The 52,908-nt window shown below is 34.7% G+C and overlaps 7 protein-coding genes across 8 annotated transcripts in view; 4 read left to right on the top strand and 3 right to left on the bottom strand.

The window, feature by feature from the left end:
* Positions 1–2,832: 2,832 nt before the first annotated feature.
* On the top strand, positions 2,833–19,224 carry LOC119633695 (schwannomin-interacting protein 1 homolog). Of its 2 annotated transcripts, XM_038027378.1 has the most exons (11): positions 2,833–2,996; positions 7,936–8,418; positions 8,486–8,825; positions 8,895–9,826; positions 9,891–10,521; positions 11,146–11,234; positions 18,059–18,182; positions 18,260–18,445; positions 18,530–18,657; positions 18,727–19,001; positions 19,065–19,224. In XM_038027378.1, exons 2-11 carry the CDS (start codon positions 7,948–7,950, stop codon positions 19,126–19,128), a joined length of 3,240 nt encoding a protein of 1,079 aa, XP_037883306.1. In that variant the 5' UTR covers positions 2,833–2,996; positions 7,936–7,947; the 3' UTR covers positions 19,129–19,224. The 2 variants fall into 2 exon arrangements, with proteins under 2 accessions (XP_037883306.1, XP_037883305.1); XM_038027377.1 differs by having other exon boundaries at positions 18,260–18,657.
* Positions 19,225–24,022: 4,798 nt separating this feature from the next.
* Positions 24,023–27,423, top strand: LOC119633828 (multifunctional protein ADE2). The gene is made up of 6 exons (XM_038027602.1): positions 24,023–24,158; positions 24,239–24,442; positions 24,523–24,667; positions 26,204–26,316; positions 26,392–26,517; positions 26,612–27,423. The coding sequence occupies exons 1-6, from the start codon at positions 24,149–24,151 to the stop codon at positions 27,286–27,288; spliced, it is 1,275 nt and encodes a 424-aa protein (XP_037883530.1). The 5' UTR covers positions 24,023–24,148; the 3' UTR covers positions 27,289–27,423.
* Positions 27,424–27,978: 555 nt separating this feature from the next.
* On the top strand, positions 27,979–29,677 carry LOC119633829 (adenosine kinase-like). Its single transcript, XM_038027603.1, has one exon. It carries the CDS (start codon positions 28,581–28,583, stop codon positions 29,613–29,615), a length of 1,035 nt encoding a protein of 344 aa, XP_037883531.1. The 5' UTR covers positions 27,979–28,580; the 3' UTR covers positions 29,616–29,677.
* A 1,744-nt stretch (positions 29,678–31,421) lies between these two features.
* LOC119632891 lies at positions 31,422–31,991 on the bottom strand. Its single transcript, XM_038026046.1, has 2 exons — positions 31,786–31,991; positions 31,422–31,701 (listed from the first exon to the last, which is right to left on the bottom strand). Exons 1-2 carry the CDS (start codon positions 31,989–31,991, stop codon positions 31,422–31,424), a joined length of 486 nt encoding a protein of 161 aa, XP_037881974.1.
* Positions 31,992–34,342: 2,351 nt separating this feature from the next.
* LOC119632892 lies at positions 34,343–34,853 on the bottom strand. The gene is made up of 2 exons (XM_038026047.1): positions 34,743–34,853; positions 34,343–34,678 (listed from the first exon to the last, which is right to left on the bottom strand). The coding sequence occupies exons 1-2, from the start codon at positions 34,851–34,853 to the stop codon at positions 34,343–34,345; spliced, it is 447 nt and encodes a 148-aa protein (XP_037881975.1).
* A 7,586-nt stretch (positions 34,854–42,439) lies between these two features.
* LOC119634042 overlaps positions 42,440–52,908 on the top strand; it is a 12,244-nt gene continuing 1,775 nt past the window's right edge. Inside the window, 5 exon segments of the mRNA XM_038027953.1 lie at positions 42,440–43,695; positions 45,588–45,826; positions 51,482–51,642; positions 52,447–52,674; positions 52,737–52,908. The exon segment at positions 52,737–52,908 is cut by the window's right edge and continues 9 nt beyond it. Of these exon segments, the coding sequence (XP_037883881.1) occupies positions 42,503–43,695; positions 45,588–45,826; positions 51,482–51,642; positions 52,447–52,674; positions 52,737–52,908 (1,993 nt within the window). The 5' untranslated portion in view covers positions 42,440–42,502.
* On the bottom strand, positions 46,010–49,763 carry LOC119634043 (glycoprotein endo-alpha-1,2-mannosidase-like protein). Its single transcript, XM_038027954.1, has 3 exons — positions 48,733–49,763; positions 48,438–48,666; positions 46,010–46,906 (listed from the first exon to the last, which is right to left on the bottom strand). Exons 1-3 carry the CDS (start codon positions 49,716–49,718, stop codon positions 46,625–46,627), a joined length of 1,497 nt encoding a protein of 498 aa, XP_037883882.1. The 5' UTR covers positions 49,719–49,763; the 3' UTR covers positions 46,010–46,624.

Raw genomic sequence — 52,908 nt, forward strand, 5'->3', positions numbered from 1 at the left:
TTAAAATTCATAAAAAAGAAAAATAAAAAAAGAAAACTTTCACATTTGTGGTCGCGATATATTATCGATCTGTTAAAATAATCTAACAAAACTGGCTATCGAGAATTTTCTTTCTTTATATGTCGAACTGGACATAGGAAATACCGTTATCAGTACATTTAAGCCACAAAACTTTTACTTCTCTTGTTGGAGTATTTTGTAGTGAATAAGTTATTGTCAAATTTTCCTCCTTTTTATACCTACCACTGTAAGCTGGGGTTCTACTGATTTTGTGTTTTTCAATAATGTATGTAACACTCAAAAGGAAGCTTCAGAGATCCTACGAAATATATATCAGTGTGATCAGCAATTTTGAATTGACTTAGCCACGTCTGTCCGCCTGTTTGTCTCTATGGTGTTGTTGGCACTCTTCTGGTCGCACAAATGAAGATATCGATTTCAAATTTGCAGGCAAGTTGTTATTGAAATTGGGCCAAATTGGTCACGGCAAAGGGCCGCAGTGAAGCACAAACTGAACGCAACTCCCCCTTTCTTAGTAAAAATATGTGAAAGCTAAATATCCACGTATATGGCCAAGGGTGTGAAGAGGTAAAGACTGAATCAATAATCAACAGTTAGAGGGCTGACATAAACGTGAACATTCTTCTTACTCGGGTATTTTGGGACAAATTCCTTACTAAATTCGCCTCTATATCTCTGTTCGATTATGAGAGAATTGTGAAGAGACAATCGTAAGTTTGTGGACTGATTTCATATTATTTCTCTTATGCCGAGCTTTTTTGAATAAGCTCCTTGCGAAGGAAGCCTGCAATGCTTTTCTTTATTTTAGGATTTAACAAGCTTTGCCGAAGAACCCCTAAAATGTTATGATAAGTGATCCAAAAGAATTCGAAGATGTGATGAATTAAGGAGAGAATACTAGAAAAATAAAAAAAAAAATGTGTTTATAAAAAAAAATTTGAAAATAATAAATCGCTTTTAAATGTAGATATAAGCCCAACACCACCCCATAAAGCTGAGTAAGAAGAATTTCCCCGGGTATATTAATGTAGAAAATTTCTTACGATTCTTTACTTATCACTTTTATCTCGTACACACAATGAAGTCTTAAAGGGGATGTTAAGGAACAGTTACATGTTGTGTATAACACGTTCTCTCTCTTATTGAGATAGAACAAGAATAAGTTTAAAGGGGAACGTCGTATAAGTAAAATATATAGAATATTATATATTATTTTCTACAACTAATGAGAACGCGTTTTTTGACGGAGTTATTTCAGCAACTTTATGATGTTGTCCTCAAAGGAGAGCGCAATTGCTTTTTGGGTGCACATTGCTCGTAACATCATTATCACAGGAGAATTGTGCCTTTTACGAAGAATGAAAAAAGAATGAATGGCAATTAAAACAAGTAGAAAAATTAAATTCGGTCGTGACCGATTCTTTTATACCCATCACCGTGATGCCAAGAAGGACTAAGAAAACAAATAAAAAATTAAATTTTCATGCTCTAAAATATAAATTTATATGATGTATGTGTGTGTTGTACTTTATGAGTAAAAAACAAAACAAATGAAAAGCAAAGGTGTTCACAGTTTTAGTTGCATAGGCGCGTGACCGTTGTCCTTTGGATAGTTTGGGTCATTTTTAAATTTTTTTGCAAATTTGTAGGTGACATCTTCATTTTAGCGAACAGAAGAATATTTACCAAAGACACTACCAAGTTTGGCAGACAGACATGCTTAGGTGCATTCCGAATATGAAACTGCCCCACACTTACATACTTTATGGGGTTTATGAAGCTTGCTTCTGCGTGTTTTAAAGGTATTTTAAAAAAGGATTAGTTATTAGGATATCAAAACTTTGGGAAAGTATGGTGAATTTTTCCCATTTTTGCACAAACACTACTCCATCGCTCAGAGAATACACGTTCACTTTTTTGTATCTTTATCTGCTGTATTTGGCGAGTTCTGCGTCGAATTTTTTCTTCATTTTGAAAAGCATTGGTGTGCTAGGTTTACGTTGTGTTGAGGGCATATCTTTCGACAGATTTGGTCCATTTTCAATACCAACCTGCGTGCAAGAACTTTCAATGTTTTTGTCCCAAATTTCATGTCGATAGTTTCACGTGAGAATATTTACCGTACACATTACACAGACGGACAGGCGATTACGCTTAAATTGATTTAACATTTCACGCTGATCACGAATGTATAGACTTTGCGGCATTGCTGAAGCTTCCTTCCGTTTGTTGCAAACATTTTGACAAAATGAATATGTCTCGTACTATTCGTTGAAAGAAACCTTACGAACACCGGTAAAATCAAATTTCGTATGCTTTAGCAGAAGCATGTTTGAAATAAATGAATGACATTAATTTACTAAAAGCTATGTTTTCTATTGATCCACCATCATAGTGGGCTCTGCATACGGAAGTGGAAATAGTAGTATAGCATATGACTGTAATATAATATACATACATGTTGCATATGGCAGCACTAATGATGCGGAAATATGCCGTCATATGTAACCCATTGAAATACATTTTCATTTTAAGCTTCAGAGGCGCTTATCACACAATCAAAACAGCTTCGATGTTTTCCTTTATGTGTTACTAGTGATAACTGACGTCAACACTATTGCATGATTAATAGTTCAGTTCGAATCGGAAACGACGAGTCGACGAAATAAAATGTTTCTATTACGATACGATACCCGGCTTCTCTCAGTTATTTAAATAATCATGTGATTGAAACAGTATATGAATTCTGCGCATAAACAAAGCTGACCGACCGAGTTGTTATAACACCACCCAAACTACAAAAGCAGTCGTTAAGTTGAACTCGGCCATTTAGTACATGCAGCTTAAGACTTTCATGGATATCGTTAAAGAATTTTGATAAAAAGTTTTTAATTGAAAACTTCAAAAATTTTTTTTTGTAAAGCAATTTGTGCGTGTGGGCGGCGACATTTTATGTTAAATCAACGGAAAATTAGGTGAAAATTTTATATGAAAACAAGTCTTACTTCATATAAATAAAGAACAATAAAGAATACTTGAAGGGAATTAAAGGAATTCTGTGGTGATTTTTTTTTTGAATTTTAGTAAAGTTAACCACACAACGAGTGATAATTATTGATTTTTTCATAAGATTTTCTTCCTTTTTTCTAAAAATTTGCTTTCAACGGAAAGTTGGGCAAGTAAATATGAAAAATATTTGAATAAATAAATAAATAAATAAATAATAAATAAGCGAATTAAAAAAAGTAATAGTAATAATATAAGAGATAAAAAAAATTCAAATCATTTCAACTAATATCGAAATAAACTAAAAATTTCGAAGAAAAAAAAATCCAATATTATTAAGTATTAAAAAAATATATATATATAAACAAACAATTAAATACGTAAACACAATGATAAAATTAGTTAATTAATAATTGTAATATTTTTGATTTATTTTTACTAGACTTTGACTAAAATGTGCGCATGTGCTAAAAATCGTTGTAGTTTCGCTTTCGTATAAAAAACATTTACAAAAAATTCATTTAAAAAATCAATGAACATATCTCTGTTGGATTTTCACTTGTTCAAGGATAAAAGTGCTATAAAATGTGGTTAAAGTAATAAAAATATTTGCATACATATGCATATACTTGAAACAGATAAAGCAAATAATGATATAGTGTTATGAAAGTATTCACCGACCAATGTATACTCTACACATTGTCGATATCTGCGGATATAAAAGAATAACAAGTAGCGATATAATAATTATAGATCACTAAAATGTAAACCATAAGAACAGATAACGGATAAACGAATAAAAATGGAGGATAATTAGCAGCAAGTAGTCCGCAACTAGGAAGTGGTAGCAAGCATTAAGCAATGGCGATTAGAAGCTAGTAACATCCAGCAAGTAACTTTTTTTTTTTTAATTTGGACTAATCGCTCATAGTATGTCCCCTGCTCGTATAATACAGCGTCGGTCGGCAAGATGTGCGAAAAGAGAAAGAGGCAGTGAAACGGCCGCAGCCTCGTGGGTGTGTGTGTAATTGTTAGCAGATATAAGATAGTAGTAGCTAAAGAATGGTAGTAACTAGCAGATGCTAGCAGCTGTCGAGTGGCAGCAGCTAACAAAGGGTAGCATCTAGCAAACCAAACGGTAGCAGCTGGCAATAGTTGGCAGCTAACAAATGGTAACAGTTATTAAGTCGCAGCAGTTTGCAAGCGGTAACGACCAGCGATAACAATTAAGTAAGCCATGGCAGGGTGGTAGCTAGCAAAAGCTGACACCTATCAAGTGATAACAGCCAGAAAGAGAGAGAACTAACCCGGCAGTAAGTGGTAGCAAGTAGAAGTTAGCAAATGGTAATAGTGCTAGATTGCGGGAATTGAAAATTAAGGAATATTACTTACCAGCGGCACTGTGACTTGACGCTGCTGTCAGGCGTGTTTAGGTATAGAAAATTTTTGAAGTTACGTGGTATCTATTGTCGCACGCAACCAAATTCGCAGAACGATCTACCCGGATTTTAATGAGTGCTACAAATTTTACTGAACGCATTCTGATATGACAAAGGTATCAAGTAAATGCCGACCTATACGCTTCGATTTGTCTATATCTCTTTGTTTCGTGATACTTCTTTCTGATGATCACCATGTTACACGTATAGGAGACATCCTCTGAGTGATTGATCATATTAAAAAAAAAAAGGAAAGTTTGGGGAAAGGCCTTCCAAGCGATTTCGTGGTGTCTATGGGGGGAGAAAAATGTTCAAGGACACAGTAATGTGGCTGAATGTAGAGCTGTTCCAGAGCAGCCGTGGACCTATAGATTACGAAAATCATCTTAATTAGTCCACGGTCGTAAAAAAAAAGAAATGTTTAATGTGTCGAGCGTGAATGTTTCCAAAAAGAATACAAATTCCTCACTAAAATAGTGGCTTTATTAGACTTAACCGACTCCTTGTGAGGCAAAGAAATAAGAAATTCTTTAAAGGATCAATCAGTATGAAATTCGATGTCTATCTAAATAAGTTCCTTCTTCTTTACGTTCGTCCGTCATGGACGCGACTTATCAGTCGCCAAAATTGAAATGAAAAATTGAGACTTGTATGTAGATTCCATAACAATGAGCGGAGATAAGGATTAGTAAATGTGTTTGCAAAAACTCAAAACCTACGATAGAAAACTTATGATAACCTAAAATTTTTTTGAAAATATTTATCGTATCGCTCCGCAAGTTCATATCTATAAGAGTGTTTAAGAACTTATTAGGTTTCATGTGTTCTTTGGAAGTTATACGACGTAATTAAATGTGCTGTAAGGCAAATACAATCTCTATAACTGTTATGTAAGATATTCCGCCAAGGTGTCGGGCATGTTAACGATTCTTCTTAAGATGAATACAAGGTTCACAGTTGTTTTCTTGGATTTATATCAATTTGTGAATATAAATGAGTCATTTCTGCGCATACATTCGTATGTACATTGTATAGTCCCGCATATATAAATCGGATATCAAAAGATAATATAAATGCAAGCAGTGTGCGCTTACCCTGGTATTTATTAGCTTTGAATAAAGACCTGAACATGCTTACATCCTTTGAATGACACTGACGTAATCAACGCACGTATAAAACAATTAAAATATAAAATTTTGTTTTTTTTTTTTTTTTTGTATTTCCTCTAAACATTTAGAGAAATAACATTTAAGTTTCACTACTTGTGTAATCGGTTACTCACACGACGGTCCTTTGAATTATGTCTGAGATGTTTTATATGCTACGACGTCATCATCCTTATGAAATACGACGTCGTATTCTTACCGCAAACGGTTATGGAGAGGGTGTGTATTATATACGTGCTTGCGTGCCCTAATATAAATAAATATAATTGTAATCGGCTGCGTGGCTAAGCGAACGTTCACTACTAACACAGACATATAATATGCATAACAACTATATAAATTAACATTTATATTGAATACATACAAGACGAACGTTTGCGTTGAGAAACATGAAAAAGTAAAGTAAAATATTGTAAACTTTTGTTAATTACAAAAGTGATATAGATATAGTTAATTAATTCATTTATCTAATTAATTAGTTAAAAATTCGTCTATAAAGAAGGTTTCATTGCGAACAAAAAACAAGTGAGAAAATTTCATTCGGTCGAGACCGAATCCTTCATACCCATCACCGTTAACCTGAAAAGACAAAAAAAAGAGGAAGAACTGAATTTTTATGCTCTATAACATGGAATGAACGATGTCGATTTTTCTTATTGTCAAAATAAAAGTTTTTGTCGCACAGAGGCGTGGGCATTATAGGCGTGTCCTTTAAAAAGTTTAGGTCACTTTCAAGTTCGTTTGCAAATTTGTAGGCGATATCTTAATTTTTGCGAACGCGAGACTGTTTACCGCAGATACTACACAGTTAAGCAGACAGATGGACAGACGAAAAGACATACATTCTTAGATGCATTCTAAATTTAAAATTGGCCAAGAGTTTATATGCTTTAAGGGGTTTTTGCAGCCTCTTTCTGCGAGTTATAATGTTGTTGAAAAAATAATTTAGTCTTGAAACACCATAATATTGGTTAGATGTGATCAACTTTTTTTCATTTTTGTACAGCATCGACCATAGAATATGCGTTCAAATTTTTGTACATTTATCTGCTATAGTTTCTGAGTAATGAACAAAAAATCTCAGTCTACGTGGTGCTGTGGGCGTTTCCTTCCACTGATTTGGCTCATTTTCAACCCCAACCTTGGTGCAGGAACTTTCAATATTTTTGGTAAATTTTAAATCGCTACTTTCACGTAAGAACGCCTACACATAGACGTTACAGAGACGAACAGGCGGACATGCTTGAATCAATTTAGAATTTAATGCTGACCAAGAATATATATACTTTGTGGCGTCTTCGAAGTTTCTTTCTCGACGTTACAAAAGATTTGACAAAATGAATATACGCTTCGCACAAAAAATCCAAAATATAAATTATTATTCCGGACAAAGGAAATTCTTTCCACTTTATATTACTAGCGGTTTATACGAATTAACAAAGCACCCAGAAGTTGGGGTAAGAATCGTCTTCCAAATCTATCTAAGCTTGTCCGTTCATCTGCCGTGTCTAACCAGCTACTGTTTGTCCATCTATATTTGTGTTGAACTTCCAAAGGTACAATTTTTGAGATATTTTGATGAACTTTCGTATGTTTCAGCCCAAGGACGAATGCTGTTGGAAATGTCTCCGATCGGACCATTCTTTCACGCAAAGACGCAACTGTACCAAATTTCATCGAAATATCTCAAAATTTGCGATCACTGGCTTGAACACAACTTTACATGGACAGACATGACAGGCTTAGTTCAATTCAGATTATGATTCCGAATCGATCGGTATAATAAAAGGTCGATCAATCTTAAGCCTTTCTGCGTGTTACATACGATCGCACTAACTTAATATATCCTGTGCCACAAGCTGTATAGGGTATTACAGAAGTTGTGGCGATCATTTTTTGTTATCCAGAAAATTTAAGCGGTATAGGAGTTCCCGATATTCATCAATATAACAACATTTTAAGCTCTGAAGATTCTATCTAAGCTTGTCTGCCCATTTGTTTGCATTCAACTTCCAGGTTGCAATTTTTGGGATATTTTGATGAACTTTGGCGCACAGACATGTTTTGACGCAAAGAAAGTTATTGAAAGTGGTTCGCATCGGACCATTTTTTTCCACAGCAAACCTTACTTTGAAAAGCAGTTATATGCACAACTTTATTAAGCAAAGTGGTGTAACGTCTGTAATGGTGGCCCGTGTTCCACCGTAGTGTTTTTACCTGTTTATCAAAAAACTCTTTAGTATCCGTTGAAAATGATTTCTAAAAGCAAGTCTTGACGATTATCTTTTGCTGTTTAATCGTAGAGTTTAAGCGTTATGCGAGTTCCCGATATTCCCGTAACAGCTGGATACGCTGCACAATCACACAATACAACAACATTTGGTACACATTATCAAGGCGACAACAAAACAGGCACAAATAAAAGCTTTTTATCGGTACTTGGCGGCGAACAAATCAAATACGAGAACCTACCGAAGGAAGGGAATCAATATCAAGATCGTCAAGCATTGGGGCGAAGGTACAGCTCTTCGGCAGATGAGTTTGTGCAAAAAGCTTTAAATTCTTCGCCCTCTGAATATACACCACATAGATTCAATTATAATCTAACAACGCCCCATTATTGCTGCGGAGCACTACCACCTGAAGCCGAGAAGGAGCAATTTGATGACTTCTCCAATAACGACGCTCAAAATAGTACAGGCAACACTTATAAGAGTTTTAAGGAAATTTTTTCTACGAATAAGACTTTCTTTGAAGATTGCGTAAGAGATTTTGAAAATATTAATGTAAGCTCTCTTGTTACTTGTTGCTATTGTCGAAAGTAGCGCTTTATTAATTATCGGAATTTTGTAGATTTTAAGACAACAATCTGCAGAGAATGTAAACGATACAGATTGGGATCCGATAGAGTTCATTAATTTACATGAAACGGACCCGAACGATCAGAAATGCGATCTATATGGCGATCAACAATCCTCAACTTTAAATATTCACCAGCAGTACGTTATGAATAGTGACCGAAACGAAACGGAACAGGTACAAAATTCATTTCACACAACTGAACGATCGGAAAAAACAATTTCAGGAAGCGCGAGAGTTTATGAACAAGACTTAGATGATAATGAATACGATGATCAATCTATGATTGATTTAGCCAGCGAAACCAAATCTTTCTACGATAGCGATGAAAGAGGTAAGTATGGATGTTTTAAACGCTACAAATGTCCATCGCAACAAATAGTTTTCTTTGTTGTCTTTAAAGATGATGACTTCTTAACGTCAGCATCATCTTCGAGCGGATCTTTGCAAACCCCCAAACGATCATATTTTCCCAGAGGCATAATAAATCCCAACTATCCAGGTTTTCAACACTTGGCCCATACGCTCTCCGAGCATTTTGTAAATAGTTCGCCTTCCGATTCCTACGACAGTGATATGTCCGAATATGAAATGGAATTAAGCGCCGACAGTTTTGATAGTCTTGTCGAGGAGAGGTCACAAAAACATTTGAACCTCTACAATAATAATACACCGCAATCGATCATGAGTCCCTTCAGCGAAGAGGATACACGATTAGAGTTTGTTCGTGGAAAAGAGCAAAACGAAGAGAAAACCGAAAATGAAAGTTATTATCAACTTTGTACTTCCGATGTGCGTCATCGAGGACTTTCTCTGGATGAAGCTAATAAAAATTCAAATCAAAATCTTAGGCGTGGAGTCGATGTTAAAGAATTGCAAGAAAATTTAGAAAATGCTTTAACTTTATTGGATTCATCAACTTATGGTCAAACCTCCAATAAAATACCCGATATATCTATTACACCGGATATCTTAATTAAGAATGCTCATCTCACTCATATCGAATTTGAATTGAAACAGGAAAATCGACCAGATTTACTACGAGGCGTTAGTCCGCAACCTCATCGTAAAGTTCTGACAGAAAACTCAAAGAAACCGGAAGAAACTAAAACGAATCCCGTAAAAACTGAAACATTTGCTTTTAATGGCGGTTATAATACACGAAATCAAGAGATCCGTGATGAGATTTCGTTGGGCTTAACGCCGGTAGACATTATTGGTGACTTTGGTCAGGAGGTCGAACGAGAATTCGGACTCTTAGTTAGTGGTTACAGGCGTCTAGTGGATGCAAAAATTTCTAACAAAACACCCACAATTATATGCGCGGAAGAAAAGGTATATTTTTGAATTTGTTTATGGTAAAAACATTTACTTTCATTTTCATTTGACTTTTCATTAGGTATCAGATGCTACTTTATCTGTTGCTAAAGATCAAATCGATTCAAGTAAATATTTAGAGGCCTTTAATAAGCGAAAAGAAGACCACAAATTTCATATCTCGAATGATCTACCTGACGATAACGCTGTAGATATGCCTGAACGTATATACTCTACCGAATCATTTCAAGAGCAAATAAAAGTCATGCAGACAAGCGCTGTGACCGAGAAACAAGAAAAACCTAGATACCAGAAGTCCTCCTACGATGAACGTCAATTGCCTCCTGTGGCCATTGAATATAAACGATGTCAGCAAAGCGTACGCTTTAGTAAGAAAGCACAAAGCAATGAGAAACCTGCAAAGTCTGGAACCATAAAAGCGACCCGAAATCATTACACAAAACCGAGTATCGCGAGTCGCTTGTTGCATCCAAAACGAGGCAATAAAAACGATAAGAACGATAATACCACCAATCGTAAACGAGAGGACACCGAATTTCATCAATATCAACAATTGATCAGCGATAAAGAGCAGATATTAAGCAATAGCAAATATGCAAAATTATCATCTTGGGCTCAGTACCTGAAGAATTCAGTTAAGGATCATAATTCTCGAGGCAATAGCGCAGATTTGTTATCTCCCAGTGCTTTGGGTAAGTTGTAAAGACGCTTTATTCTCGAATGCGAATGCACAGCATAAGGTAGGCAGGATATAGCGACGGCCTAGCAAAGACTGCAAGAAGTAGAACGATATTGCTAATCCGACAGTCGATTAAATTATATAAACATTTATAGGGGACCACGTAGAGTGAGATTTACGCTACAATCGCTAGCAATAGATCAAGTGCTATAAGTTTTACGTTAACATACCAGCACTTAGCCCACTAGACCATTTAGCAGCCTACATCTAAATTACCGTTCTTCATAAGCGACAGTATTAATAGGGTTCAGGTAGCGGGAAACATGTAAATTACAATCCTCCTTAAGTAAAAGTTAATAGTAAGTCAAGGGATATGTGCCGTGATTGCATTAATAGGAATCCGCATGGTAGAAAATATATAAATCCCTGATCTGCATAACTTGCAATCTCACTCGTCGATCTAGTGACAAATACCGCAATGACACAAATAATGATAACGTGGAAGGGGAGACATGTACATTATAGTTTTCCTTATCTAAACTGCTATCACGACAGTTGATCATGAGACATTTGCATCAAATTAAGTGCGAAAACATACAAATGGAGTAGTGTTTCTTCTTCTTGTTTGATTTTTTAGACCTGTTTGATGCTTATAAGATTGGTACAGAAATTGATACGGAAACTTTGCAGAAACATTTAAAAATGGCTAAGGAAATTGAAAAAAAGGTAAGCAAAAGATTTTGTAAAGAAAAATAAAATAAAATTATTGTTATCTTCAGGGATTAATAGCTCAGTTTATATTAAGAGCGTTTAAATAACAAAATCGAAAGCATTTCCAGATAATCGAACTTTCTTTTCCAATAGTGGGAAGTAGGGGGAATTTTTATAAAAGTTTGCGCGCAATGCGTAGAATTTCTACTTAGCGAGGAGTCATATATACGGCTTACATTTGCCGTAAGATAAATACCATTACAGTCGATAAAATAACAGTAGCCCAATAAAGTCTACATATAGTACGAAAATTTAAGGTTTCTCTTGTTAAAAATTGCATTTAAATTAAATTAAATAACAATTTAAGAATTTGATTGACTTACGATGAAATTATAAACAAAAAATTCACTTAAATACCAAAAAATTACCAAAAAAATCAAATCAAATCAAACGAATGAACATACGGTTTACTTTACAATTAGTTTAATACATTATTTGTGAATAAAATTGGAAAAGTAATATTTTGTTGGACCACGATTCAGTTTTGTTCCATTCCCCAAGTACAGCTTGCTTAAGGTCAAATTATTAACATTAAAATTTATATATCGCTTAGCACTTTAACAATGTTGACCTTTAAGTCAAACAGTTTAATTTCTTCTTTTTTTTTTCCTTAATATAATTCACTCAGGGGATGTGAGCTGTTCGCAGAGCAAAGATTTCAACATAAAATTTCCTGCAAATATTTAAATTGAACGCTTAAAAAGTTCCCTATGCAAAAGGTCCTTATCGCTGAAACATTTAGTATGAAGATAGAGCATAATTTTCTGACGCGTGGCTTTGCATAGAAAGCAACGGAAAGGACAGATAGAATTTTCCGAAATTTTTTAAAGAATATTTCGCGTTTATTATTCAATTCCCTTACGATTGACTATACGTACGTTATTTACATTGATGATTAATATTAAGGGATTTTACAAAAGGTTCAGAGTTCTAAATGAGAACAAACACTGATTTTATTTGATTAAGTTTGTTCGGAAGTACGGCTTCAGATAGATTCAACTTTGATTGAGGGAATGAATTTAAATAGATTTAAGATGCGCATACATTCGCCTCGGGAAGAATTCTATTCAAAATGATTTAGATTAAGGCTTTCTTACATAGGTTACATAAAAAGTGTAATTCGTTAAATAATATGAAAAGTTTGAAGGAGTTGAACTATTTTAAAGGAAGTCTTTCCATAACGACAAAGTCTAGTTTTTTAACATTTTCTTCTTCTATGAGTTAGCAAATCAAGAATGGATCGCTCGCTGGGTTGTGTAAAAAACTACACTTCACATTTCTGTCATTTCTGTCTTCAGTCTTCATTTAATGCCATGCAATATGTAGTATTTTACGGTAGAAATTACTGCAAGGATACTTGACATATAAAGCCTGGGCCATATTGATTGACATTTTGACCTTCCCCTCATACAAAGGCTCCAGCGAAGATTGAGTTTTTACTTTTTTATGACAAAACGAGTGATGTAAAGTTTGACAATTGACTTTGTTTCTAATAAGAAAAGTGGAGGAGAAGAGAAAATCTTAATTCTTTATCTGATTCTCCGATTTCTACTCTGCACTAGCGATAATAGTTCTTCTATAATATAAATAATTTTTAAAAGTGAATTAAAGGGATTTGATGATCAAATTAATTTATTCCTAAATATTAATGCGAAACGTATGTATTACGCTACTGCTATAAAAATTGTTTATATGTAGAGTCAGCTAACATGTACAGGTGGCAGATATTAATGTAGAGAGGCGTACTTTCATTAAAAGCTTGCTTTTATAGATTAGATGGAAATTTATTATTATTAACCATAATCATGACAAGCTTCGACTTCTGTTCCGTCCACTGAAGTAAGCCAAGCAAATCGGAGATCGCACAATTCATAACGACTGGTGCTCGTAAAGCTCTTTTCTTTTCAAGCCCATGATCTTCAGAGGTTTTCTACAGCAATATTTCCGTCAGTACTCATTTTAAGTTCGTACCAGAAACTTCAAATCAAACTCTATCGCTGTAGATCTGAATGTGTGTGTGTTTGTGTTTGTGTGTTTGTGTGTTTGTGTTTTTTTTCTCGCACAGCTTATGGATGGACATTTACTTTACGTTTTGGTTGACTCACTATTCGAGTCTCTTTACTACACCTGCAAAACAGTTATTGTTTATAAACACATGTTTATACGAAAGTTTATTATGATTCTAGAAAAATACTATTAAAAATTATATATATAAAATAAAGACGTTATTAACTGTAATCTTTTTTAAAGTAAAACGAGAGCAAAAGAACAAAAAGCGATTAATTAACGTTCCTAAGAAATCGAAACGTGTAAACGAAAACTGAGATTAAAGATTTTTGATTATGACGGAAAACGAATCTCTATTGAAACAATTATCAAAACGTCGTCACTATAAGAAAGATTCACGTTTTGTCTTCGATTTGTATACGTTGTGCTATGACGAGCATGAAAGTGTCGATACTGTTGAATTGTTTACTTCAATTGTGAGCGATGCGTCTGGTAATCGGGCAAAACAGGTACGCACGCGATTGTTTATATATGTACCTATCCGTATAGTATACAAATGCATAAAAACATATCTATCATATTTCTTTTGAGTTGGAAAAGCAAGAGCGAGAAGGTTTGTCTAAACGAACCGAAGCGCATAAAGCGTTTATATTTAGATGTTTACAAATGTTCACTAATGAATACAAAAGGAATTTACTTGTCATTGCATTACGCGAACACGGATAATGTAGCAGAAATATATTTTCTATAATCGCTAGTATTACGAAGCCAATATTGATGATCAAGTTTCAAACTTAAGAATTGGAAATCGATGTTTCAATCAATGAATTTTAAACCGATTCTTTCATCAATCGCCTGAATACCTTGCATTCTTTGTTGATAATCAAAAGCCAAACTTGATAATAGGTATGATCTGCCAGCAATGGGTAGGAAGCTACTACTTACAAGCCACGGTATATACTAACTTCAAACTCAATGCAAAGATTAGAAGATATTAGATTAGAAGATATTATACCGAAAGCTTTTATTTCATTAACACTTGTCAAATTTCTGCTAAACATTGATCTGATCAGCCTCCAAATATTACTTAAACAATGGAAAAATAATAACCTACAATCCATAAACCATTTCAATCCATAGATTAATTCAAAAATCATTATTATTATTATTAACATTTTTGAAGACCAAAAATCGAGATCGGCCGCAAAACCTTTCCTTAATAAGCCAAACGTAGTAATTTATACCTCATAGCAGATATCGAACTGAAAAGATCTCGCAGATCTCGCTATCTACACACAGAGTTATAGTTGTCCTCGAGCGCCCCCTTCCCTTATTTTCCCAATCCGAGCCATTTTCAATACCTCGAAACACGTAACGTTGTAACCAGACAGTACAATCGCAACCAATGACTAAGATATTCAGATCTGGTCAAAATTAATGTGTTCAAGGGACGGCTATAGTTCTTCTCAGTAAGAAGCATGTATTTCCTCTGTCTATCGGTAAACTATTTAAGTTCATAGCGTCACCATCTATATAATCATCTATTGTTTGCTACAATCAATTAAAGTCCATTTCGTTACCGATATGTTTGCCGTCCCTGTTTTGCATTACTTTAAGGGTAATACGTACCAATAAATGTAAAAAAATAACATCTGCTTAAAGTGCATTACAATACATAAGAAACAATATGTAGGTGTAAGCGGATGTCAGCATCAATGTGAGTTCAAGAGGGTTGGTTTTCATAGATTCTTTAACTGAAATGCACATACGACTGGTTTAATGTACATGAACGGGTAATAAAATAATTTTTCAGGAGGGGGAGAATATTCTTCTAATTAAAATTAACTATTTCGTTACATATAAACTTATATTGGAAGCGAAAGAACTCCTATTATTTAGAATTTAGATTTCAAGAAACCGGAACCACAAATACTTTTCCAAGGGGCAAATATTAACACGCGTTCGAAAGCAGGATTTTTTATCGTGCAAGGAGAGGAAAGTGAAGGAAGCTGATAAATGATTCTAATATCTCTTTGGTTTCAGTGCTGCAGAAGCATTATCACAAATCAATCGACCCAAGTTTCTCAAGACGCAAGTATCGGAAGAGAATTTCTTGAACACAACTCTTTTTTTGAAGACTTTTTCGCTCAATGCAGGGATAGTATGTCCGTAACCATATATATCTCAGAAGTGGGAGGGTGGAGGCCGTAGTAAACTAGCGATCTCAGTATCTTTTTTACGATCTTGCGCGAGAGATAGTGAAGTCTAGCTGGTCCGGCGAATGCAACAACAACTTGAAGCGCAGCAATATGCTGGAACCAAAAGCATAAGACAGGCGTCAAGACACCTGTACTCATTCTAAAACTTCAAAAGTAATGTAGCCTCTTAAAGGCTACAGATTCTCTCAATCGCTGGGTCAAGCATCGCAATTATTAGAATGGAATTAAGAATGCACATAGTAAAGAGTAGTTCACATAAAGTTCGTAAAGCCATTTATTTCTTTATTAGGGCGCTCGCGTATAGAAACCTCTAACCTCTAGATCGAGTAAAAATATATAGTTTTTTCTAGATTTGATGTGTTTTGAATATTAAACATTTTAAACCAAACATGACTAATTTAATATATTTATATTTTTAGGAAAACAATAGTAAATAAATAATTTTAACTGATAGTAATTACTGAACCCCGAGTGATTATATATAACTAACAATTGATGTATGTATAGGCTATTAGTGTTCAAATACCGGCGTTCGCTTTAATATTCAATATTACATTTTAAGTACAATCAGTGCGATTCTTTAAGATGTACTCTCCCACCCCTCTCCTCCCTGAAATCGAACAGGTACTTACGCTTATGTTAAATTTCAGTACATTACATTGTATGTAATATGTAAGACTATTAAGAATTTTGTAAATTATTGGGAGGATCTTTGTACACTTATACTTATACACATGTCCATAAGCAAATGTGTTTGCATCATGAAACACTATCTCGTGCATACGTATATTTTGTAACGACAATTATGAGTTTAATCAGTAGCACAGCGTTAATGGTCGTTAGAACGTGTCTTTATTGCATCAGTTAGTTTTCAATTCAGTTTTTAAACTCATTTAAGTGTTTTTGTTATTCGTTTCTTTTGTCCATCAAAATGTTGGAAAAACTATTCTTTAACATCAAAAGGAGATTGACCAGCGATATTAATAAGTATAAAAGTTGCGAACAAAATGATAATGATCTTATCGACGGAATGTTTCCGCGAGTATTACGTTGCCGGAGCAAATGTATTAACATTGAGTTGACTTTATTTGCGGACAATGCCACTTGCATTAATCCTGAACATCTATTAACTGTTGTAGATAGATTTATTCAAGCAACCAACCTCTATGTCGAAGGTTCCAAACTTGGCAATGTAAGATAACAACTATAATTAAAGCATGTAAGATTTCTAACATCACGAATGTTTGGCATTTTTATCGTGAGACGGAAGCTCGAGGACTTATTCAACGATCCAAGTTGAATTTTGAAAAAACTTTTGTTTTGATTTGCTAGTGAGAACACAATTTCATAACCCATTCGCGTGGTGAAGGGCGAAGACAAGAAATGGCCGAGATATTAGTGCGACTAATAGATATTACTTTCCGTTGTTACATGTTACTCCTATAAAAGAAATTATTCCGTTTATACATATTGCAGTGGAGTCTTTTGATATCTCTGTTGGTGTCCGTTCATATAATTGCATACTAAAATAGTCGAAATAGTCCAAGAATTTTAACATGCATAGATTCATTCACTTCAGTTTACTCTCATTGATCAATAAAATCCAAATTTTCAATTATTTTGGAAAATTTGGTACATATTGGCTAAAGACAAACCCTATAGAAAACAAATAAAAACCTTACACCACTACACCTCTCATACAACAGTTAACATAACCGCTCATAATCCTCTCATGTTACCATGTAAATGCTCACCTTTTAAAGAAGCACCCGTACTCGACATACCGCACAACGTGAACCGACTTGGCTGAAACTTGATAAAGCTAATGGGCTCATCAAGAAGAAGAAGGTTACCATAAAACGGCTTATTTCTATAAAAGACCTTATATCGAAAGTGGACCCAGAAATAGATCTACGTAGTCCAAACGCATCACAGCAAATTTATACGTGAAATCACTATTTTAAAGAGCCATTTCCATTACCTTAGGCTTAGTTTTCGTAGGGAAAGTTAGGTGCGGGAGCTTTCTAAAAATTGGCCCATCAGATCCATATATTTCATATTAATTTCCTGTCAACATACTACAATCCAGAAAATTGCAACTTGTATATATCACAAGTGGTGTAGGGTGAGTGTATTTTTTTGTAAGTTAACAACCACTGAGAGGATATCCGCTATTCGTGTAGCGCGATGATGGTGTACTGAACAGCTCCGTCTTTTTTAAAACTTTTTGTGAAATACTTTTGGGCTTAATTAATGGATTATGGTCCAAATACTAATAGCAGTCGTAGGGGCATTGAAAGCTCGGCCTTGCACGATCAATTTGTATCATTTAGTCTACGATTAACATATTTTTCGGAAAATTTCAATTTGAACTTCGAAGTATTCTAAGTTCATCTCTACATAAGTAATTAGTTCTTAAGCGTTTAGACTAATTATTAAATAACTGATTTTAAAATTTTTGCCTTCAATTTCAATTAAATCTGGAATTCCATTAACTTGTAACTAAGTCGGCAACTAATTTAATTTTAATAAACTCCCCTTCTCGATTTACAGAGACGCAATGATCGTGAGGAAATACGTCGACGCTTGGCTATGGGTACTGACGGCACATGCCAGGAATTACCGGCAATGAGATCAATAAGTTGGAGACCAAACTCGCAATCGCAATTACAAAATGGTAAGAACTAATTGCATAGAAGCCATTCATATATGAAGAATGAGGAAATTGCATAAAGAATGTTTTACTTTTTAAAGACTTTACACGTGTTACTGAAATTGCCTCCGATACGGAAACGAATAGTTCCGATTCGGAGACGTGCCCGAAACTTTCAAAGACAAAAGTTCCCAATAATAGTAGTGCGACTTTTAGTGCGGCAACTGTTGCTGATAAATCTTTGCATCCCTATCATGGCCGGCCGCTTACGGTCAGCTGTTCAAACAGTAATAACACAAATAATAATAATAATAATAATAATAATAACAACAACAACAACAACACTTTAAATAATCAAACGCAAAACACAGATATATCATTTGAACCGTATAGTAAGGAAGATATGGAATGTGATTTTTTTACCAAACAAGCGAAACTACAAATTGAGGCACGAATGGCTTTAGCTCAAGCAAAAGAAATGGCTCACATGCAAATGGAGGTAAATAAATGACATATAAAACGATTCAAAAATTGATCGATATATATATATTTGATTTAATTATTTTAGATTGATCGGCAAAATCAACGAGTATCACCTATAACCGAAATAGTACGTAACTCCCTGCAAAAGATAGGCATACGCATGAGTAATGATAAGCGACGTGTCTCGCGGCAAATGTTAACCGAATTAAATATTGCACAACTACAAATACTTGTTAACAATTTACATACACATATTGAGGAACTGAACGAAACTCTTGTCAACTACTTGATGGAACGTGACGATTTTCACGTCAACCAAGATTCTATGCTGGTTGATATTGAAGAATTGACGCGTTACATGTAAGTGAGATTTCAAACACGTTCTTATCAATGGCATCTTTCAATTTTAGTTTTTATTTTTAGCGGAGCAAAAGAACATATCGCCCAGCAAGAACGGATATCAATAACAAGCAAATGTTCAAAGTAGACAGTAAACAATACATACGCGTAATTTATTTATATTTTATACACATAACATATAATGTGGTCACACCTATTAACACATACATATATATATATATATATATATATATATATATACACATACGTGTATTATAACTGATAATAATATTAATATTAATAATAATAACAATAATAACAATAATAATAATTATAATAATAACACATATTAACGATACATATATTAAATAATTAAATTCAATTTCATTAGAGTGTGTTCTATGACAACAACAACAACAAATTAATATGATTAACGCATCTCTTTCTCTTTCACTCTTAAAATCAAATAAAATTTTGAATTATGTTAACGTTCAATGACATTTGCATTATTTCTACCATGGAACTTAACCTGCTCGAATTGGGGTCGAATTGAATGCCATCATCGGTGAAATTTTCTAAAATGTATAACAATTAAGGAGAAGGTTTTCGTATCGTAGCAGAATTGAAATACATATATGTTTGATTTTTTGACAAAAAAAAGGCAGATATAAGCATTAGTTATATAATCGTAATGGTCCATGCGATTTGGGACCATTTTCCTTGCTCATATTGGAATGTAGGTGCCATAGTAGAGCTATGCCGTGTACTTTGCGGAAAATGTAATAGACAAACTGACTTTCATCTGCATCTGTATCTAACACATTTACAGTTTTTTTTATTCATCCATGACTTTTTGTCCCTTTATTTATAATATTCTGATTTCATTCCTTTTCGCTTGTGCTTAAAAAGACGTGAGAAGATACTTTTATATCCACAACCGAAAGTTGAGGGAATATTCACTTTGTCAAAACAACTGTAATAGTCTTGAAAAGCGCTTGATACATCTCCTAAAGTATATATATATATATATTCTTGAGCAATATGAAATCGTGAATCCATTTTAAGCGTTTCCTACCCCCTTCCCTACAATGTCTATTGCCCGCAAAAATGAGGATATAAGCTTCAAATTTGGCAAAATATCGAAAGGTTAATGATTAAATTATGTCAGATCGGTCAAGGGATGAGCTTGCAGTACAATATAAACCAAAAACGGCAAACAAAGTGTGCGAAGTGAAAGGCGAAAAAGAGAACTTGATAAACATAAATGTTTAATTAACGGAGCAATTTTTAAAAAATATTACGCGCTTGCAAAAATTTTGATCACTTTTTCACTTGAAGAAGGTATTTATTGTGGAAAATTGCTACAATATATATTAACCAAAATGGCTTCCATCATTTTCTATAACATTTGGCAATACGTTTGGCAACATGGCGATATTCTGTCAAAAGAACTTATATTGATTTGGCACCGATCCACCCATCGACCCATTTTCGCACTTCTTCAACTTTAAGGGCCCACGTGCCAGCCAAGCCACGCTGCACAGATCTGAACATATGGTAATCAGTGGTAATCGGTCATATCTCCGCTGGAAGTGTCAGAGCTTTCTATTCGAGCTGCAACAGTGCATCTTGGGCAACTCTGCACCAAGTGGTCAAAAAATTGCATTTTCAGTCAATTCGGGACGCGACATTTAAATGAATCCAAAATCGATAATTGGGATATGATAGAGCAGCATCACCATAAGCCTCTGAACGTGTTTAATGGGCCTAGGAAGTAGATTTCTTCAAACAAACAACAAAACTAATGAATTTGAAACAAGAAGAATTTTGATCGCTCCATGAGTAGAATCGGTGTACGCTGAATAAATCAATTACATTAAATGGAAAATTGTTATCTTATGTCAAAAGTCAAAAAACTATCCAATTTATCCATTATGTACACCGATATATCCCATTTCTTTCTGATCATAATTTTTGCAAACACCATTTAAAGTTTTATTTAATAAAATTTACCTACATAGCGTATAGGATTTGATATCTATACAAATCCATCATTTTCTATACATTATTATAACACAGTTCATTTTAGGAATGCAACTTAAAAACAAAGAGAGATTCAATGAGATTTTAAGCAATTAATTTGAAGCTATTTATTGTTTATTCATATTGACTTTTATTCGCTGGCCCTAATGAAGAAAGTAAAATCTTGCACTGAAAGTATTGTCAAAATCTTGTCTTTTCAGTTACATTTTGCTTAGCATTTTGTACTGTGAAGAGCTTTACTTGGAAAAATTGCTTTTTTTTCTATTGCCGGGGTAAGCCTCAGCGGTTCTTCGAGGCGTCCTTCTCCTCTGAATAAAATTCTTAATATCACTCGATGTTTTAATTCAATTCCCTTTTATTAACTAACTTTTGTCACTAATTAAAATACATACTTAGATTAATAAAGAGATGGGTGCAATTTCCCATAAAGAACTTGGTGGCTAAAAACTCAAATTTAAATGCTTATAGTTAACTTAAATGACCTATCGTCAGTGCTCATCGAAGGGAACGTACAGTCTTCTTCCGAAATATCCGTAATTCGGCATCTATAGCGTGCAATCTTGGCGGACAATGACGGAATTTAGTTCTGAAGAAGATATGTTAACGGATTGACTGTTTAGCAAAGAAAGGGAAGGAGGATGTACCATCTTCTTCTGCTTTATGCCTTTGCGCGATCGGATTACCCATATTCGAAGTGTCTCATCTGACTTACCTTATATGTGGTATTCCCATTTCATTCCGTTTTCACTTATACTGTTCTTACTTATTAGAGCATCCCTATACACTCACAAGAAAATAACAAACTGCATGCTATAAGAGAAAATGAGTAGAAAGTATAATATACTTATCCTGCTTCAAATATATAGGAGTAACTTATTGGTATGTGTAGGACCAAAACAAATCCCCCTGGTTTTGGGTGTTACAATGGTATAGCTTCGTTTTCCATTATCCGAGTTAAGGAAAATACTTCTTTCTGTCCGATATATTTGAAGGCTTTTTGCTTATGCGAATTAAGTTCACAAAACAAGTTCATTTTATTTACAATTTAAGAAGCTCTCTTTTATATTGTGCTTCGTCATGCTTTCCTTTCAAATACACGCTACAGCTTATGCTTTCTACCACATCCGGAATGGCTCCCGAAATTATGCGAATTTGTTTTTGCATTTTATTTCTTTCCTAAGGATTTTCCACAACTGTAAGTGTTGTATGCGTAATTTGGCTGCACGAATTCTTGAAAGTTTTCTAAGTTTTTTGGGCCCGCTTTATTGCCATTTCACATAGCAATAAATGTGGGTTGCCCTCAAGCATCGCGTCATTCCATTCAAATCGCATAGTAGATAGATGTCTTTGACAGACACAAGGGGGAACTACTTTCTTTCAGTATGAATCTTATCCTATCGCAGCGTAATAAATGAACTACGGCGGATAGACAATATTCACACTTTATATTGGTTTCAGCTTTTCCTTCCGTTCAAGCTCAAGAAACCTTTAACAAATCCGCAGAGTCGGAGATATCGGATTCAACGCATATTAGGATTGTGAAAGACAGAAGACTCGTTTTGAAAAAGGTTTCCAAAGGAAAATCGTTTTGAAAGCTTAAGCTTTCTGGGCTGATTGGGATTTGATGGAGGTGGTTGTACGAAAATGTTCTAGGTCTTTAGAATGTTTTGATTTTCGTATCTTGCACTTGTCGTCTGTCACAACGAACGACCAAATTTTAGTAGATCGCGTCGTTTTTGGAGTTGAATTAACTCTGCAAGATTTCCTTTTTATTTTATACTGAAAACCCAATAAAACGTTAATTGAACTGACGTTGCTTAGCGTACATCCCACCATACAATAACTTTGCATCCTGCTTCAGCATGTGAAAAATTCGACGACACTTGAGTTAAGAAGACTTCAAATAGCGACAATTGATTTTACATTTTTCGGAATCTCGTACGTTTGCGGTGTCATTTACTGTGTGCTTGTCGAAGGGAAATGACATAGATTGCTCTAAGTCTAACATAAGTAACTTAAAACAGCTTCAAACAATGCGGTCATGTTTCTGTGCTATCAAGATCCTCCAAATATTAGATTTCAACTTTAAATTTAAAGAATTAACCAGACTTGAATTATGTTGATAATCATTAACTCGTTAATGAAAAGTGCACTAAAAGCGAGTGGTCTCAATTAGAATCGGACATCAGGGCTGCTCGCCGTCGACAAATTTTGCGAGACACGTCACTTGGAACGTCAAGTAACTTATACATGCCATTTGGTTATCTCTCACGTAAACATTTGCTTGCGATGTTCTATTTTACATATGCATTAAAATATTGTACCAAAGAGCTAAAGAGAGAAATTGCACAAGTGTGTTCAGACACGAGAGAATTAAATGGCAAGATATTCTTCGACTGTTTTTAGGATAGAGAGTTAGGTACTCTGTTATGGCTAATTGCGCTCTCATTTTTATTATGCGCATGAGTAAACATTTTCTTAAAGATCTTTTGATAAAACCTCAAATATATACAAAGCAAGTCAGCAAAAGTTAGAGTCGTTGCTAAAGCCTACAAATCCCCTACAACAATATCATCGAATCGATCGTTAGTCATATCTTTGCGGGTATATGTATTATCGAACGTGAACTGACATGTCTTGGGAAGCTCTGATGACTGACATTTGAGTTGATGTAATTTTCGGAACTGCAGTGCGCTCGATTCTTGCGTAAATTTAATCTTAATTCAGTACGTCACTTGTAGTGAAAGCGCTACGCTTCGCATCCTTACTAAAACTTTCTTCTTTTTTTTTAATCTTTGTTTATTCCTCGTTATCATTGCACAAAAAGCGATCAGTTTCTCATTGATATTCAGTGTAACAATAGGTGATAAATTTTTCAATGTACTGCTCCGTTCTATATTAAAACTTTTTAAAATACTCTTTTGATCTTTTCTCATTCACTTCTCTGCGATTAAACGCTCGCGAAGCAAAAATGTAAATGAAATCTCTTAACAGACATATAATGTTAATAGAACGATTTGCAATCAGTTTCACTTCAACCACTGCCTCTGCCTTGAGTAGGTTCTTTTGGTCGCAATTTAACAAACACAACACGTGCATTTTAGATTCAAGACAAGTAATTAAATATGACTTCAAGTGTGTATATGGAAGAGATATAATGTAAAACCAATGCTTAAGAGTTTTTTTTTCTTTTGCTTTCCCAATACAAAAAACAGTCAAAGAATACAAGCTGGGCAAAATTTTAATCGAAGGAAAAACTAAGCAGGTATACGATTTGCCACAAAATCCCGGTCTCTGTTTATTGTTGAGCAAGGATCGCATCACTGCAGGAGACGGAGTGAAAGCTCATGATTTGCAAGGAAAATCAGAAATTTCAAACACAACCAATGGCCAAGTGTTTCAGATATTAAACGAAGCTGGTAAATATTCTATCAAATGTTTATAAAAGTGATTGCAAACTAGTTGCATGTCGTAAGTTTTGGTATTTAATCATTTTTAGGTGTGCGGACAGCTTACGTGAAGCCGGCCGGACCTAAGGCTTTTATTGCAAAAAAATGCCAAATGATTCCAATTGAGTGGGTTACACGTCGCTTAGCAACGGGTTCTTACTTAAAACGCAACACAGGCGTCCCAGAAGGTTATCGGTAAGTGTTTTTGTTTTCCTTTGTATATGTCTGTATGATTAGGTTCCCTTGACTATTTCAGACATATGCTTAGTTTGTTTAACCGTAAATCTTTAGCCGTAGTTAAGTGCTGGGGTTAAGAGAGACTACGTTCTCTCAACTGTTTGCTATCATATGAAAATGAAAACTTATAACTAAGGAATTAATTTCAAGGTGGTTTGGCGTTTTTTAGCAGCCGCTTTACCAAATTGTGAGTTGATTTCGTTTGTTGAAGCATTTTGAGGGCTAACTTGAATTGTTTTCTAATTGATTGAAATTTTAAATAATTGGTCTGATGGCACCTAATGCGATTAATTCTATCAAAGGTTGCTCATTGCAGTTAAATCTAGATTTCAATCTTATCCATAATAAGATAAAAGGCGCATTTTATTATAATTTTGCATTTGTCAACGATTTATTATTATGTCATATATATTAAAGAGAAGGGTAAATGTTATTAAAAGAAAAAGTTCATTGCGTTTTCTCCTCAACGCCAAACAGTTTCCATTTCAATCTGCAAGCTTTTGCACTTTTGATCCATAAGCTCTTTTGCACCTGGCTCCACTTTATTAAGAAGGTTCCGCCCAACCGGACCGTTCGGACCGTTGTGTTATTTATTTGAAACAACAGGTTTATAATATCCTAGATATTCTTTTTTTAACTGGCTTTAGAAGACGCTGATGATTCTCCGCTTCGCTAACAGCGAAGTTCCATTACAATAATTACCTCATTGTATGATATGTTTTAAGCTACAATTCATGCTGAGCCTAAATTGAGTACGCAATAAATGAGATCATATTCATGGTGATAGATCACCTGTGTATCACTGTGACCCAGATATAATGTGAATTTATTTATAAAATGTAAAACCTTCGATCATATCGCTGTCATGGCCGTCGTAAAATTCATATCATCTTACTTGCTAAAAGTTTGGTCCGGCGAAAGGTCACGGTTTGCTGTAAGGTTTGAATTTCACGATTTCCAAAAACAGGGTGTCGATTGAATCATCTCCGATCATCTCCGATTTAAGTATAAGGCAAGAGAAACAAAAATAATAATAAGTTTCTTAAATTTCTCTTTATGAAGCAAGATGCAGCTTCGCATTACAACAAATACAAGAACACATCGTCCATACAATTTAAAAGCGAAGATCCTTATCATTTTTCAAGGGCAAAGGGATGCGTCTTTTTAACCTTCTATTATCAATCATTCGTTCGTTAGCTTCTTCAGTCATGGGTGATTCGATGCTTAACGCTCGTTTCGTCATTATTTTGAAATCACTAATGCAAATAACTGTTTTTGCGTAAATATTTTACATTAGCTCGGTCCTAACGTCAACATATCGATAAGCGAGAAATAAACTTTTGATTATTTTAATCAATCAGATGATAACCTATAGGAACCTGACAACTTGAGCAAACTGTTGCAAAACAATGTACAAATTTAATTAGTAATCATAACCCAACAACATTCGGTATATATATATATATATATACATTTGTATATATTTGATTTCAGATTTTCTCCACCAAAGCAGGAGACATTTTTCAAGGATGACGCGAACCATGATCCTCAATGGTCTGATGAGCAAATCATTTCCGCAAAATTCAATTTGAATGGAGTTCTAATCGGTATTTTGCATCCGCGCAAATGTTGCGATTAAATATATATTAAAATTTGTATTTTTGTAAATTTTTGAATGCCAGGACAAGATGAAGTGGACATAATGAAGAAAACAACTGTACTGGTTTTTGAAATTCTTGAAAAGGCATGGAGTACTCGAAACTGCGCGTTAATCGATATGAAAATTGAATTTGGCATTGACGAAGAAGGTGAATTCCCATTAATCGGATTACAAAAAAAAAAATATATATATATATATATATATATATGCTCAATTCATTCCTTAAATCATTTTCATTCTAGGCGAAATTGTTTTGGCTGATATCATTGATTCAGATTCGTGGCGTCTATGGCCGGCAGGTGATAAACGTTTAATGGTCGACAAGCAGGTCTATCGTAATTTGACCTCGGTTACCAGCGCCGATTTGGATGTGGTCAAAAGCAATTTTGTTTGGGTCAGTAAACAATTGCAAGACATTATTCCGAAGAATGACCATTTAGTTGTAATATTAATGGGAAGTGCTTCAGATTTGGATCATTGTGAAAAAATTTCAAAGCAATGTAAAGCTTTAGGCTTAAATACCGAGCTTCGCGTAACTTCAGCTCATAAAGGACCGGAAGAAACGTTACGTATTATGCGCGAATACGAGAGCGTTATGAATAATCTCATACTTATAACTGTAGCCGGTCGTTCCAATGGCCTAGGACCCGTGTTGTCCGGCAGTACGACCTATCCCGTAATCAACTGCCCGCCATTGAAGGCTGAAAACATGCCAATTGATGTTTGGTCCAGTCTAAATTTACCATCCGGTTTGGGATGCGCAACTGTTTTGTATCCGGAGGCTGCAGCATTGAATGCTGCTCAGATATTAGGTCTTTCCAATTACATGATTTGGGCAAAATTGCGCGTAAAGCAGCTCAATAACTTTGTTACGCTTAAAAAAGCTGATAAACAAGTGCGAGGTGTTCGCAAGGCCTGATTGGTCACTTGAAGTGATTATAGAGCCCATATACTTTGATGTTTTATTTAAATTTGACGACAAAATTTAATTCGGCACATAATCACATCCAAATATGTAAATAGGTGATCTTAACTTAATAAATTTTGTAAATGAAGACATAAATGTGTCTGAATTCTTAACACTAGAACTGCCGAGTACGTAGTTCTCGTCTTTCTTACTTTCAATCTTCGCGACCTTCAAATGTCTATAATCAATTTTCTTCTATCATTTCTAGTTTTCGGGATATGGATAACATGCAACTATTTAGGAATTATTGTATTCCCATTCTTTGTTGTGAAATCGCCACAGTGGCAAAAAAGGAGACAACAAGCTGTAATTTATCACAAATACTCCCCGCTCGGTTAAGAACCCGAAAACGCTTGTTATCTTATCGCATACGCACGCCTAACAGAAGTTAGAAAGGGAGACAATCTTGAAGAAGTGTAGACATTGTTTTCATATTTTCGGCGTTACCAATTTTGTGCTTTTTCGTGCATGTACCACAGTATTGTCCAGATAATATACTTTAAAATTTTTGTATATGTAACTGCTGGAGTTTTGCAGATTTACCTGCTGAAGTTATCCCTTTTGAAAAGCAGAAACGTCCTCACTTTACAGTAGACGTGTCCTTTGACCGATTTGGTTTATTTTCAATACCAACCTGCATGCAAGCATTCCTAATGTTTCGGCTAAATTTGAAACTGAAAGCTTCTTTTTGGAGAGGAGGAAGACGTTTATAACAGAAATTATACAGACGACCGGATGGACATGCCTTAAATAGACACAGAATTTTATACTGCTTTGTGGGGTCTCTGAATCTTCAGTACCAAGCAAAAGTATTTTATGTAAGGAATGTTATATATGTGTGGCGTGACATATCAGATATTAACATTGACGATAAAAGCGAATATCAATTGCGCCTCTTTGTCTTTGCGACAATCAGATAATGGTTGAGTATGAGAAGATGACTCGAGCCGAAAAAAACCATCAGTGGAAATCGTTACACTTATTTTATTCCTTCATTCATTCGTGCGCTTCCCCCATCTGGAGAATTAATCAAAACTTTATTCAAAACTAATTCGTTATCATTTTATTGGCATACTTTTCACTTTCACTTTTATTAACAGAAATTTCTCGCAGTTTTCATTTTCATATTTTTAAATGGAAACAAATATTCGAATTTGTTTTTCTTAATTCAACAATTGTGGAAAAAATTTGTATTGCATTTGAGGAAATTCGAAGAAAGCCAAAGATTAAAAGAAAAGTACATAATGGAAAAGCTAAGAGAACATCTCGTAGTTAGCCTTGGTAATCCTTTGTTAGATATAGTCGCCACTGTGGATAGCGAATTCCTGGATAAATACAATTTAAGACCGGACAATGCAATTTTGGCGAAAGACGAGCATATGAGTCTTTATAAAGATCTCGTCGAGAAATACAATCCCGATTATATAGCAGGTGGTTCGGCACAAAATACATTACGTGTATGCCAGTGGATCTTGCAAAAGCCAAAAATTGCTGCTTTCTTTGGTTGTGTGGGTAAGGACGATTATGCAAATATTTTGGAGAAAAAGGCCACGCAAGACGGACTGAGTGTGTTTTATGAATATGCAGTCGATGCTCCTACTGGTACTTGTGCAGTGCTTATTTCAAATGGTCATCGCTCTTTGTGCGCTCATCTCGCCGCAGCCAACGAATTCACGGTTGAGCATTTGCAAAAGCCAGAAAATCGAGAATTATGGGAAAATGCGAGGTATTTTTACATAACGGGTTTCTTCCTTGTCATTAATCCGGCAGCTGTTATGCAAGTCGCTCAACATGCGTACGATAGCAAGAGCACGTTTATGTTGAACTTAAGTGCTTCCTTCGTGATGCAGCAATTCAAAGAACCTCTGATGGCTGTTATGCCTTATGTGAAAGTACTTTTCGGCAATGTAGAGGAAGCTAAAAGTTTTGCACGCGCCTATGATTGGGAAACTAAAGATCTGAAAGAAATAGGCCTAAAATTGGTGGCCTTAGATAAGGAAAATTGTGAGGGTGAACGTATTGTCATTATCACTCAAGGTCCCCGACCTGTGCTGGCTTTCCAGGGATGTGCAATTAAAGAGTATCCCGTTCAGAGATTTACTCCTGAACAAATAGTAGACACGACCGCGGCGGGGGATGCCTTTTGCGGTGGTTTCCTGGCCCAATATATACAAAGTAAAGATTTAGATGTTTGCATACGTTGCGGTATTTGGGCTGCATCACAAATCATACAACATAGTGGTTGTACTTTCGAAGGCAAACCAAGTTTTCGAGAGTGAAATGTCACCCAAGTTTTCACTTGAGAGCTTCCACAGTTCGTTTTCGAAATTTGAATATAGAATTCCGAAAATGTACACAGAAGAGTTAACTCTACATTTTTATTTACAGAAGATGATAACATATATTACCAATATGATTTGGCTGACAATTAACATGTTTACGTAATATATTATCAGTTTATATAGTAAGAGATTTAAATTTCCTGTTAATAAATATAATTTTTTCAATAAAAAAAAAGAACAAACTCAATGTTAAGGTGATTAAAATAGTATTTTGATGTTAAATTAAATAAAGGGGCCAGGGAAGCAAAATAGTTTATTCGAGCAGTTTATTAAAAGACGAGCTTAAGGCCATTTGTGGTAGGTAAAATTGAAATATTTAAGAATATGCTTTCTTAATAAATTTTAAGATATCGGTGTAGTGGTTGTGCGATTGACATTATTGTCATTATATTAAAAAGAATATGTCCCTGATTTTAAATCGATATTTTTGCCCTGCAAACCAAATTTGTACAGAGGTATACAACACATAGAATGATCTTTTATTATACCGATCAATTCACAATCACTTTCTAAGCTGTCTATCTATTAATAAGTTTTGTCTCTGTTATCATTCCAACGTGAATGATATAATCCAATGCTGCTACAGATTGAACACGAGAATATAGAGGTAGATGTCACGCAAAAAGAAATTGATTCAGGATATGATTTTATACCGGTCAATAGAAAAACATATGGATGTATTTTAAATCTTTCTGTAGGTTACATACGTAAGCACAAACTATATCGCAATTGATGTAGAGCATGCAGACGTTTTGAAAAATTGTACGCGCATCTGTTCAAAAAAGGTAAACTTTAAAAAGTTATTCTATTAACAAAAAAACGATGGCAAATAAAAAACAATCAGAAACAACATATCAGGCCACCGTCCACCGTCCACCGTACATTCAACAATATCCTACAATTATACGAAGAGCGCGGTCCAAATCATTTTCAATACGGTTCGTTGTTGGGTCAACACACATCTGATATCTGTCCACTTATTACTTTGTTCAACCTGCAGGTTCCAGGTTTCAAGATATTTTGATGAAATTCGACAAACCGACGTGGTCTTGCGCAAGAGCGAACTCCATTTAAAAGCCGTTCGGATCACCTTACTCCGTAGTGTCGTTATATGAATAACCGTATGGTGGTATAGGATATTTAGTGGTGGGCCCAGTCCCGCTATAGCGCTTATACTTGTTTTGCAAAGATGAAGAAGACAGCGACTCGAGGAGCAATTACTTTTATTTAGTTAAATTTTATAATTTGCTCGTTACATTCAATAGTTTTGTGCATAAAATATTTGCAATTTCTTAGTCGGTGTATTATGTGAATTATAAATCTCAAGGATAATCCTAAAGCTCAAGTTGAAGACTCAAAATTTGATCAATATAGTATATATCTAAATGGTGCTACACGGGGCAGAGGGAAAATAATCTATGGAACTTTTGTTTTTAGCATGTCGGGCAGTATAATAAAATCTTTTTCTTCAAGCAGATGAGTATTATGAGAATAGGAAAAAAATTTTGTCCGTACAGGTGGCACGAATCAAACTTTATACGTGAGGGGTATTAACGAAAGTAAAAGTGCAGCTGACGAATGGACAATGCGATATAAGAGCTATTTTTAGCGAATCCTTATGTTATGTACTTCTTGACGATAAAAGCCTTTGTTTCATTACGCATTGCTTAGAAGAAAAATAGTATACAAGTCTTCTGCAATCGGTTTGAAATATTCGACGTTCACTGCTTGGTTTCGTTACAACTATTCGCTACTTTCGTCAATTTTAAGGTTAACTTCCAGTTTATTTAAATATTGTTCACGAAATACTAAATCTTGAAATCTTTCAACCAACTCTGCACAACATAATGGCTCACCAAGATGATCTCGATGACATGCTATTAACTGATTCCGTAATTTTTGAATTTCGATATTAGTATTTTCAGTACGTTGCAGAGCTTCGCTTAAAGAGTCACTCAATATCTCCACTGACTGCGCAAATTGATGATCTTCCAATTTACTGCACCCGTTACCTAATAGATCGCTGGAATGATGAATCCAATCTTCATGGCCGCGCTTATAAAGTAGTTTACCTTCACTTTGCTGATGTTGCTGCTGCTGTTGTTGCTGTTGCTGTTGTTGCTGTTTCTCGCTCGGCGATTGTTGCTGAGGATTTTCCACATGATCAGTCGAATCGTTTTCGAACGTTTTTACGATTGAAGTTTCTGCCTCTCGTCTCCGAACGTTTTCTATGCGACTTACAACCGATGGAGAAACATATAGTTGGGCCAGATCGATGGGTACAGTTTGTGGAGAAGATTTATTGGCCCCCATTTATAAATTTCTTTAATTAATTCAGACGTAAATGAAAATTTGAATTTTTAAATTTTCAACAGTTCACAGAGTTGCTCAATATTAACATAAAGATTTTAAGGGTAACTTAAACGCGTAAAACAAACGTAAGCACAGCAAAGGCGCTTTCTTTTACTTAGATCATATAGCATTTCTCAATTCGTCCGCTAACAAATTTAGGTGCATAAAGATATGTGAATCAAACTGTAAAGCCTGCAGTGCGACTGGGTAGCCGCGTAGAGGTGCGTCCAATTGAACTGTGTGACAAACCGAAATAGGAAACAAAATTTAGTAACAAACTGAAAACAACAAATTGTGGCACACTTCAGAACGCTTTCAGATGCATTTCTCAATAATTGCAATTAAATGTAAAGAATGCAATTTGAAGCTAAGCGCCCCCATTCTCCATTATGCTGATCACAGCATTATATGATAAATAGTAGACAAGTAGAAAATAATTAAGCTAAAAACAAATATACGTAAGACAATTGAAATAAAGAAAGATTCATTCTCGATCTAAACAGTGTATGCTGCGTTTCAATCGCAAATATTTTATCAGGGCCTCTTCCAGTCGATAAACTTGGGAAGATAAGGAGCAATGAAGACTTGGCCCACTGAATCCGAGCAGAATCGGTGAAATTATTACACTACCAAAAATCTCTACAGGAGAATCTTGCTTGACATTATTTCTAAAATGCATGTATCCTTTGCCCTAAACACTAACACTAATACTAAAATATATATATTATTATTATTGTTAATTTCGCCAGAGAAATAAATTCTAAAACTAAACTCTTAAAAGCACTAGCATCTAAGGCTATCGGCTTTTATTAAAAACTCTACCGCACTTGAGATTCGAACCCACGACCATTGACTTGCTAGTCGAGATTCCTCGCCTTCGGCTACTCAGGCGGAGTAAAATACATATAAATAGATATAATCGAGAATATTGGCAGTGGATTGTAATGAAATGATAAAATGGTCGCGCCTTAGCTGAGAATTGAAATGTAGTCAGACTAGCATTGTGAACATTAGGCGTTTCTTTTCTTTTGTTTGTTTTCTGTAAGTATTTCGATGTAAACGAAAACGCGTTCGATATTAGGACTTGAATCTCGAAGACGCTTCTCTACGTAAATAACTCTAGACTACCACATTTATTAATGGGATATAGGGTTAGGAGGATTTTTCCTTTAAGCCGAAAGAGACCGTCACTAAGGAACGCTACCAAAATCAATTGAGATGAAAAATGGGCGCCGTGTGTCAAGAATGGACGGTATTCGGCCTCATATAGAATAACTCGCGCCTTACGCAATGTTAGCAGTACTAGCCTGGAATGTGCTAGTCTCTCCATGGTATTCTTCGGACATTGTCTTTTCCTTTGTTCTAGTCGACGGCAGATGACTTGGCCGGCCATTGCACCCATTCTTTTGAATATGACCGAAAAAGGTCGGCATTATCAATAATCAGGCCAAAGTTTTGTATGTGTTGCATTTCCTGCATCTATGACGCAGAGTAAGCTATTTACACATAAAACCCTTCTCGCACATTAAACCCCTTTTGCGTTTGATGGAGGGGATCGTCCTTGGTTGGTTCGTGGTACGTCTTTAAGGAAGAAGAATAATAAGTATTTTTAGCAAATTTTCTTTCCTTTGCTTCCTTTTTTAATTCCATTTACAAAACATTTACGAAATGCATTAAGGCGGGGTGCGGCAACTTAAATGACGAATGGACAAACCCATTTTCTGCACTACATTTAGTTTAGACAAGAGGCATTGAGATGAAAATAAAAAAATTGTACGACACTAGATGAAAATGAGAATGAAAGATAGTATCGGATAAGATTGCTGTACTAATATAAATTCTCGTGCATACTAATAATTAAATGCCTCTGCATGTTAGGGGTAATTTCGATCATACCAACGTAGATATAACTACATTGTCTACAAAAGTGATTACGAAACAGGAAACAGGAAAGGAAATTGTAGTTTGATTGCGAGTAAAAATACAGAATTTCAATAAAGGAATTTTGTTAGTAAATGTAAGACACAACAATTGGTGTCAAGGTAAATGGTCAGTATTAGCTATAAATATATTAATCGGATATTCTACTCTAGATATGTTACAGTTTATATCTTCGAAATATTAAATCCCAGTATTTACACTTCTTCTGCAAAGCGATATAGAGTTATTTAGACTTCACCAGGTTTTGACAGATGAAGCATAGTCATGGTTAGTTACGTCAATTCATAATTTGAGGAGAAGTAAATGTATTGATGTATGCATATATGTACGATCCACAAAGCGTGCACCTGGGTGTTTCCCGCACTCGCTGTTTATGACAATGTGGACTCCACTTGAAATAAGACTGTCAACGACCAATCTGTTTCTCCACTTGTCACCACTTTTGCCTTGTAATAACCGTCGGGCAAATAGTTGGGCATGTGATCGTTATTAAAAAGACATCTCTCGAAATAAATTACTTTGCAAAATTTATAATCTCTTGCTTTAGTTTCAATCACCGGGAAATTTGAGCACGGTCCAAGATCTTTAAAAATGTTGTCGTAAAATGTATCAATAAAATCATGTATTTGCATCCTCGGTATTCTATATGGGAGTAGCTGATAACTGTCTGCATTTCCACTAGCGCTGCGAAGCAGGACCATTTCGATCTGCATTAAGTAAACTCAGAATATTAAAATTTACATATCTTCACAATCGGTGCTCAGAATTTACCATTGTATCTTCACTGAATTCGTAACGAAAGTCTAGAGTACCAGAAATACCCAAAGTCGTACGATTAATATGTTCAGCTTTCAAATTAATTTTGACTAATTCCTCATTCATTGTGATGAATTCAATATCGAGAATTTCATATGTCCACGACTTCTGGAAACCCAAAAATAATTCCATATATAAATGTTTTGTACATATCATCGTATATATATATATATATATATATAAATATGAATATATGATGTGTATATCTTATCGATTTCAAACTAACTTTGTTATGTACATAGACCATGCCGTTGATTTCTCTTATTAAAATCACCGTTAACATCACGTGGAGCGTAAAAATTATTTTCATTTTATCTTCTTTCGCTTTAAGGCCTCTTTAGACAAGTAATAAAATCGAAACTGTTTAATATAAAAATTTGCGGTTTATATATATAATTTTTATTGTCATCGAGTTAAATCTTTTACGTAACATTCTTATTTCAAATGTGTAGCTGATGTACGGTTTTATCACGATTGAATATAGGACGAAAATCTTCCTATATGAATATATAACGACAAGTGCAACGTACTTTCCTAACATTTCCTACAAAGAAAATTCAAGACGGGATTCACTTTTATGCTTTGAGAAACTTACGATCTCATTGTAGATTGTGGTGTAGTGTATTTTGGCCATAAATGGGCAATATATGCCTTATATTCGCTTCAAAGGAATTCCCCGCAAAGATTAGTTTCGTGCAGGGAAATGAAATGTGACAGATGACAGATGATCGCGAAATGCTCACAGCCATACCTGTAGGAAAGTGTAGAGCGCAATAGTTCATATTTATTAACGACAATAGGGGCAGCTATGCTTCGGCCCAAGGCGAACGTTTTCATTTCGCTGAGTTATAGTATGAAATTTAAACCAATGCAACTGCATTGACATTGAAAGCAATGTCAGTCAGAACGTGGTACGATCTTGATATTTTCAATATTGCATGTAATTATATCATTTCATCTTAAAAGTACTAAAATATGCATATGTTATATACCGATTGATAATCCGGTCATTGTTTTCTTCAAATGTTTTTGTTTATCTATTTTAACAAGCAGTAAAAATTATGTGAATAGAAAAACAAATAAAAAAATTATGTCCGGTCGTAACCGAATTTTTTATGCTCGCCGCCATTGTCCTAAGAAAAACTAAAAAGAAGGAAAAGAATTTATATGATGTGCGTGTTGTACTTTGAGTAACAAGCACAAAACATGGGAAGCAATTTGTTCTCAGCTTTTATTGCATAGGCATGTGGGCATTGTAGGCATGGCTCTTAAAAAGTTTAGAATTGAACCCACGACAATTAAGCTGCTAGTCAAGACTATTGCCACATAGGACTCGGCCACTTAGGCGGACAGTACTATGAGAATTAACTCACGTAGGATTCCCGGAATTCATTTCGAATAGTGGTGCGGGGGCTTTGCGTAAGCTACCTTTTATATAGTTTCTGTGGTAAAGGACTGAAAAGTACATCTCGCATCTATTTTTCCGTCCATCTGTGCATATATTCTACATCACAGCTCGAAATATGCAATCTTATATCTACGATCTAAAAAGTATGTTCCTGGCTGTTCCTCGAGCTTCTTATTTCCAACGATGTGGACTCTACTTGAAACGATCAATTTGTAATCCTCAGGCATATGGTTAGGCATATAATCAGTAGTAGGACGACAAGTCCGAAATATATTATTTTACAGAATTTATAATCTCTTGCCTTAATTTCATTTACCATAACATTATTAGCTCGTCGGGTTACCTAGGTGTGCAATTGTTTATTATAAATCGAGAGCCGCTTACGCTTGTGACACTCCCCAATTCCGGCAAATTTATAAAAATACAACCTAAATTTCGTTATGATAGCCACTTATGACCACACCCCTTATTTATAATATACCTTCCTACGTGTATTGTCATAACACTTCCTATTAACAACGAGTAGACTCCGTAGATTTTACTCTGTCCCTGGCTAGACAAACGTCACAGTTCCCCCAGCTTAGTCGCCTTATTCCTTTTCAGAAAATACTCGGATCTCTCTATTAACTTATAACCTTTCCTTGCAGCGACTGCAGGGAAATTCTGTCGTCATTTTCTCCAGACCTGTTGATCATGCCAAGCGTTGCCCATGAACTCGTAATCACCCCTCCGGTTTCTGGTCAAAATTGTGTAAATAATTCCTACCCTCTGGCAGTTCGCCAAGAATTTATCTATATGTACATCGAGAAAACGGTTATATGTAAGTAGAGTGGACATTTCCAAAGGGCATACCAATACATGTATATAAGATAATTCGATGTAATATTCATATAAATATATACACGATAATTCAATAGACAGTGGAATAATAAGATAATATAATATATATAAAAATATGTTCATGTGCTTAAACTAATACAATCTAATAAGAAAATGGCAGAACCTTGACAAGAACTCAATAACTTTCCATACCCGGATATTCTGCAGCTGCTGTTTTATTTATTTGAGGGTGAATGATTGAACAATTTGGTCCATGCACTCTGCGGTTAGATTAGTTATCGCGTACACCGTGCACGAAATAAGCCTCATTGTCTTGATGTCTGTGCTAAGATTTTGTAAAATGAAGAAGATTCACTTTATGTGTATCCTTCCATTTGCTCGTTCTTTACAAAACGTCCACTTCAGGGGGATAAGCAATCAACCAATAGTTGAAAGCTAGCATTCGGTTTTATATTTCATACTTGATTACTCCCCAGATGAAAAATGTTTGGCAAATGTAGACCCGGAATATCCGTAGGAACTAGTGACAGTTTAACTAAAGATGACGTAAATATATTTTTAAAAAAATCCCTACTTTATTTCGCTAAAAGTGAAACTTGAACTGAATTTATATTAAACAAAAATGTACGCAAAAAACACTTCCATGATCCATGAATAAAAATGTAATATTTTAATATTTAACATTAAAAATATATATAGTTAGACAATGTTTAAGCCATCATAAAATTAAACCGGGAATTGATGTCCAGAAGCTACGAATATTTTGAATTTTCTTTTATGGCACGACTGGTCCTTCCTTATGAATAGTTTTCAATTATCCACCCATTCTCAGCCCTCTTTGCGTAATTTTTCAACAACATGCCTTTTCTAATGCAACATTCGTGTTACAATTCCCTGTATTTGTTAGGACAATTGATTTAATTACTCCAACTCCTCTCCTATCCCGAAAAAATGTAGATACATTTTTTCACGTGTAGTTCATAATATCGGAGATTGAATTTCCTTGTAGTTACGCCGACAATAGAGACAAATCGCCATAAATAAAGCAAGGGCTGAAGAGAAAGAGCGTTTGAAATGATATTAAAGATCAACTGAAACTCGGCTCTTAAGCGAGAAAAGTTAGTTATTTTATGAACGTCTGTCCGCCCCTCTTCTATATTGTTTTATTCCTCTTCCGATAGACATTTAGCAGAGGACTTCTGCATTGTCCCAGACTTTCAGTGGGTCTCAGTGGGCCATTTCTGCCAAACGCTCCTCCTATTCAGCTATTGACGTCTCGTGAGGATTTGTCTTTACAACCGGCGCAATTATTGTCTCTGCCGACTACAAATGCAACGGGTATAATATCTTCATCGTCATCAACGTGAAACGAATGCGTGTTAAAGCAGGCTGAAAACTTCCACTTAAAGGTCGAAAGTGAATCGATGCGGCTGGCAATATATGTACGATTTTTAATGATAGTTCCAAACGACCTTGCCAAAGATGATTTGCTGACGATTTGTAAAAGTTTTTTGCTCGAATTGACAATGAATTCTTCAATATTTCCAGGCGCCTTCGTTTGGCACTTTTGGTTTGCAGGAACAAGTAGTTTTTAGCATAAAACAATACAAATTTGTACTTAACGCAATTGTTGCAAAACTAATCAACTTTTCTTGAAATCTGATCGGTTTATCTTAATTTGCAATACTAATGTCCCCATAGGTATTCAAAATATATTTCCAGTTTCTACAGTACATACCACAGTCCGGCTCCGCAATAAAAGATTAAAATTTACATGTTTTTACTTACCATCATCAATGTATATGCACTGCCAGTTAATATCTCTGGAACGAAATCTATTCAAATACTGGTGATATGAATTTGAGTAGACTTAGCAAAAACTTCTCGCTTCGATTTATTTCTCAACGTTGATAACTGTATATAACGGGCCACACCACAAAACTTAAATATCTTGAGTAAATAAAATTCAGCCATTGATTATTATATAGTAACAATTGATCAAATAATGTTGAGGTATCCCTAAAGTCGAAATGCGATGATCGGAGCTTTGGTCATCGCTACAAGTAATGACAGTAACACTTGATTGCTTTGATCGCTTGAGATGTATTGAAATTTCGACAGATGTTTGACGGTTACACTCTTTAAAAATGATACAATCAATTCCAAGGACTTGCTGAGTGATGTGCAACTTTGTATTTATCCTTTTGTAAATTGCTTGGAAGGTAGGCTCGTCACTGATCCAAATGCTGAGGTAAAAGCTGTTATGAATTATTGGTTTTTATCAAACTTGTGCTGAACCACTTACTACTTCACATCTACTTATTCAATAGAGGGACACATTTCGTGAAAAGAACTCTCTTACGTACGTGCAGAAAAAGGAGCACAAAGTTTCAGATTCTTTTACATATATTCGGATAGATCGTAGGCTAATTTAAAGAACAATTCGTATATCACACTTGCTTCTGGGATATAAGTAATCAAAATCTGGTAAAAAAAACTTTACCAGTGAGTTGGTGATAATTGATAACACTTGTGTGGATATGGTGTACAATAAATGTGGAAATACATATCTTTGTTCCGCTTACTTTTTCAACGATTGGCTTCTACGTTTATAAAGGAAATATTGTAGTATATATCTAATCATACTTTTAATAACCGAAATACATGTACAATATACGTGGAGGGTTTGGAAGACGGATACAAATAAATAACCTCCCTGAACTGCAAATTAACAAAATCCATGATAGCCAGCATAATCGCGAGTAGTTTCGTCGTGCACTACAACGCTGCCAATTGAAGACTCTTTCGATAACTTGGAATCATGTCCTCGCTAAGCTACTTTTACTTATCCAAACACGCAATTTCTACGTCCAGGCAAAGTCTTCTAGATCTCCCTTATCTGGCGCTGAGATTGGTATTATTTATATACGAAACGCAAATTAAAATTCAAACAACTCCAGGGATGTGATCAATCACCTAGAGCACAAAGGTTTCCTTCTATTGGCACCGCAGCATAACTTTTACTTTACTCTTTTAAAAATCAAATGATTTTTTCTAATTGCAAATATATAAACAAATACATTGATCATGTACACACGATTCTTAATTGGAAATTAAGCACATTAGTATACATTAAATTAAATATAGTTATACGCAGCAAATCTTCGACAAGCCAAAGGCAGCTGAACGTACATACACTGGCACACACTGCTGGCCGCTAGATACGAGAATTTTGAATTTTCTTTTCGGTTTCGTCCTTGCTTGAATATATTTTAGACGATTATCTCTTCCCCTGTCGTCTTCGCCTCATTTTATCGAATAGCATCCATTCCTGGTGATATATTGGTCTTGCAATCCACTATATATTTGCTAGAATACTTGGCTTAGTTACCCCAACTCTTGGCATATGGCGAAAAAATTTGAATAATTTGTTCACTCATGCAGTTCGTGTAGTATTGGATCGCAATCTTACTCCTAGTTACGCCGATTATAGAAAAAAATCTACACAAATAGATCAAAGGCTGAAGGGAAGGAGCGTTTGACATGACATTGAGAACATAACTGACTCTCGGATGAGAAAACAAATATTTGTATGAATGCCTATCCGAAGCTCCTCCAAATTTCGTTTATTTCTTCTCCGGCATCAAAATTAAGAAATTTTAACTTTAAAAACCTCCAAAAAAAAGTCGCTGGTCGGCGGCAAGGTCTTTCATAGAAATAGTAACTTTTCGTTGCGAATGGTGAATATTAAGTTTTATTTCTAAAATAATTCAAATTTGCATTACACAACAAACATTTTTTATCAAATTGCTTACCGTTTCTCTCAGATAGCTATTTAATAGGGAACTTTTCGCTTCCCTGTCCTTTTATATCGGTGAGCCAAACTTTCCTCCCACCCTGCCGCTGGTATACTGTGAAGATTTGTTTTTATAATCGGCGTAAGATATATAGGGTATTGGCTATCTTGGCCATAATATCTTCACCGTCTTCGAAGTGAAACGAGTGCGTGTTAAAGAAGGCTGAAAACTAAAGGGCAAAAGTCAATCGATGCCTCCAGCAATATCTCTATATGGTTTTCAATAAATCCGAGGGGTAGACGCGTCGATGGGATTTGCGGTTTGCTTTTTTGTCGGTGTTTCTCTTAAATGCTGTAGATGGAACTAATGTCCTATGATCGTTAGATTTGCTGCCAGTTTACAAAAAATTTCTTGCTCGCATTTTAACGTCCACTTCCCATGTAGCTAACTGGCGGCTACATATCTTTCTCGAGTTATAGACTTATTCAAACTGAAAAATTTATTGCGTAATATTTTTTAATGTAACAACAATGAATTTTTCAATAGTTCTATGTTCCTTCGATCAAATTTTGGTTTGTAAGAACAAGTAGTTTTTAGCATAAAATGATTAAAATTTGTATTTTAGGCAATTGGTGCAAAAAGATAAAATTTTTCTTAAAATTAGTACGTATTAGCTTATAATTGTAATATGGGCGAATCGATGCTACCAATTATCAACTTAATTAAGAAGCAAACACTCGGAATAAGCCTAAGCATCTCGAGGGTTAAGAGAAGAAGGCAAAACGACAAGCGGGTCCCAACCCAAATTCCTACGAGCAAATAGCAAGAATTGCTTTTGAAATAATTCAATGGATTCTACATAACACCTATAGGAAGGAGATCAAAAGCCTGAATGATTTGTTATGCAGATCCATTCATTAAGTATAAAGGGAAAGCAGAGGCACAGAGTTTGACAATCAACAAGTTATGGTCAACTAAGTCAAACGTATTACCAAATACAGTATATACATCAGTATAAACATCCATGCGAAAGCCATCAGAAAAAGCGTTGAAAACATGGCAAGTAAACTCCATGAGATTCGTGACAGTAGCTCTTCCTTCTGACATGACCACTGTTGAATATGGTTCGCATTGGATCATTTTTTTGACCACATTCCATTTAACGCTTCACTTTGAAAAGTCGTTATGTAAGTCGTAATATAAGGTATGAATACTGTTTTTACTTGCTTTTAAATGAATCAATGTTTAAAATAAAATAAAAAAATGCAATTAAAATATATTCATACTTCTAGTTGATTACTTGAAGGAACTCTTGTTTGTGATAACCTCATATATATGTACGCGTTTGTTTTGTTTATTCATTCAAATGTTTATTCAGAATTCTCAATAATTTAGATATCAGTAAAAGCACTTATGTGCGCTTGCAGTCATTCATTCATTCATTCGTGTGGCACTTGTACAATACACTTATGTTCGAATTTTAATTGGATTAAAGAACTGCTTTTGCCTTCTACGTCGACGGCAATTACATCTGTTTTAACAGTTAACATTTAAATTTTAAGCGAACACAACCAACAGTTATCAAAGCAAAAAAAACACGGAAGAAAGAATACAAAAATTTCATGTAGAGAAAAATAAGAATTAAATAATTAATAATAATCACACACGCAATGAGCACTAATTACGTGAATGAAAATCAAAGTGAAGCGAGAGCGGAGAAATTGCAAGTGAATGTTAATGATAATGTTAAGATAATTCGAAGCACATCCAGCGATAGCTATGTGTGGAAACTGCCTGATGAGGCAGCTCATCGAAAATATCATATTGCACCAAGTGAAGAACGCGGGGAATTAGTCGCTGAAGCGAGGGAAGTAACGGAAAAGCAAAATATCAGCAGTGATTCCTTAAGAGCTTTAGACAAATCGTACGATACGGCGAAGATTCGTTTAAATTTGAATGCAGAGAAGGTTTCGTTCAAATCTTTGCAACACTTTAACAGAAATAAAAAAATTTCAAAAACAACAACAACAGCAGCAACAACAACAACAACAATTTCAACTATTAAAAATTCCTCGCTGCCGATGTCGCCAATCAATAATTCCATTAAAACAACAAATTTACATTGGAAAAATACTAAAGCTTCTAACGATGAGAAATCCAATAGGCAACGACATATGTCGACTCCATTAAATTTCACTATAGTTCCCATCAATTTAGCAAAAGAGAGACAAATAACGGCAAACGAAGAAATGCAAAAATTACCAGAAATTAAATTGACTTCATTCGTGGAAGATCGCCGTACGAATACATTTAATTCATCAATTCCGCAAACAACAAAATTGCCTTTAATGAAGGCGCCGAACAAAACGCCAAAAACGGAATGCACTAAGGATAGAATCAATGGAAACATTCATATACCAAATAGGAAGGCATCGTTAAATTCGGAATTAATTGATCAGCCTGAATGCTCTACTTCCCCTGAATCAATGTTAGATAATGTCTTAAGTGCTGCTTCTTCGTTTTCCGTGCACAGTAGTAGTATAAGTAGTAATAGTGTGTTGGGTGAAAGTGAAAATGTAAAAATAAGAAAAGCAAAAACCGATAGCTCGCCAGCAACGCCACCCCTAAATACTGTAAAACATGTTGCCCTTAATCTTCCCGCTCCTCCGTCTGTACGACTGCCGAAGAATAAAAGCAATTCTCTGCTATCTAGTTCGCCATTAACGGAATTAAAAGCTAACGTTAAGAAAATAGGAGAAAACTCTAGTGAGATAAAAATCGCTCGCAATTTATTATCGGTTCCTAACCTACCATTGAGTATAGCTTCGTCGGAATCTTTTGAGACGGCTACAAATTGCTCAAGGTAAACATTTTTGCTAAAAGTTCTTCAATATCCTAAATTAACTAATTGATCCTCTTCATTGTGTTACTTCATACACTGAACGCAAGTCAAATGAAACATTTTCATGGCAGCATTAACGAGTAACTTGTGCAAATTCTTCGCGCAGAAATATATATAGATTTACGGATGATGTACGCATTTTTTGTGCAAATATTTTATTAAAATCCTATGTAAATTATTAGGAAATGTGTCATCAAATTGTGTTATCAGCGACTTAGATAAAAGATGTTAGGAGCATTTGCCCCAACTTGTAAGAAACAGAATGTTTTCTTAGAAATGGCGTTCGTAAGCTAATGCCCAAGACTAGCTCGCCCGATGCATTCCAGACATTCGATCTTGATGCGAGCTTGCAAACTTACTCTTATCATTGTATTTGTATTTGCTTGACACAAACGCTTAGGCAGTAGCGGAAGATCTAAAACACTCGAATCTTACTCAAGTACAATTGAAGCTACAGGTTGGATCTTAAGTTTATATAATTGAAACCTATTAATATATACAAAATATAGGAAGCAATGAGAATATAATAACGTCTAACATTTCTACATTGGTACGCTATTATGATAATAATCGTTCTCAGCCTTGCGGCTTTTATGGATTCCTTAACTCTACGATTTCATTAAACAAATCTAGTTTTAGATCATTTGCCTAAACAGTCGAACATTTCAGTCAATTAGTTTCGGCAAAAATATTACTCTTGAAATTCATCGGTTGATGCGCATGAAGAATGGGAGATCATCTCAATTCCTCTAAACTCATGTTTGAAGCCATTCCTTATAATGATACCAATGTACGGATTTTCTCTTATGCTTCCATTTACATATCCCTTCTTCCAGAAGGCCACTTCCAACTTGTTGTGTACTTTGTTTTATGCGAGGAAACATTGAGGAACCAAGAACGAGTTTGAGATGTGGAGCATTGCGAGTAGATTTTACGGCATAGCATATGTAACTATAAGATGATAAGGTTGTTTGCCCTTCAAAAGCAGCAAACTCTTTCTCAAACAGCCTCCTTATGCCTTGCCGTCTATATTTCTTTATTTTTATACTTTGCGCCGCTTACTGTAAAGAGCATATTAAGTTTCTGAAGATGTAGGCAACGCCCCCAAGGATTTGCGATAGACCAACTTTTATTATAGCGTTTAATTCAGAATCACTGTTTGCATCGACCTTAGCTTGTCTGTCCCTCTACGGGTCTGTCTTGTTTTCCTGTGTTCAACCTGCAGTTCGACGGTGGTAGACTGACGGGTTTTGGCTCAAGAACGAAAGCTATTGGAATAGCTCGGACAAGAGCACTGACTTCCACAAATGTATAACCGTACATGAAGACAATGCATAATCTTTGATGTATTATCATGATTTTGAACGAATGTCTGTATTAGGCAAAGTAGAGCAGGGTATCTGATGATAGCCTTGCCCTTTTATAATGTTTTTATTTATTACACTCTGCACCATTTGTGATACAAGGGTACATAAAATTAGCGCGAGTGTATGCAATACCCACAAGGACTTGAAATAGACCCACTTTTTATTATACCAAATTGCATTTCTAAGCTTCTCTGTCCCTCTGTCCGTCTCAATTTTTTGTGTTCAATCTGCAGCTTGCAATATGTTAAAATGGTCTGATGAAATTTGGTACACCGACCTGTTTTGTCCCAAGGATGAACGCTATTGAAAATATTTCGAATCGGATTACATTTTCGACCATTTCCCATATAACATATTATTTTGAAAACTGCATCAATCGAAGTAATGTAGGATATTTAATAATGGACCATGGCCCGCTATAGTGTTTTTACTTGTTTTTTTGTAATCTTGTTTAACTAAAACTAAAACCCAATTATATGCGCTTAGAACTCCTACTTCGCCTTTACCAGATAAATCGGTGCCTACTAAGGCTGCGGAGGAGATTTTCCCTGAGGAATTTAAATGCCAGATGTGTCGAGGAATCTATCAAGATCCGCGAAGCTTAAATTGTTTGCATACGTTTTGCTTTCAGTGCATAGTTAATGAAAATTTTAAAGAGGATGTCAGCATACCATTTTGGTCTCAGCCGAATTCAGTGCAGCAAAGAGAGCCCACAGAAACAAAAGGTAAATATTTTTTTAATATTTTTCTTTTTATTAAATTTTGTTTTTATTATAAATTTTTTTTTTTTTTTTTTTTGTTATTAAATCAGTCAATGATGATTATACGGTTGAGAGAGAGGGGTGTAAGAGAAAGAAAGAAAGAAAGAAAGAGAGAGAGAGAGAGAGAGAGAGAGAGGGAGAGAGATATAGAGAGATAGAAAAAGATATCTAACTATTATTATTTATTACGAATTATAATTTGAGATGTTTAACAAGTGGTTTTTGTTATTGTTGTTCCTATCGTTGTTGTTGTTGTTGTTATTGTTAATACTAAATATGTTATGTTAACGCGATTGTACTGTTTTACTAAAGTTTATATTGTTTACAAACAATGATAATTTTACTTTAAAATCTGCTAATAATTATGCTAAAAGAAAAAGAAAAAGAAAGAAGACTAAATATATATAAATATTAAAAATTTTCTTTAATATATTTCGTTAGACTAATCTTGTAATTGTATAAACTAACTAACTGTTCGTGTATACATATTTTTAAAATATTTTATTAATTCTCATTAACAAAGTAATAGTTTTCATATTGGCATTCAAGTAGTTACTACTTATTATAAACGTTTCGAGATACATATACGTAAATAGGCTTAGATATTATGTGTATTGCATATTGTTGCTGAGTTTTGGCAAAAAGTTTTTTAAAGTTTTTCTTTCAAACTTTTCTACAAAAAGATGAAAAAAACATTTTGTTTTTCTTTTTTTTTTTGTTTTTTGTTTTTCTTCAAATTTCCCCTTTGGCTAATATCAGATTTTAACATATGGTATTATTTAAAAGTTCATAACAGCTTAATGGTGTATTTGGATGATTATTTGTTGCTGCAGCGGCTGCTTCGTTTCGATTTTTTATAAAATTTCCCACCCAGTGGGCGGTTAAATCCAAATATTTTGTTTTTGCTCCCGGATTGTAATCAAGAAAACCCGCTTTCGGTATCACTTCTTCAATTTGACTGCCATCTGGCCAATTGTTATAGCTGGCAATATTTATAAAGCCTACGTGATTCAATATAGCTGTGCGCCAAGCCACGCCATAGTACTAAAAAGAAAGAATTATCAAAAATATTATTATTAATTTTTTACTTTTACAATAAACTCAATGGGAAAGTTGCCTTGGCTTTCGTTCACAAATCATGAAAAAGTCAAAAAGCTTATTCAAAGCTCGATATAGAATTCCTTGAATCGATATTCAGATCAATAGAGCATAAACGATTTGTGGAATTTCTACGCAATTGCTTGGCTAATTGCAAACGATTTTTGAACAGATCATAACCATTTGTAAGTTTTAACGACGTATGTCTGAAATTGCTGGATTCTATCTCAGCTTTTAAAATATTGAGAGTCTCGACTATTAGCGACAAAGAGAAAGCTATTTATATATGCATAGTTTACACCCAGAACTATGCGTTATAATCACAAATACTTATTCCAGGATGTTGTAAGGGATTTTTTAAAGTATCTCTATTATTGATAATAAGAAATTCGATGATCATAGACAACAATCAACAATTGGTAAGACGTCCGAAAATATGATTCGCATATTGATTTTCATTTAGTTTCCTCCACTTTATCGATGCTTGAATCTACGCTTTGAAAAGACTAAATATAGCGAACAAAAATCAGCAAGTATCTATTCGCTTTGTCCGAAAATATGGCTTACCTTTTGATTTTCGCTTGTTTGGGCTGGGTACACGCACTTGCACAATATTTATAACTTTGTAGACGAATAGCCAAACAACGAAAACTATAACTTACCAAGAACTTGGCTAATATTATAGGTTATAAAATGCAAGTCATATTTACAGAGAAAATACTTTACGTAGGAACGAATTTTGAATTTATATGCATCGTCATAGACTAAAGCAAATTAATTGTTTTACTTTTTTGCGGTAATTTTGAAGCCATTCTTTAGAGATTCCATATATTAATTCAATCACGACGAGCTCCGAAGTAGTTATATGTGTGTACATTTAATAGTATTGGGAATTTGGAGATTTCACAGCTTTGTAATATCAAGCAATCCTTTTCACTGAACAAATGAAAAAATCGTGACTTTAGAAATGTAACAGACGCAGAGTTTATATAAGTTGGGCAAAAATTGTGCATGCGTATACAGCTGCAATGAAACGTAAGGTTTTCACCGATAGTAGACTGACTGAAACGATTAGCCGGTCTTAAAATTATTCTACTTATTTACTACACTTTTATACCTGAGCTTTTGCGACGAACGCAGACAATGGGTGGGACTGCCGATACTACTATCTATATATGTTTTCTTAAAAAACTTTCACGATGGTTAACTTTACGATCGTATAATATTAATACCGATATTGACAAAAATATCTTAGTTAGTTACAGCTTGCTGACGGCTTGGCCTACATTTTTTTACCAGATAGATGGTCATAACTAAATTGCCTCGAAACTCTTCTTCTCTTTATGATTATTCTCTTATTTCATAAAGGAATCGATACGACACTAGAACTACTAGTAACATATTGGGTCGTCAAAAACACTGCGCACATACCGTACAATATAACAATAATTCTGAGAGATTACCATCTAATACTTACTCGGCCATTACTTCGATGTCTTTGTATGTCACCATGACGGGGGAATTTATTGCGTTCAGCAAAACCGGGTCCCACCGTTGGTACGAATAGCATTTTATAAGTCATGGCAAACGACTTCAAATACGACCAATTTTTCCAAGTGCTAGCAAAAGTTGCACCATTACTTGGCAGCTTACTATAAAAACCATCAAAACATAGGCGACGCATTGATTCAGCATGATTTTTAAGCCTAATAATAAGTAAAAGAATTTTATTAATATCTATCTAGTAGAAGTATTCCTTTAATGATTCTTACCTAATATGACCAATAAAAATTCCATCCACCCTCTGCCTTATTGAACTAACATTATTGCTCTTATTTTTACAAAAAGCTCGAGCTGCAGATGAATCAATTAACTTATACGCATTGCTAATATAAATTAAAGGTAATTTTCTTTTCTTGCTAAGCGAGTACACTTTATAGAAACCTCTTAGCATTAGAAATGTTTGCAAATCTTGAAATTGTTTCTCTAAATAGCCTTGACTTTGATTGCCGGCCAAACTTAATTCAAATGTTACGCTTAAATTGTATTGCGGAGCTAATTCGATAATGGTTTTATATAATTCCTGCTCGGAGGCTTTACCATTATAGCTAAGTACAAGGACACCAATGCCACAATTACGGATATTTTCAAGATGTTGTTGCAATAATCCCGTTGTCGGTTTATATAAACCTAAAGCAGGATAGAATGCACTATTCAAGACCTTTGGAACAGACGCTGACTTTACGGCCAATGCCGTTCCTCCTATGGTGGCATTAGAAACTGTCTTGAATATTTCTTTTGGTGCATGGTTCGATTTTTTGCTTTTATACCATTGCACCGGGGCGGTATAGAAAATGTGTATCGCTGTGGTTACAGTTTCCAAAATGGTATGTTCTTCTTCGGGATTCACTGCGTTCTTTTTATTGAAATCTTTTAAATTTTGTATTTTCTCCTTAATTAAGCGAGATTTCAATTTTTGCTCATCATATTTTTCAGGCTGAATTATGCCATTTTCACGAGGTGACCTTAAAATTTCCGGAGATTGTTCCACTTTAACATTATTGCTATTACGTGTTTTACTATTATCGTCACCGTTATACACGCGTGCTATAAAATTTTCATCGATTAAATGCTCATGATTTGTATGCTGCAAACCATTATTTAAAAGCAGTAAAGTTAATATAATTAATGTGATAATCATTAATAGCAATAAAATTCTTAATTTACGTGGATTTTTGATATATTTAGTAAACAACATATTTATTGCTTTGGCTATTACAGTTATGTTTTACTTTTCTTTTCTTTTTTTTTTTTTAATATTGATTCACGTTAAATATTTTAAGCTCGTAAGACATTTTATTTATTATTTTTTTTTTTTTTTATGATTTTTCTTTTTTCATTTTTCTCAGACCTTGCTTTAAGTGTTTGTGGGTGAGTGAGTGCTTTTGCCCACACATCTACTGATGCAGAATCATTTCCTTTTGTCGTCTATATATATTCGTTTATTTTGAGTTTATGTTTTTCTCAATACGTTTTCGTTTTGTTTTCTTTTTTTTTTTTTTTTCTGTTATTCCCCGGGTACTAAGATATCAACCCCGCTGAGCATTCAATGCATTCTTCCATCCATCCGTCTAAACTATGTATAACAGATTTTTTATGTTTTTTCTTTGACCAAGTGTTTCCTGTAGTTTGTTTTGATGCTATTTTATATGCATTTATGCGTATACGTATACGTTTGTCTATAAACATAGATTTATATGTCTATAGGTATTTGTATGTTAAGTGGAAAGCTTTGGTTTTTGGTGGTAAAATGCTATTTCGAATGTTATTTTTTATTAAGCCGGCATTAAATGTTTTCGTGCATATCAATGCGTGCGCATGACTAGTATGTATGCAAAGTGAAGAGCATTCAACTTACGATAATGAGAAGTAAGGCAATTCGAGAGAGTATTTTTTGCTTAGACAAAGGTTTAAAAGAGCTTTTATGTACAGGGTCGGCCAGTGGTCGTATGTTTCGCAACTTTCTTCTTAAACTACTAAGGCAGCTTTCATATTGAGTAGGTCTGATTCAATGGCTCAATCGATCAAGGAATGTTTCTGCGAGATTTTGTCCTGCTATCTTCATTTCTTTGCATTTGGGGCAATTCCACAAAAATGATGCATCAAATTTCCACAAGTTTGGTAGAGAAATAATTTCAGACTATATTCGGAAACTAGAATTTTGTTTCATTCTTGTAATGTGTTGTAAGATAGCAACTCAGTAAAGACGAAGTTGCTGGCAACGCTAAAATAATGAACTCTTTCTATATGTCCCTCGTTTGTTTGCTCTTTGCTTTTGACCCTGATCGTATGCCGACGCTTTTGCCTTGCCTATGTAACGATAGATTAAAAATTACACTAAGTATCAAATTTGTATAACGTAAATATGTAATAAAATAGGCCGATATTATTCCAAAATATCACAGCGGACAGAATTTTCTAATAGGTCTATTATATGCAAAAGGTTTAAGCTAAAATCTACAAACTTTTTTTATAAATATTTACTTAATTTTTGGTCATTTTCAATGGTTAATTTTAACACAAGCCGAACACTTATTTTTTATAGCCAGAGATGGATTTATAATCTTCGTTATCGAGTAAACTCGTTAGCAGACGGCTCGTTACAACCAGCGCATAATAAGCACACTTTCGATAATCGAAAGAAGAACTCGCGTTTACGCGGTGTCGAGGGTTATAAACGAGCCACGGAAGTATGCTTTTCAAAAAACACTAAGCAAACGGACCGACGGGAGAAGACGAGCAGGTCGGTTCGAAATATATGTTTGTATTTTTTAGGGCCTCTGAAGCTTACTTCTCTCTTCGACAAAATGAGTATACTCTCGCCCTTTCGGTGATTGCAATGTTTGCTTGGCTTATATATGTACAAGTCACACAACTTTTTACAGAAATAGTTTAAGCTTACAAGTCCCGCTACTTTTTGATTACAATAGTGTATATTTTTCTTACAAAATTTACTTTCAGCCTTATCAACTACGAAAGCAAACAGCAATAGCTTATATTCCTCTTCACCGGAAATAACATCAGTACGTAGTAATTCCGACTTATCAACTATTACGAGCAAACAACGTCATTCGTCCTTTAGTTTTAAACAGAAAAAGTCTACGGATCGTTTAACAATGAAGGTAAATTTTCATGTTACATAGACAATAAGACGATAAGAGAATTGCATCTGATTTGAATCGATTTTTATATATATGCCTCCAATTTAAACAAATTTATTTCAATACATTTACAAGATCTTTTTCAGATCAATTCAGTTGAACTTTTGCTGATGATTATCAAATCACAAAATATTCGCGAAAAAGATTTTACAAATAGCTACACTGTCAGCCATGAGAAAGGACTCAATGTCCTTTCACTTTAAAATTAATACAATTGATCTTTAATTACTTCGAAGCATTGAGTAGAAATAATGTACGAGCAAAATGTATTGAAAGAGTTTGTAAAATCAAACTACATTTAGTAGACACGTTTAACCCTAGATCGCCAAGTATTAGAAGATAGATAGGAAATCCCGAAAATGTTGAAGATAGCCCAATAGTCTTAATTCGATGCTATGCCCAAGAAGAAGATGGAATGAAAACAGCAAAGAATTTATTTACGCTTCAGATATATCAAAATTTTCTTCTTCAAAATCTGGAAAATGTTACAATTTACTTATCGGAAGTAAAAAATTCCTCTTCTAGGCAATCTTTAGATCTCAGAAATTATAATGTTAAGTGTCAACGATACGCACGTTATTCAATTTTAGTGGTTTCCCCACAATCCCAATTAGAGGCAGACGTGGTAGAAGCTAAAGCTAATCATTTATCATGAATCTATATATACTTTATGCGAAAAAAACGGAATCTTTCCCTACCTTCTACTAAAATATTTTCATTTTCTCTTTATATAATGTTATCAAGTGCTTTATTATCTGTTTTTAGAGCAAAAATCGAACCAAACAAATTAAAGATGAAACGCAATGTAATCCCGATGCAAAGCGTCTAATTATATGTGAAATCTGCCAATTTCCTACAGAGCTACCTTTGGGCGGTATACGACAATTACCGCAGAATTTTTTACTCTTACGCAAGATAGAAGAGTTACATTTTAAAATGAGCGAAAAAATGCTTTCATCCATTTGGTGCAGTCTATGCTGTGAAGAAACGAGCGTAAATACTACAACCGCACATTTATTAAGCATAAGTCAGTCTAAATTTTTTTCTTTTATTAGGCTACCTATCATTGTTTGAATTGCACTGTAAATCTATGTACTCTTTGCAAGGAGGCGCATGAACGGCAACGTTCCACCTCAGGTCACAAAATACAAAGTATTCTGGAATTGAGAAAGAAGCACAAACAAAAGAATACCAGGAACGATAATACGAGATTGCCATTGAAATGTA

Source organism: Glossina fuscipes, unplaced genomic scaffold (genome assembly GCF_014805625.2).
Source record: "Glossina fuscipes isolate IAEA_lab_2018 unplaced genomic scaffold, Yale_Gfus_2 2, whole genome shotgun sequence".
NCBI classification, from domain to species: Eukaryota; Metazoa; Arthropoda; class Insecta; order Diptera; family Glossinidae; genus Glossina; species Glossina fuscipes.

Excerpts from the sequence above, each read along its gene's own strand:
- LOC119633828 (XM_038027602.1), top strand. Across the intron at positions 26,317-26,391 it reads TTTGAATGGAGTTCTAATCG|GACAAGATGAAGTGGACATA; the intron begins GTATTTTGCATC and ends TTTGAATGCCAG. Across the intron at positions 26,518-26,611 it reads ATTTGGCATTGACGAAGAAG|GCGAAATTGTTTTGGCTGAT; the intron begins GTGAATTCCCAT and ends TTTTCATTCTAG.
- LOC119632892 (XM_038026047.1), bottom strand. The coding sequence starts at position 34,853 with ATGAATGAGGAATTAGTCAAAATTAATTTGAAAGCTGAACATATTAAT. Across the intron at positions 34,679-34,742 it reads AATTCAGTGAAGATACAATG|ATCGAAATGGTCCTGCTTCG; the intron begins GTAAATTCTGAG and ends TACTTAATGCAG.
- LOC119634043 (XM_038027954.1), bottom strand. The coding sequence starts at position 49,718 with ATGTTGTTTACTAAATATATCAAAAATCCACGTAAATTAAGAATTTTA. Across the intron at positions 48,667-48,732 it reads ATTTTTATTGGTCATATTAG|GCTTAAAAATCATGCTGAAT; the intron begins GTAAGAATCATT and ends ACTTATTATTAG. Across the intron at positions 46,907-48,437 it reads GACATCGAAGTAATGGCCGA|TACTATGGCGTGGCTTGGCG; the intron begins GTAAGTATTAGA and ends CTTTCTTTTTAG.
- LOC119633829 (XM_038027603.1), top strand. The coding sequence starts at position 28,581 with ATGGAAAAGCTAAGAGAACATCTCGTAGTTAGCCTTGGTAATCCTTTG.
- LOC119633695 (XM_038027377.1), top strand. The coding sequence starts at position 7,948 with ATGCGAGTTCCCGATATTCCCGTAACAGCTGGATACGCTGCACAATCA. Across the intron at positions 10,522-11,145 it reads GTTATCTCCCAGTGCTTTGG|ACCTGTTTGATGCTTATAAG; the intron begins GTAAGTTGTAAA and ends TTGATTTTTTAG. Across the intron at positions 18,658-18,726 it reads TGGCTCACATGCAAATGGAG|ATTGATCGGCAAAATCAACG; the intron begins GTAAATAAATGA and ends TAATTATTTTAG.
- LOC119632891 (XM_038026046.1), bottom strand. The coding sequence starts at position 31,991 with ATGGGGGCCAATAAATCTTCTCCACAAACTGTACCCATCGATCTGGCC. Across the intron at positions 31,702-31,785 it reads AAACAGCAACAACAGCAACA|CGATCTATTAGGTAACGGGT; the intron begins GCAACAACAGCA and ends TCATCATTCCAG.